This window comes from Aegilops tauschii, chromosome 1, assembly GCF_002575655.3.
Source record: "Aegilops tauschii subsp. strangulata cultivar AL8/78 chromosome 1, Aet v6.0, whole genome shotgun sequence".
NCBI classification, from domain to species: Eukaryota; Viridiplantae; Streptophyta; class Magnoliopsida; order Poales; family Poaceae; genus Aegilops; species Aegilops tauschii.
Genome location: NC_053035.3, coordinates 69,350,574 through 69,422,662, shown reverse-complemented (window position 1 = coordinate 69,422,662; position 72,089 = coordinate 69,350,574). Strand labels below are relative to the sequence as shown.

The following is a 72,089-nucleotide window of genomic DNA, read 5'->3' as shown; positions in this document are numbered from 1 at the left end:
AACAAATCTAAGTGAAGAACAGGAGCATAGAAAATTTCTTCTCTCAAAATAATCTAAGTGAAGCATGAGAGAATTTCTTAAAAAAATTACTAACTCTCAAATAAATCTAAGTGAAGCATGAGAGCATTTCTTCAAAAATACTAAAGCACACCGTGCTCAAAAAGATATAAGTGAAGCACTAGAGCAATTCCATAGCCCATAAAGATTTAAGTGAAGCATAGAGAGCAATTCTAACAAGTCATAGCATAATTTTGGCTCCCTCAAATAGGTGTGTCCAGCAAGGATAGATGACACAAAATAAGAAGCAAAACATGGAAAGACTCATATCATACAAGACGCTCCAAGCAAAACTCATGATATGTGACGAATAAAAATATAGTTCCAAGTAAAATACCGATGGTCGTTAGAAGAAAGAGGGGATGCCACTTGGACATCCCCAAGCTTAGTTGCTTGCTTCTCTTTTAGATAATAGCTTGGGATGCCATGGGCATCCCCAAGCTTAGGCTCTTCTTACTCCTTATTCCTTCATCCATCGTGATCTCACTGAAAACTTGAAAACTTCAATCACACAAAACTCAACAAAACCTTCGTGAGATCCGTTAGTATAACAAAGCAAATTACTACTCTAAGTACTGTTGCAAACCCATTCATATTTTATTCTTGCATTATATCTACTATATTCCAACTTTGCTATGGCTCATACCCTCCAATACAAACCATAGATTCATCAAAATAAGCACACAATGCAAAGAAAATAGAATCTGTCAAAACAGAACTGTCTGTAGTAATCAGTGAACTTCGTATACTTCTGTAACTCCAAAAATTCTGAAAAATTAGGACAACATGGTCAGTTTGTATATCAATATTGTGTAATAAATTTAGAGCAAAATCACGTTTCTGTGATTTGTGAAAATTATTTTTCTGAGCGCAAAAGTTTCTGTTTTTCAACAAGATCAAATCAACTATCACCCAACATGAACCCAAAGGCTTTGCTTGGCACAAACACTAATTAAAACACAAAAAACACAATCATAACAGAGGCCTAATTGTGCAATCACTCAAGAACAGAAAGAAAAAGACAAAAATAAATTTTATTAATTGGGTTGCCTCCCAACAAGCGCTATCATTTTACGCCCCTTTCTAGGCATAAGGCAAGGATCTAAGTATTGTCATCTTTATTTCTAGATCCATACGATGCCCTCATGATTGATTCATATGGTGGCTTAATTCTAGTTCTAGGGAAGTGTTCCATACCCTTCCTTGGTGGAAATTGAAATTTAATATTGCCTTCTTTCATATCAATCACGGCACCGATAGTACGTAAAAACGGTCTACCAAGAATAATTGGACAAGACAAATTGCAATCAATATCAAGAATAATAAAATCTATGGGCACATAATTCCTATTTGCTAGAATAAGAACATTTTTAATTCTTCCCATAGGCCTTTTGATAGTAGAATCCGCTAAGTGCAAATTTAGAGAACATTTTTCAATATCGGTAAGACCAAGCACATCACATAAAGATTTCGGAATTGTAGAAACACTAGCACCCAAGTCACATAAAGCAAAACACTCATAATTTTTAATCTTGACTTTGATAGTAGGTTCCCATTCATCATGTAATTTTCTAGGAATTGATATCTCTAATTCCAACTTTTCTTCCAAAGCTTTCATCATAGCATCAACAATATGTTTAGTAAAAGCTTTATTTTGTTCATAAGCATGGGGTGAATTAATCATGGATTGCAACAAAGAAATACAATCAATCAAAGAGCAATTATCATAATTAAAGTCTTTCTAATCCAAAAGAGTGGGCACATCACTAGTTAAAGTTTTGACCTCTCCAAACCCACTTTTATCAATTTCCTCAACATGATTTTCACCCTCCAAATTATCAGGACGCCTTCTAGCTAAAGTTGACTCTTCTCCAGTCCCTTTATCATCAATCTTAATTTTGCTAAACAAAGAATCAATAGAAGAAACACCAATCACTTTAAGATCTTCATCATTTTTATGAAAGCAATCGCTAGAAAATGTTTTTTCTAAAAATTCTCTTTTAGCTCTAAGCATAGCGGTTCTTTTCTTACTTTCATCCATAGAAACATATAAAGCTTTAATTTATTCCTCAACCTTGGGCACAAAAATTTTCATCTTGAGATTTTCTACATCATGAGAAATTCTATCAATGCTTCTAAACATATCATCAATCTTATTCAACTTTTCTTCTATTGTAGCATTGAAAACTTTTTGAGTATTGATAAATTCTTTAATATTATTCTCAAGATCAGAGGTGTTCCTATTATTATTATAAGAAGGATTACCATAGGAATTACCATAATTATTAGAGGAATTACTAGGAAAAGGCCTAGGATTAAAATTGCCTCTATAAGCATTGTTATTGAAATTGTTTCGCGAGATAAACTTCACATCTACGGCATCACTAATTTGTTCAATCAAGGTAGACAAAGGCACATCACTAAAATCAATAGGAGCACTTTTATTAGCAACCAATTTCATAAGAGCATCAACTTTTTCACTCAAAGAAGAAATTTCTTCAACCGAATTAACTTTTTTACTAGTAGGAGCTCTTTCGGTATGCCATTGTGAATAATTTGCCATAATATTGTCTAGCAATTTAGTAGCTTCTCTCAAAGTAATTTCCATAAAAGTACCACCTGCGGCGGAATCTAAAAGATTTCTAGAAACAAAATTCAATCCCGCATAAAAATTTTGTATGATCATCCAAAGATTTAAACCATGGGTAGGGCAATTTCTTAGCATCAATTTCATTCTTTCCCAAGATTGCGCAACAATTTCATGCTCAAGTTGCTTCAAATTCATGATTTGAGTTCTAAGGGAAATAATTTTCACGGGCGGAAAATACTTAGTAATGAAAGCATCTTTGCACTTATTCCAAGAACCGATACTATTGTGAGGCAAAGAAGAAAACGAAATTTTTGCACGATCTCGCAAAGAAAACGGGAATAATTTCAACTTCACAATATCATCGTCCACATCTTTTTTATTTTGCATATCGCATAATTCCACGAATGTGTTAAGATGGGATGCAACATCTCACTGGGAGTACCAGAAAATTGATCTTTCATAACAAGATTCAACAAAGCGGCATTAATATCACAAGACTTCGCACTAGTGGTGGGAGGAGCAATCGAAGTGCTAATAAAATCATTTTTGTTGGTATTGGAGAAATCACACAACTTGGTGTTCTCTTGAGTCATCGTGACTACGAAACAAGATTGCACTAAAAAACAAATCTAATGAGAAAACGGCGAACGGAAAAGGGGGCGAATAAAACGGAAATTTTTGTGAAGTGGGGGAGAGGAAAACGAGAGGCAAATGGAAAATAATGTAAATTGCAAGGAGATGAGATTTGTGATTAGGAACCTGGTAGATGTTGATGATGTCTCCTCGGCAACGGCGCCAGAAATTCCGTTTGATGTTGGCTTGAACTACATCGGTATTTCCCCAAAGAGGAAGGGATGATGCAGCACGGCAATGGTAGGTATTTCCCTCAGTGATGAGACCAAGTTTATCGAACTAGTAGGAGAACCAAGCAACACTACATAAACAGTACCTGCACACAAAGAACAAATACTTGCAACCCGACGTGTTAAAGGGGTTGTCAATCCCTTTCGGGTAACGGTGCCAGAAATTGTCACGTGGATGAGAGATTAATTGTAGTAGATTCGATAAATAGATCGCGAATAAAATAAAGTGCAACAAAGTATTTTTGGGTTTTTGGAAATATAGATCTGAAAATAAAAGCGAATAAAAATAGATCTTGAAGGCAAATATGATAATGAAGAGACCCGGGGGCCCTAGATTTCACTAGCGGCTTCTCTCGAGAAAAATAGCATACGGTGGGTAAACAAATTACTGTTGGGCAATTGATAAAACTTCAAATAATTAAGACGATATCCAGGCAATGATCATTATATAGGCATCACATCAAAGATTAGTAGACCGACTCCTGCCTGCATCTACTACTATGACTCCACACATCGACCGCTATCCAGCATGCATCTAGTGTATTAAGTTCATGGAGAAACGGAGTAATGCCATAAGAACGATGACATGATGTAGACAAGATCTACTCATATAGGAATAGACCCCATCTTGTTATCCTTAATAGCAACGATACATACGTGTCGTTTCCCCTTCTGTCAATGGGATCGAGCACCGTAAGATCGAACCCATCACAAAGCACCTCTTCCTATGGCAAGAAAAATCGATCTAGTCAGCCTAATTAAACCAAAGATTCGAAGAAGAAATACGAGGCTATAAGTAATCATGCATATAAGAGATCAAAAGACTCAAATAACTTTCATGGATAAAAACATAGATCTGATCATAAACTCAAAGTTCATCGGATCCCAACAAACACGCCGCAAAAAGAGTTACATCAAATAGATCCCCAAGAGACCATTGTATTGAGAATCAAAAGAGAGAGAGAGGAAGCCATCAAGCTATTAACTACGGACCCGTAGGTCTACAATGAACTACTCAGGCAACATCGGAGAGGCACCAATGAGGATGATGAACCCCTCTGTGATGGTGTCTAGATTGGATATGTGGTTTCTGGAACTTGCAGCGGCTGGAATTGTTTTTCGTAGCCTCCCCTAGGGTTTCTGGAATATTGGGGTGTTTATAGAGCAAAGAGGCGATGCGGGAGGCGGCCGAGGAGGGCACAACCCACCAGGGCGCGCCTAGGCCCCCAGGCGCGCCCAGGTGGGTTGTGATCTCCTCAGAGCCCCTTTCTGGTACTTCTTTGGCCCAACAGGTGTCTTCTGGTCCAGAAAAAATCACCAAAAAGTTTCGCTGCGTTTGGACTCCGTTTGGTATTGATTTCCTATGAAGTAAAAAACAAGCAAAAAACAGCAACTGGCACTAGGCACTATGTCAATAGGTTAGACTCAAAAAATGATATAAAGTTGCTATAAAATGGTTGTAAGACATCCAAGAATGATAACATAACAGCATGAAACATTTATTTCTGCACAAAAATAACACCATGACTATTCTGGTGAAAACAGCGTCAGTCGGGATTAGTTTCATTCAAATCATACAAATTAGAGTCCAAAACAAGGGCAAAAGAGTTTGAAAAAAGTAGATACGATGGAGACGTATCAACGCTCTACAACTAGACGATTCACTCGAAAGATACTAACCACTCGGAGGGTAGTGCACCACTCAACGAACCTTTTTCACTCGACTGAACCTATCAACACTCGGACAATGAAGGCCATGAGACTCCCTAGAACTGCAACGGGCCGGACGTGCGTCCACCCTCATCAAGTGTAGTTAACACGACCGTTACCAGTAACGGGCGTCCTTAAACCCTTGGTAACGGCAGCATTCATGGGGCGAGGGTGCACTCTATATAAGCCTATCCCCTGCTCCGTGGCAACGGTTCGCAATCGTTTGTAATCCATACACTCAATCAATGGCTCCAGAGCACCGAGACGTAGGGCTATTACCTCCATCGTGAGGGGTCCGAACTCGCAAATCCGATTGTAACAACTGCGTCATAGCTGGGCTCTGCCCTCCAATTCGTACCCCCATACATTACTGTCAGACTTGCACCCACGACACTATGCAGGCTACCAAATGCCTCCGTAGAGTATGCATTCAGGCACCATCATCTTTCATGTGTTCCCTGACATGAATGTCCCACACTCAGGTACCACTTTCCTCAGGATTTTTCAAGAAACCACCCCCGCCTTTTGAGCCTTTTGTTTTTCTTTATCAGAAAAAATGCACATGTAGAGAGAGAAAGTGAGGCCGTGTGGGGGCGGGAGCCGGCTTAGCTTTATTTTCTTTATGCCTGAGCTGCTGGAGTGCTGCCTCCTCAGCGCCTCCGGCCAGCGGCCACTGCATATATATACGAGCCCTCCCCCTCCCCTGCACACTCCAACCTATCACCAGTCACCACCATTATAAACCAACGGCCAGCTAGGTAGCTAAAGTGACCTCCTGCGAGCTAGAAAAGCTCACCAAGATCAGTAGTGCTAAGCGACAGGCACTGACCCAAGCCGGAGCAGCGAAAGATGGCGTCCGAGACGAGCGTCGCCGACGAGAAGGCGCCCGCCGGGCTGAGCCGCTACGAGGCGGACGCGGAGGACGGGCAAGACGGCGGCGGCGGCGACGGCAAGTCCCGGCTGTCGGGCCTGCTGTGGCACGGCGGGTCGGCGTACGACGCGTGGTTCAGCTGCGCGTCGAACCAGGTGGCCCAGGTCCTGCTGACGCTGCCCTACTCCTTCGCGCAGCTGGGCATGGTGAGCGGCATCCTGTTCCAGCTCTTTTACGGCCTCCTGGGCAGCTGGACCGCCTACCTCATCAGCATCCTCTACCTCGAGTACCGCACCCGCAAGGAGAAGGACAAGGTCGACTTCCGCAACCACGTCATCCAGGTACGTACGCGCCTCCCTCCTTCTTCTTCCTCCATTGTCACTGCTGCATTCCAAGCTTCTTCCATGCATGTCTAACCACCATTGTTGATCTTTGCATGGCAGTGGTTCGAGGTGCTGGACGGGCTGCTGGGCCGGCACTGGCGGAACGTCGGCCTGGCCTTCAACTGCACGTTCCTGCTGTTCGGGTCGGTGATCCAGCTCATCGGCTGCGCCAGCAACATCTACTACGTGAACGACCACCTGGACAAGCGAACGTGGACCTACATCTTCGGCGCCTGCTGCGCCACCACCGTCTTCATCCCCTCCTTCCACAACTACCGCGTCTGGTCCTTCCTCGGCCTCCTCATGACCACCTACACCGCCTGGTACATCGCCGTCGCCTCCCTCATGCACGGCCAGGCCGCCGGCGTCAAGCACTCCGGCCCCACCACCATCATGCTCTACTTCACCGGCGCCACCAACATCCTCTACACCTTCGGGGGCCACGCTGTCACCGTGTAAGCCGACACGCCCCACTCCGCCCCATCGTCCCACTTGCTTACTTTTCACTTGCATGCACTAACCTTTTTCCAAAGCTGATGATCTAGTTAGTTCTAGTTTATCCATCGTACGTATACAATGTTGTAACGGTCACTGGCCACGGAGCGTGCACGCTACTACCCAGCTCGGGGTCACGTGCAACGGGAATGTCTATCGTCTGACATGCGGGGCCGTCCTGTATATATGCAACGGCCGTCAGTTGGGGACCATCTAGACCTAGACATGCACGCACGGTGCCATATGCGTACATGCAGTATATCCCAAGAACACACACGTGCTACCTACACATCAACCGAGCACAATGCTCGTGCATGGTGGAGCGGAGTGTATACGTTTCTGAATTTCCAACATAAACAAAGTTGAAACCTGAGCTAGCAGGATAATATATCTAGGATTTAGGGTTCATATCTGTGGTACTACTAGCTAGCCAGCTTGTAGGTTTAGCACAAGATTATTCGTGTACACTTTTTCGTACTCCTAGCTACCAACAGTGTTCTTGTGGTAGTACTACGTATAGCTTGTAGGTTTAGCACAAGATTATTCGTCTAGTACGCTTTTTCGTACCAGCAGTGTTCACGTTGGAGTTTGGAACATCATCAGGCATCTGCAAAGAAACACACACACTGTTTCAGAGTAGTAGAGCTGAGCAGTACTGCAAAGTGCTGAATGCAAGACTGAGTAGCCGGTACTACTGCAAAGTGCTGGACCTTTGACGCTTTGAAGCCTCTCTTTTTCCCACAGCTAGCGCTGAATGCATGCACATCTACATTTGTTCTCATGTGTCGTATTTTCCTTCGACAAAGAAAACACCACTGCATGCATGATACATCAGCTAGGTGGGCCCACTTGCTGTGGCACAGCGAGCTGCCACGACACCTGGGCCCCGTCGCCATGCTCATGCTACCTTGTCATGGCAAAGCCCAACCACGTCCACGTCCATCTCCATCTCCCTTTGTTTGTGTCGCTGTAAACTGTATATGCAATCGCTAGCTAGTGTAGAACTGAAGATTGCACGAATCTTAGAGCACGCGGGCAAGAATGTACGCCGTCTGATCCGTGTTTGTGTGCGTGTCTGTGCAGGGAGGTGATGCACGCGATGTGGCGGCCGCAGAAGTTCAAGGCGATCTACCTGCTGGCGACGCTGTACGTGCTCACCCTGACGCTGCCGTCGGCGTCGGCGGCGTACTGGGCGTTCGGCGACGAGCTGCTCACGCACTCCAACGCGCTCTCGCTGCTCCCGCGCGACGCCTGGCGCGACGCCGCCGTCATCCTCATGCTCATCCACCAGTTCATAACCTTCGGCTTCGCCTGCACCCCGCTCTACTTCGTGTGGGAGAAGCTCATCGGACTCCACGACTGCCGCAGCCTCTGCAAGCGCGCCGCCGCCAGGCTCCCCGTCGTCGTCCCCATCTGGTTCCTCGCCATCATCTTCCCCTTCTTCGGGCCCATCAACTCCGCCGTCGGATCGCTCCTCGTCAGCTTCACCGTCTACATCATCCCCGCCATGGCGCACATGGTCACCTTCCGCTCACCACACTCCCGCGAGGTTCGTCATTTCTTTTTACTACTACTACACATCTTATTACCCTTTTGCTTGTACTAGGATCACTTTCTTTTTCGAATAATCTACTCCCTCCGTCCCGTAATATAAAAGCGTTTTTGACACTACACTGGAGAGAGTAATAAACACTGTAGTACGAGATATTGATGGATTGATATACACGCCGGTGAGATTTATCGACATGCATGCATGGATTTTTGTTTGTGCATGGCTACACACCTGGGCTCCTTGGGTACAGCTAGCTGCTCCAGCAGCAGCTAGCTAGCCAGTCGCCATTGTTGCAGATGTTGTAGCTAGCTGGGAATAGTGAACTGCTTGCGCACAGTGCAAACTGTGAACACTAGGGGGGAACATGACCTGTCACTCATGGAAACTAGCCTCCTTCACAAGGTGCAGGCACAATTGCTGGCTCGTGGGTGTCTGATAAGTATGTTTCTCGATCCATTAACTGGTGACAGAAAAACATTCCACTAAAAATACAGTAATATTTAGTACTAGTAGTTTGAGTGGTACTGTAGTATAATCCACTCCGTTGGAGTATACATTGTCTGCGTATCTGCTGCTCCTGCTGCAGCATGTTATCATGTCTCGCTGAATGCAAGACAAAACCGCAGCATGCAGCATGCATCCAGCTAGCTTAGCAGTGAAGTGATCGAGTGTCAGCCAATTCCTTTCAGCACCAGCGATGATAGCTTCAAAAAAAGTACACCCACCACTCCACCATCGCGCACAGTACCGCAAAGTTGAGAGAAAAGTGCGGTGAAACGCGAGCGTGGTTTTGTATCATCTGCTGTCGGGGAGCCATTGGCATCATCGATCGATGGACGGAGCACGCAGCAGGCGCGCAGGCAGTCTGCACATAATTCTGCCCGTCCGGACACCGATGCCGCCGTGTCTAGAAAGCAACAAAAGCAGCAGCAGCAGAGTGCTAGAGTAGAGTAGAGTACTCCGCCACTTGAGCGCTTGGGGCTCTCAGCTCCACGGGCCGGATGCCCCCTTCACCTGTGACATCATTATTACCGCCATTTTCACATTCCCATGCCATTTTGTCATTATTACCGCCATTTTGACATCATTATTACCGCCATTTTCATACTGTAAATACTACAGTATGAATTTATCTTTCTCTGACGTGGGATGCAAAATAATGCAGAACGCGGTGGAGCGGCCGCCGCGGTTCGCCGGGGGCTGGACGGGGGCGTACGTGATCAACTCGTTCGTGGTGGCGTGGGTGCTGGTCGTCGGCTTCGGGTTCGGCGGGTGGGCCAGCATCACCAACTTCGTGCAGCAGGTGTCCACCTTCGGCCTCTTCGCCAAGTGCTACCAGTGCCCGCCCCACCCCGCCGTCGCGTCGCCGCTGCTGGCGCCGCCCATCGCCCCGAGCCCGTCCATGCCGTTCGGCTTCAACATGACCGGCATGTTCGCCCCGATGTCCGCCCCGTCTCCGGCTCCGGCCCCGGCGCCGATGCACTTCGGGTCCCTTCACCACCACCACCGGCACCACCGCCACGGTCTGTGATCGATCGGAAGGACGACGCGCGCGATGGATGGTTCGACCGGCCGGAGGAGTTCGATCTACGTAGTTTCTAGCTAGCTAGTTAATCAGCAGTGTTACTTCGATTAGCCCCTAGTAAAATCTCTTCTGTTGTTGACTTGTTGTGCCTCTCTTGTTCTCTTCTTGTGCTGGTGGCATGGCTTGCTGTTAGTCGGCAGCTAGTGCGAGGTGGCCTTGGCTACCCTGTGTCTGTGAGCTGCTTTTCAGGCAGAAAGAAGAATGTAACCCCAAGGAGGGAGATGCTCCTGCTCCTGCAAGTTTTTCTCAATAATAAATTCACGCCTATTGCTGCCTGCCTGTTTGATTCGTGAAGGGACCAAAGTGTTGTTGTTCTCGGGTCGATTTTAAAGTGCTGTTGTTCTTGGATGGAATTTTGCTGAATGAAAAAGCTATATAAAGCTATATGCAGTATATTCCAAAAAAGTCTGAAACCAGGATATGCCTCCCACGCGCTCCCCTCCCACTCCCGCGCCGCCGCCGGCGGCGGTGCCCCCCCCCCCCCCCCCCCCCCCCCCCGCGCCGACCACGGATTCGCCTCCTGGTTCATGCCCCTGCCTCCGCCTTCGGTTGGTCGTCCGGGGGCGGTCGCGCTGCTGCGGAGATCTTTTCCTCTCCTGCGTTCATCCTCCCTGCCACGGCCGGATCCAGTTTCAACGAGCTACGACCAGTACGGTGTCTTGGCCTCCGTGGAGTTTGTCCCTGACTCGCAGCCGCCCGTGGCGTCGGTCCGGGCTGCGGTTGGGTCGGCTCAAGCCCCTCCTCCTGCGCATGTCGCGCGCCTTGAAGTTCCGGTCGGTGGAGGCATTAACTGCTCGGGTGCGGAGCAGCTAGCCGCCTCCATCCCTCCTACCTCTGGTGCGCCTTCTATGCAGGCGATACGGTCCGACGCGGGGCGCGAGGCTGAGGTGACCGGAGGCTGGCAGCTCGTCGCGTCGCGTAAAGGCCCGCGCAGTCCGGCTTTGGCCGCCCCGGCATTCAAGCCGGCGCCCATCCCCCGATGGCTCCTAGGCCGGTGCTGTAGGTGTCTCCACCGCGGGCATAAGGCTGAGGCGTGCCGTGACCCGCTGCGCTGTTCACGCTGCCTCCAGAATGGCCATAAATCTCGTGGTTGCAAGAACCAGTGGAAGCCATTAAGCTTGCTGGACTCCCCCGGAGTGCCTCCACCCCCTCTCCCTCGGCCTGCCGCTATTGCTGTCCAAGTAGCAGCTCCTCGCTCTGGTCGTGGCTGGGAGAATCCTCTGCTGCCTACTGCAACCTCTCCAGCCACGATGCTCCGCCTCGGTGATGCGTCGCTCCGTCCGGAGGAGGACTACGTCGTCGTCCCTGCAACGCCTGAGATGCAGGCTGAGTCTGCTCTCCTCTCCACCAACGGGGCAGTTGCCTGGCTAGAAGGCGCCAGGCAGGACGTCTCCTGCCAGCAGGTGGCCTCCGAGCTGGCAAAGGCCTTGGGGGCGCGCCAGACTGATGTCGAAGTCGTCAAGCACTACCCCGAGCAGTTCTTCGTCCGCTTCATGTACCAGCACCACTGCGCCCTGGCGGTCTCCCTTGGCCATCTTCCTGGCGCTGGCTACCTCATCTATGTGAGGGAGTGGCAGCTCGAGGCGCACGCCGACAACGAGGACCAGCTACACCATGTTCGCCTATGCTTGGAGGGCGTCCCACTACACGGATGGAACAACTACGTCGCCACCTTTCTCATCGGCCGTGGCTGCTCCCTCGACTACATCGAGCAGCGCTCTCTGAAGAAGGAAGACACGAGGGACATGGCTCTGGGCATGGACGGCCGACCCCAACACCATCCCCAAGGTCAAGTGGCTCACACTCCCTGCGCGTGGTCACCGCCGTCGGGGGCGCCGTGGGCTTCGGCATCGCGTCCTCATTCATCTTGACCTCCATGAAGACCACACCAAGGCGCGCGACGATGACGACAACCCACCTCCGCCGGAAGTCCACGAGTTCACTTGGTACCGCAAGAGGGTCGATGGCACCTACATCCCAAGGGAGCGTCAGCAGCCACAGGGTGGTGCCGCTCGGCGCCCTGACAGGCGTGATGATGATGATGACCGCGACGGCCGACGGGGTCGAGATGGTGACCGTGCTCGAGAGGGCTGGGGCGCCGGGGTGCGTCGCTCGCCCTCCCGCAACGCGCGCGATCGCTAGCGCGACGAAGGCCAGGACCGCACCAGAGAGCGCGTCGGTGGCCGTCGGCATGATGGAGGCGTCCCTAGCAGCGCGCTGGCCCCTTCTTCGGCTGGCGCTGCTCCTGCTGTTCTGCGCGGCTCTGGGTCGGGCAGCGGCATGGCTGCGCGCGCCCTGGAGCTGCTGGCCATTCAGAGGCCGGTGCTGACTGATGGTCGTGGCCGTAGCCCGGTGCGGCAGCTCTCGCCGCGCTCCGCCAGGCGCCGTTCTCAGGATGAGCGAACCCCGCCAGTGTCGCCCCCGCTCTCCCCGACCTTGGTGTTGCCGCCCAGCCCCGTTTCAAAGCGTGCTGAAGCTTCACGCTCTCCTCTGCTGCAAGAGGCACCCAACCAGCCGTTGCTCCAGCTGTGCTCGCCAGTTTCGCTTCAAAGGCCTCTGCTCTCGCCTTCCAGGCCGCCGGGGTTTCAGACATCTCCTACGCTGCCGCTGGCTTGCGACGGCCCCCTGCAGCGCACCCCCTCACCGGTGCATGGTGCGCAAGCCAAGGCCACTGAAGATCTCCTGGAGCCTCTCTTCGAGGTGAGGCAGCAGAGCATTTTTGCCACGCCTCCATCACCACCCCCACGGCCTCCCACAGCTCGCCGGAAGACGTTGGCTGGTGTGCACATATCCAGGAAGGGAGGGCTCTCACTCCAGAGGAACAAACTTACTGGTGCAAGTGTTGCTACGATGCCAGCGACCAAAGTCGCCGAGAAGATGGTCTGCCGCACGCTCGGGATCACCAGAGATGGCAAAGATGTGACGGAGGCAACTCTGGAAGAGTTCACTTCCAAGTTCAAGGACCAGCTAGCTCCAGAGGTGATTATGGCCATGAGGGAGTTCTTTCATCTGGATGACCCAGCGGTCAACGGCGTCGAGGACGCACTGATTGAGCACGGTGAAGAGGGAGCACTGGAGCTTGCTCAAGAGGGAGGTGTAGCTATCCAGGATGCTTGAGGTTCCTAGTTTGTCTGTTAGGGTACTACGGATCCTTATGTTAGTCCACCCTCTTAGTGCTCCATGGGGTGATCTGTGTGTTGTTCGTGTTGTGGGTGTGCGTTGTATCAGGCGTGATAGTGTTGTGGGTGCTCGCTGTTGCATGAGAGAAAAATCATGCACTTTGGTTGTCGGTCTGCTGTGTTGTTTTGCTGACGCTGGAGTAGCTCTCCTCTGCCTGATGACCGTGCACAGCTGCTGTCGCTGCCAGAGGTCTTGTGTTTTTTGGTGTGACCCATGACGACACAGGCCATCAACACGTTAAGTTGGAATGTTCGCGGTCTAAACAACCCGGGGCGGAGGTCAACTGTTAGTGCGACGATTGCAGCCTCCTCATGCCAGCTTGTATGTTTGCAAGAGACTAAGCTTGGCTGCGTTGATAAATTCGTTGCTGCCTTCCTTGGTGGTAATAGGCTTCAAGGCTTTGCTGAAAGTGCAAGTATCACTTAGATTATATTTTGGTGTGATGACAATGTGGTTAGTGGAACTAATGTTGGTTGCTAAAGTTTATCTCAAGACATTGGTTCCAAGGTGTCCATTGATGGAGGTGTGCGACCCCCCAGTCCAAAAAGATCAAAGGCGTGGTTACCGGCGACTCGAAGGTTTTTCGTTTTGGTTCAATTTGAGTCGTAGGTAAAACCGCACTATCAAGAGGGGTCTTCGTGGAATTAGTGTCGTGTGGGAATGCCTCCAAGACAGATACACCAGCCCTCCTACACCTCCTCAGATATTCCACCTGTTGTGTGCTTTGCCGTGGTGTCCTGTGATGTTTTCATCAGAAATCTTCTGGACACCCCGTGTGCACGGGGTCTCTAACCCCCATGCGCACGGGGTAGTCAGAATATTTCTGGACACCCCGTGCGCACGGGGCTGACTTGGCCCGTGCGCACGGGGTACCTCGAAACTCACTGGACACCCCGTGCGCACGGGGCTGACTTGGCCCGTGCGCACGGGGTACCTCGCATCTCACTGGACACCCCGTGCGCACGGGGCTGACTTGGCCCGTGCGCACGGGGTCCAACGGGCAGAAATCCCCTCCCGGCCAAGAACACTATAAAAGCCCCCTTCTTCCTCCTCCATCCCTTAACCCTAATGTCTTGTTGAGCTCCTCCATTGCTACACCCCATTTTGCTCACTACTCTCAATCCCTCCACCCAATCTTGTTGAAACTTTGGGGATTGGGAGAGCAAGACCTGATCTACACTTTGACCAAACCAAATCGCATTCCCCGCAACATTCATCCACCATGACTTGTTACTCTTGGAGCTTGGGCTCCTAGGCGGTTAGAGGTTCCTCCGGAAGCTTCCTTGCTTGTGGTGTGCTCCGGAGAAGTTTGTAAAGGTGTGGTGGTCGCCTTCAAGACCACCCCCGAGTGATTCGAGGCTCATCCGTTGGGGGTGACTCGAAGGAGATTACGGTGAGCCTTCGGTGGCGTTCCGCAAGCTTTGGCTCCGGCACCGCTCCAAACGGAGAGTAGCTCTTCCCCAAGGAAGAGTGAACTTCGGGATAAAATCCGCGTCCTCGTCTCACTTGTGGTTAATCCTTTCCCGCACTTTACTTAGCCTTGTATGCTTGTTGGCTTGCTAATTAGTTTGTTGCCTAGCATACTTAGCTTAGAACTTGCTTGTCATATAGGTTGTGTTCACCTAGTTGCATATCTAGTGAACCCTTTTTATCCGCTAAGCCTTAAAATTGACAAGAAAGAGTAAAATTTGTAGTCTCCTATTCACCCCCCCCCCCTCTAGTCGACCGTATCGATCCTTTCAATTGGTATCAGAGCCTCGTGCTCTAATATAAGGTTTTACAACCTTAGAGGATATGGCCGATCTAGGGAATGAGGGAGGTGTCGCACCACTTGCGGAGGATGGTCAAAACCTACCCCCCGCCGCGGCCGACGCACTTGTTGCTCCGGCCGTTGCTCCCGTCGCCCCCATTAACCCGGGTGCCCCGTTGACCGCGGCCGATATTCTTTCAATGTTTGCGGACCTCAAAGCTTCTATGTTGAAAGAAGTTCGCTCCTCGATCAAGGAGGAAATTGATGCTCGCTTAAAGCCCTCGACATCCGCCTCAAACTCATTTGATCCAAATGCGGTTCATGATGCGGATGATTCGAGAGAACCTCTTGCATCCCCGGCTCGCACTCAAGTTCCCAAGTACAATGCCGTGGAACCATTTTACTCACCACAACCCTTGCAGCACCCTCGCATTAATCCTGTGGGGCCTCCGCCCCCTTTGAAAGCTAACGCGTTTGCTAAGTGGAAGCTAGATATGGAGTCTCATATTCGCAGTGCATCTACACAACTATGGTGGATTGTGGTCAATGGTTTCAACCCCAAGGATCCCATGAATCTCACTCCAAGAGAAGCAGTTGATGATCAACTCAATGCTACCGCCCACCACATGTTGCGCACCGCGGTGACCGATGACTATAGTGACTCCATTGCTCTCCTCAAGACCGCCAAGGAAATTTGGGATTGCCTTGAGGAGGCCCTCGAAGGTGATGAAGCAATTCGAAGATCTCGGTTGGCTTTGCTCAAGCAAGAAGTCAACCTATTTGTGAGAAATGAGGGTGAGTCCGCGGAAGAGGTATATCGAAGGTTGAAGTCTCTTGTGCTCAATTTGAGAACCTTTGGGTGCACTTGGGCGAATGATGATTTCATTAAGGACAAGTTCATTGATGCTATGGTTCTCACGGAACATACCATGGTGATGATGATACATCAACGCCCGGACTATCAAAAGTTGACCGCGGCACAAGTTGTATCCACCTTCTCAACTCATGTTCTTTTGGAGACCAAGTCCAAGAAGACCTTTGCCATAGCTCAAGCCACCAAGAACTCAAATCTTGCATTGAAGGCCAAGAAAGTAGTTGCCCAACCCTCAAGGGATGAAGAAGTTTTTGAAGAGACTTGTGAGGAAGATGTTGACACCTCATGCCCGGCAAATGACTTTGCGGAAGACTTGGCTCTCTTGGTCAAGAAATATTCCGGGACCATGGCAAACAAAGGGAAGAATCTGCAAGGAAGATCGTTTGGACGAAGAAAATGCTACAATTGTGATAGCCCAAGACATTTTGTGCACAATTGTCCTTATGAGAGACGTGAAGACAAGTCCGAGAAGCTTGTGCTCAAGAAGAAGAAGTTCACCAAGTTTTCCAAGAGGAAAGATGACAAGGCTCTTGTTCATGAGGAGTACATGTCCGGAGATGAAGATGACGGTGATGATGATTATGTGGGCACGGCCGCCATTGCCATGCATGCCACTACCTCCTCCTCCACCACCGGCCTCTTCGACTCTCCCAAAGAGGACAAGCCATTCACTCATCATTGCCTCATGGCCAAAGAGGTAAAAACAAAGTCCAACTCTCAAAAACCCTTCATCCACACTCCCAATGTTTCATGTGAGATAGTGGAGGATGAGTGTGATGATGGTGTGGATAATGATGAGGAATCCTTGATGGCTTTCATGAACACTCTTCATGGTGAAGCTCGTGCTCGTTTTAGTGATCTCCTTAAATCACTCGCCGAACGCGATGATTTTATTGAGAACGTTGAAAACCTCCTCATAGAGGAAAAAGAGAGAGTCAAACTCCTCGAGCACGAGCTATATGAAGAGAGTGTCATGAGAGCATCACTTGAGGAAGCCTTGTCTTCTCATAAAATTGACTTCGTTAAAACCGATGATGCGTTGCAACTTGCTCTTGAGAACAACGATGCCCTTAAAGTAAGGGTTGAAAAGCTTCTAGTTGATCACACGAGACTTGTTGAGGAACATGAGCTCCTTGTGACTAGTTCCAAGGTTGTCAAAGGTGAACTCATTGTCCTCACCGAGTCGTATGCTCAACTTAAAGCTACAACCATTAAGGCTCTTACTTCCGTCCCTCATATTGATTTAAATGATGAATCTTGTACGGCTAACTTTGCTCATGATTGCACCTCTCTCCAAGAGGAGAATAAGAAGTTAAAAGCCCAAATTGAGAAAGGGCTTGTGTCGTGCATTCAAGGGGAGAAAAACCTCAATGACCTCTTGAGAAACCAAAAGGAGTGTGTTGCCAAGGAGGGAATTGGGTTTGACCCCTCTTCTAAGAAGAAGAAGACCAAGAAGAAGAGCAACAAGAAGAAGATCAGTCCTACTTCTCCTCCCCAACAAAAGATAGCATTTGTTCATGAAGGACACAAGGAGAAGGAGAAAGAAAAAGGGAATGTCGGGGATGGCAAGGTCACTAGGGACAAGGCCATTCCCAAAGAGTTCGCCGGCAAGAACAACCCATCTTATGTCCTCATGAGAGGAAATGATGGTCATACCTTTGCTAAATTTGTTGGCACTAACTATGATGATTATGCTTGGACTATTTGGGTTCCTAAGACCCTTATTGCTAACTCTCTAGGACCCATTGCAAAATGGGGACCTAAAATCAAAGCTTGATTCTTGTAGGACTATACCTCCGGTGGAACACAATGGGTGATCGATAGTGGTTGCACCAATCATATGACCGGAGAGAGGGAGATGCTTGTGGAGTTCATTGATTCGGTCAAGGCCACTTCAAACATCTCTTTTGGTGACAATAGCAAGGGCAAGGTATTGGGTTTGGGCAAGGTGGTAATCTCTAGTGATGCATCACTTAAGAATGTCATGCTTGTTCAATATCTTCACTACAATTTACTTTCTACGATTCAATTGGCTCGTGCCGGTTATGATTCGCATTTCGGTGAATTTCATGTGACCGTCTTTAAGAGAAGCAATCTCAAAGTGGTCTTTGTTGGGCATGTTGAAGACAACCTTTACGTGGTTGATTTCTCAAATGAGAAAACTTATCTTGCAACATGTCTAATGGCCAAGGCCGACGTGGGGTGGCTTTGGCATCGCCGGCTAGCGCACGTTGGCATGAGAAATTTACAAGCTCTCTTAAAGGGGGAGCACATCCTTGGACTAACCAATGTGTCTTTTGCCAAAGATCGTCCTTGTAGTGCGTGCATTGCCGGAAAACTTCATGAAAAAGCTCATAAGGTGTCAACTATCATTACCACATTGAGGCCTCTCGAGCTCATTCACTTGGATCTCTTTGGGCCTCCATCTTATGATAGTTTGGGAGGGAGGAGGTATTGCCTTGTCATTGTCGATGACTATACAAGATATACATGGGTGTTCTTCCTCAAGACTAAAGATGAAACTCAAGACACCTTCATCAACTTTGCCAAAGAAGCTCAACGTCAACATAATTGTGAGATCAAGGCAATTCGAAGTGACAACGGCACCGAGTTCAAAAATTACACTATGAACGAGTTCTTGAGCGATGAGGGGATCAAGCATCAATATGCCGCGCCATACACTCCCGAACAAAATGGTGTTGCGGAAAGGAAGAACCGGACTCTCATTGAGATGGCAAGGACCATGCTTGACAAGTACAAGTCTCCATACAAGCTTTGGGCCGAAGCCATCAACACCGCGTGCCATGCTACAAATCGGCTTTATCTTCGTAAGCTCAAGAACAAGACTCCCTACGAACTCCTAATCGGGAGAAAGCCTAACGTCAAATACTTTCGAGTATTCGGTTGTAAGTGTTTCATTCTAAATAAGAAATCCCGTTTAGCTAAGTTTGCGCCTAAAACTTATGAGGGCATATTTGTTGGATATGCATCAAACTCGCATGCTTACCGTGTTCTCAACAAATCCACCGGATGTATTGAGGAAACGGTAAATGTGGAGTTTGATGAAGATAATGGTTCCCGTGCGGAGCAAATTGTTCCTAGTGTTGTAGGTGATGAGGCTCCTTCACAAGCTATAAGGACTATGGGGATAGGCCACATTCGTCCACAAGAAACACCCCAAGCCCAAGTAGAAGAAGAAGGAGTAAGAGCCCCTCTTGTGGATTCTCCACAAGGGAAGTCATCACCGCCACCACAAGGTCAAGATGCTATGGAAAATCATGAACCTATCCAAGAACAAGATCAAGTCCCTCATGTTCCCGAGCAAGATCAAGGGCAAGCCCAACCAAATGGCGAAGAACCAATCCGTGAGGCCCAAGGTCAAGCTCTTGATCAAGATCAAGATCAAGATCAATCCCAACCTCAAGTGTCTTCCACATCATCACATCCAAGTGATCAAGAACTAGAGGTTGTGAAGAGAAGGGTGTCTCCAAGGCTAAAGCATTCTCAAGGCCAAGCTTCTTCCACAAGTTCAAAACCAAGTGAAGAAGAGCTTACCCTCAAAGTGCAAAAAGCGGCCGCCAAGTTAAAGCATCTTCAACATCTCACCGACAACATTTATGGAAGCATCAACAAAGGGGTAACTACTCGTAGACGTTTGGCAAACTTTTGTGAACATCACTCGTTTGTCTCTTGTGTTGAGCCCCTTAAGGTTGAAGATGCACTTGACGACCCGGATTGGGTAAATGCCATGCATGAAGAACTCAACAACTTCACCCGCAACAAAGTATGGACTCTTGTGAAGAGACCCAAAGAACATCATAATGTCATTGGAACAAAGTGGATCTTTAAGAACAAACAAGATGAGCATGGACAAGTCACTAGAAACAAGGCAAGGTTAGTGGCACAAGGGTTCACCCAAGTTGAAGGTTTGGACTTCGGTGAAACCTTTGCCCCCGTTGCCCGTCTTGAGTCCATTCGTATCTTGCTTGCATATGCTTCACATCATGATTTCAAATTGTATCAAATGGATGTGAAGAGTGCATTTCTTAATGGTCCTCTTAAGGAGTTGGTGTATGTCAAACAACCTCCCGGTTTCGAAGACCCCGATCACCCCTCTCACGTTTATGAACTCCATAAGGCGCTCTATGGACTTAAACAAGCACCTCGTGCTTGGTATGATCACCTTACGGCGTTCTTAAGCGAGAAGGGGTTCCAGATCGGGTTAATAGATTCCACTCTCTTCACGAAGAGGGTAAAAGGAGAATTGTTTGTGTGCCAAATATATGTTGATGATATTATTTTTGGTTCCACTAACCATGCTATTAACGTTGAGTTTGAGAATCTTATGACCAAGGAATTTGCCATGAGCATGATGGGAGAGTTGAAGTTTTTCCTCGGATTTCAAGTGAAGCAATTGAGAGGAGGAACCTTCATCAACCAAGCACTTTATATTCAAGACATGCTCAAGAGGTTCAAAATGCAAGATGTCAAGCCCATGAAGACGCCCATGCCCACAAATGGCCAACTTAATCTTGATCCCAATGGTAAAGATGTGGATCAAAAGGTATATCGCTCTATGAACGGTTCTTTGCTTTACCTTTGTGCATCTAGGCCGGATATTATGTTGAGTGTGTGTATGTGTGCAAGATTTCAATCCGCTCCCAAGGAGAGCCATTTTTCGGCAGTGAAAAGAATCCTTCGATATTTGGTTCATACCCCAAACTTGGGCCTTTGGTACCCCAAAGGAGCAACTTTCAAGCTATTAGGATATTCGGATTCGGATTGGGCCGGAGACAAGGTAGACCGCAAGTCCACTTCCGGGTCTTGTCAATTCCTAGGAAGGTCATTGGTAAGTTGGTCTTTAAAGAAGCAGAATTGTGTGTCCCTTTCAACCGCCGAGGCCGAGTACATTGATGCAGGAAGTTGTTGTGCACAATTATTATGGATGAGGCAAACTTTGATGGATTATGGTGTCAAATGTGACAAAGTGCCTCTATTTTGTGACAATGAAAGTGCAATCAAGATCGCCGACAATCCAGTGCAACATAGCCGAACCAAACATATCGAGATTCGTCATCACTTCATTCGAGATCATGTGGCCAAGGGAGACATTGATTTATTCCATGTCAACACCGAGAAGCAACTTGCCGACATTTTTACCAAGCCACTTGATGAAGCAAGATTCCGCGAGTTAAGGCATGAGCTGAATATCGTGGATATAAGTAACTTGGATTGAGGTTCTTGCATACACACACATACTCTACTAGTATCTTGTTTTAGATGTAGGCACCTAAGTAGGGGGAGCTAGCTCAACTAATGAGCTATCTTATCCTACTAGTGCATAAATTGATCAAAATCTTTCACATTAGCCATTTGAAGATGGCATTTGTGCTTCAAAGATGAGTACTGGTCTTGGACCCAAGGTTCATATCTTCGCGGTGCCATACCAAACAAACTCAAACATGGTGGCTTCGGCCACCGCCCTCCGTTGGAGGTTGGATCGTTTTTGTCTTTTGTTTGTGTGGTTCTTCTTGTCCTTGTGTTCGTGTTTCCGAGAGTGTGTGTTTTCTCGAGTCTCTTCCAGTGCAAGTGCTACACATACTCCTTTCTAGTAGTGTTGGATTTCTTCTGCGACGTGTTCAGAAGTGAGGTGGGAATGCTCTTTGGGGTCTTGGTAAGAATTTGCATTCAGCCATAACCCAACAAGCTTCTTCCTGTCAAAATCCTCTGGATACCCCGTGCCCACGGCCCTTGTACCGTGCGCACGGGCCCCCGTGCGCACGGGGCCTTTAGCCCGTGCACACGGGGTCTGCGGTTTCTGGCCCTGAAGAGGTGGGATGTGGGGGGTTTGGGTTCTTTCCCACCCAGTCGCCCCCTCCATGCCCCAGATCGCCTCCAGGCCGCCGCCGTCGCCTCCTTGTCGCTGGTGCTCCTCCGTGCGCCGTGGGACTTCGCTGCTCCGTGGAGATCTTCCGGGATGGGGTCCTCCTCTGGTATCTCCCTCCCCTTGTTCTTCTTTTTCCTCCTTTGGATCCGTTTTAGTCTAGGGTTTCCTCCTCTACTAGTCTAGGCCAGTCATTCCCTTGTGATAGACTAGGGGCGGATGGGCATTACTGTGGCAGTTCTCCCTGCCGCACTCACTCCCGGATCTCGATCTGGAAGTGGTTGCCGCTGGGCGAACCCCGTGTCCACGGGCCTTGTACCGTGCGCACGGGGCCCCCGTGTCCACGGGCCTTGTACCGTGCGCACGGGACCCCGTGTCCACGGTGGTCACATCCCCGTATGCACGGGGTACACAGTGGTGCCAGTCCTCCTTCTTCTCTGTCTTCCATTCCTCGCCAGCTTCTCGAGCACTTGTACTTATTTGTGTCTCTCGTGTTTGTTGTGCTTTGTTGCTATTGTGTTTCAGACTCTGCTGACAAGAGGTCCGAGCTCCGTCGCAAGCGCACCAAGGCAGGTTCCAGGGAATTCTCTTTGGCTCCTCGTCAGCCGTCCAAAGGAAGTGGTCAGGGCTCTGAGATGGGCCGTGTTCGCCGTACCGCCTCCAAGCAGCCAGTGATTGAAGCCTCCGAGGATTAAGAAGAGGAGTATGATTCGCAGGAAGATGCTCACTATGAGAACCCCGCTGATGCAGAGATAGAAGATGAGGATGATTCTGCTGATGATGTTGATGAGGAGGAAGGAGAGGAACATGTGCTCCCAGGAGGTCGGAATGTCAAGAATCTACCTCTCTCTAAGTGGACCAAGCCAGAGCTTTGGGCTTGCAGGCAGGATTTCCCCTATGTGCCAAACACTGATGCAGGGGTTGACCCAAGATTCAAGAATGATTTTCAACACCGGGTGTTCTCTGAGCTGATCATGACCAAGAAAAACAAGTTTGCCCCCCACAAGCAAATCAATGTGGAGGCTCTTCAGGACAATGATCATACCTATCCCGGTGTGTATAGTGCTCTTGGGAGGCTTGGCTTGATCCCGTTCATCGCCTTCCACCATCCGTTCAGTGAAGATCTTGTGATGCAGTTCTTTGCCACCGTATACTTCCACAGTGATGAGGCTCGCACTATGACTTGGATGTCTGGCACATATGAGTGTGAGGCCTCCATGGCCAAGTTCTCTGACATCATTCCGTATCGGTTCTTTGCTGAGGAGCATCCTGAGTATGGCCGTGTTCGTGAGATAGGTAGAGACAAGGATGAGATTGCTTTTGCTTACAAGCCAGACAAGGCCTTCACCACCGGTTCTATCAAACATTTGAAGCCAACCTATGATACTATGCGTCACATTCTTAGGTACACGCTTAATCCTAAGACCGGGGACTCTCACAATCTGAGGAGCTCCATGTTGGATATCTTTGTCTACCTTCATAACAAGAAGAAAGTGGATGTTCTGGACTTCATGTTCTTTGAGATCAGGCAGTGTGTTCAGGAGAACAAGTCATGCATCTATGCTCCGTTCATCCAAGCTTTGATTGAGTCCGTCTGTCCCGCCAGGTACATTGCCAAGTACCGCACCTCCTTTCCGAAGCGTGATTCCAACTGGCTTCCGGCTGCTCCTCCACCATATGTGCCTCCCAAGAAGGGGCGCAACCCCAGGCCTGAGGATCGTGCTACCTACACTGAGGGATGTTCATCCTATGTGCGGATTCCGCGTAGCAAAGGGAAGCAAGTTGCTACTGATGCCAGTTTCACCAGAGAGGAGAAGAAGTCTCTTCTTAAGACCGTGAGCAACATGTTCAAAATGTGTCAGTCCATTCAGCGCCGTCAGGTTAAGGAGATCAACAAGGGCAAGCTGGTGAGGCGTCAGGAGAAGGCTGAGCGTGCTGCAGCTGGTGAGGAGGTTGGTCCAGGGTCCGAGGACATCGACAGTGTGGCCACAGCTCGTTCTTTTCCCTTGGGGGGATGGCACTTTGATGATGATGATGATGCTTCGAGCGCACCTCCTCTTGTCTAGAGTCTCGTTAGCATCGCCTTTTCCCTTTTTTGTTGTCTTGATGACAAAGGGGGAGAAGTGTTCTATTAGGGGCGTTTGCAGTTGGTTTCAGTTGGGTGAGATCTCAAGGCCTCGTTTCTCGTTTGTTTTGGTTGTGTTTATTTGGCTTGAGATACTCTTATTTACTTGCTTTCGCGGAGTGGTCGTGAGCTACCTAGTCTATGTGAGAGACTATCTACTTTATGGAATTTATCTATGCTTATGTTGATATATCTTGTGGAGTATGATCAAGCTTCTATATGTTAGTCTCACGTTTTCTGCTCACCACACTTGCATGTGATCTAGGCACCGTGTTGGGTTTTATTATGATGATCACATGCCTTGACAATGTGGATCTAGGGGGAGCCTCATATGTGTGTGCTTGATGCATAATCAAGCATTTTTTTCCTTGCACATATATAGGGGGAGCTCCTTTGATCAACTATTGTCGCATGGCCGTTTACTTAAGTTGTATCCTATATGCCATGTCCTAACCATGTTGTCATCAATGCACCAAAAAGGGGGAGATTGAAAGTGCAAGTATCACTTAGATTATATTTTGGTGTGATGACAATGTGGTTAGTGGAACTAATGTTGGTTGCTAAAGTTTATCTCAAGACATTGGTTCCAAGGTGTCCATTGATGGAGGTGTGTGACCCCCCAGTCCAAAAAGATCAAAGGCGTGGTTACCGGCGACTCGAAGGTTTTTCGTTTTGGTTCGATTTGAGTCGTAGGTAAAACCGCACTATCAAGAGGGGTCTTCGTGGAATTAGTGTCGTGTGGGAATGCCTCCAAGACAGATACACCAGCCCTCCTACACCTCCTCAGATATTCCACCTGTTGTGTGCTTTGCCGTGGTGTCCTGTGATGTTTTCATCAGAAATCTTCTGGACACCCCGTGTGCACGGGGTCTCTGACCCCCGTGCGCACGGGGTAGTCAGAATATTTCTGGACACCCCGTGCGCACGGGGCTGACTTGGCCCGTGCGCACGGGGTACCTCAAAACTCACTGGACACCCCGTGCGCACGGGGCTGACTTGGCCCGTGCGCACGGGGTACCTCGCATCTCACTGGACACCCCGTGCGCACGGGGCTGACTTGGCCCATGCGCACGGGGTCCAACGGGCAGAAATCCCCTCCCGGCCAAGAACACTATAAAAGCCCCCTTCTTCCTCCTCCATCCCTTAACCCTAATGTCTTGTTGAGCTCCTCCATTGCTACACCCCATTTTGCTCACTACTCTCAATCCCTCCACCCAATCTTGTTGAAACTTTGGGGATTGGGAGAGCAAGACCCGATCTACACTTTGACCAAACCAAATCGCATTCCCCGCAACATTCATCCACCATGACTTGTTACTCTTGGAGCTTGGGCTTCTAGGCGGTTAGAGGTTCCTCCGGAAGCTTCCTTGCTTGTGGTGTGCTCCGGAGAAGTTTGTAAAGGTGTGGTGGTCGCCTTCAAGACCAACCCCGAGTGATTCGAGGCTCATCCGTTGGGGGTGACTCGAAGGAGATTACGGTGAGCCTTCGGTGGCGTTCCGCAAGCTTTGGCTCCGGCACCGCTCTAAACGGAGAGTAGCTCTTCCCCAAGGAAGAGTGAACTTCGGGATAAAATCCGCGTCCTCGTCTCACTTGTGGTTAATCCTTTCCCGCACTTTACTTAGCCTTGTATGCTTGTTGGCTTGCTAATTAGTTTGTTGCCTAGCATACTTAGCTTAGAACTTGCTTGTCATATAGGTTGTGTTCACCTAGTTGCATATCTAGTGAACCCTTTTTATCCGCTAAGCCTTAAAATTGACAAGAAAGAGTAAAATTTGTAGTCTCCTATTCACCCCCCCCCCTCTAGTCGACCGTATTGATCCTTTCAATGCAACGCCCGGCTCTGGGGACTAGGGAAGGGATTCTGCTACTTTGGGATGACACGGTCCTCGACATGTCCGATATCACTGCATCGACCTATTGCCTCTCTGGTACGGTTCGTGCCCGTGCGACTGACGTCTGTTTTAGGGTCACCTCCGTTTATGGGCCAACTGACCACGCCTACAAAGATGCGTTTTTTGCCGAGCTTATCTCCCACAAGCCTCCTAATGGGACTGCATGGCTGGCCCTTGGGGATTTCAACCAAATTTGCCGTGCACGCGACAAAAACAAGAGAATCTTCAACCGGCGTAGGATCAATCGCTTTCGGGCTGCGTTACAATCTTGTGAGCTCAAGGAAATTCACCTCCAGAATCGGCGCTTCACCTGGAGCAACGAGCGGGACAACCCAACTCTCTGCAAGCTTGACTCCTTCTTCTGTAATGCGGAGTGGGATATGACCTTCAGCACCCATGTCCTACATGCTCTGTCATCTTCACTTTCCGACCATTGCCCCCTGCTGCTTGCTGATGATAAAGGGCCCAGAAGGCCTCGATCCTTCAAGTTTGAAAACTTCTGGGCTTCTTTGCCTGGCTTCTTCGAGGTAGTGCAAAAGGCCTGGGACGAGCGAGTCGGGCACTCAGAGCCGTATCAAGTGCTGTACCATAAGCTAAAAAAACTGCGATCCGGCTATCTGAGTGGAGCAAGAACTTGTTCTCCAAGGCTAAGGTTCAGCTCCATGCGGCCCTGCTTGTGATTCTCCACCTCGACATCGCGCAAGAGGCAAGGGCTCTCTCTCCTGAGGAGCGAGACTTGCGCACGAGACTCAAGCGGAGGGTGATTAGCTTGGCGGTACTTGAGAGGTCTAGGAAGAGTCAATGTGCTCGGTTGGCAAATTTGAAGCATGGGGATGCAAACACAAAATTCTTCCACCGACGCATCAATGCCAGAAGGAGGAAAAACCACATTCACCGGATCAAACATGTGCATGGGTGGGTGACCGAACACAAGGAAAAAGAGAAGATCATACATTCCCACTTCACAAAGATCATGGGTACAGGATGCAGTAGCAACAAAGACTTCAACTGGGAGGAGCTTCGAATAGAGACCCATGACTTGCACGACCTGGGCAACACCATCACGGAAGATGAGGTTTGGGGGGCCATAAAGGAGATGCCTAGTGATAAGGCGCCCGGTCCGGATGGCTTCATAGGGATCTTCTTCAAGAAGTGTTGGGGCATCATCAAGCTTTCGGTCATGAGAGTCATCCAGTGTTTTGACTCTCTCCACACCTCCAATGTTGTGCTATTGCCCAAAAAGGAGGGTGCGGAAGGCATCTCTGATTACAGACCTATCAGTCTCATCCACGCCATCGCAAGAATAATTGCCAAGGTCCTTTCGCTCCGGCTGGCTCCACACATGGACTGCCTTGTCTCCAATGCCCAAAGTGCATTCATAAAGAGGCGTAGCATACATGACAACTTCATGTGCGTGCGTAATTTTGCTAGGCGCTTACACAAGTGCAAGACCCCGTCACTCCTTTTCAAGCTGGACATAAGAAAGGCTTTTGACTCCGTCAAGTGGGGCTACATGTTAGATCTCCTTCAGCGTTTGGGTTTCCCGGATAGGTTCCGGGCTTGGATTGCCGCACTCCTATCCTCGTCATCGTCTCGTGTTCTCTTAAATGGCATCCCCGGCCCTCCCATTAAGCATGGGAAGGGGTTTCGGCAGGGGGACCCCATTTCCCCCCTGCTTTTCGTCATCGCGATTGATCCGCTGCATATGATTCTGGATTTGGCAACCCGGAAAGGCCTTCTTCACAAGATACGTGGGCGGGGGCCTACGGTGAGAATCTCCATATATGCGGATGATGCTGCTGTTTTTCTGGCTCCTATCAAAAGGGACGTTGACAATCTTGCTTCCATCTTGAGAGGCTTTGGTGAAGTGACAGGTCTATGCACCAACTTTCAGAAAAGCTCCGTTGTGCCAATTCGATGTAGTCATCTTAATCTTGGGCACACTCTTCAGTGCTTGCCTGCAACTCGTGCTACTTTCCCGGTGAAGTATCTTGGCTTGCCTCTCTCTGTTTGGCAGCTTAGAAAGGTGGATTTCCAATATCTTGAGGACAAGGCGGCGAGCAAATTGGCCACTTGGGACAGCCAAAATATCACTACCATCGGCCGCACGGCACTTGTCAAATCGGTCATTTCATCCCAAGCGATCTACTCAATCACGCCTCTCATTGTGCCGCCAAGTACGCTTAGCAACCTAAATAAGTTGGAGAGGTCGTTCCTATGGTCCGGTGCGGATAAGACAACGGGAGCCAAGTGCAAAGTCAATTGGAAAATAGTCTGTAGGCCAAAGGAATATGGTGGCCTGGGAGTACTCAACACCGAAAAAATTTCGCGGGCTTTACGTCTTTGTTGGCTGTGGTATGAATGGAAGGAGCCCCACAGGCCTTGGGTGGGGTTTGGTAACCCTTGCACCGCCGAGGACCTCGAGTTTTTCTACGCCTCTACAACTATCACTGTGGGTGACGGTGCAAAAACACCGTTCTGGGACTCCCCTTGGCTATTTGGGCGGAAACCCATGGATATTGCTCCATTAATCTATGAGGCATCAAGGAGAAAGAATTGGAAGGTGCGTGAAGCCCTCAATGAGAATGCATGGATTCTCAAAATCAATCCAAACACTGTTATCTCCATTCGCCACATTAGCGAATTCTTCACTCTTTGGATGCTTGTTCATGACTTCCCCCTTGACGACCAAGCCGAAGACGACATTACTTGGAAGCACGCGAACGATGGGATCTACTCGGCGGCCACTGCGTACAAGGCTCTGTTCCTTGGATTGACTCTCTCTCCCATGGACCGTATGGTTTGGAAGGCTTGGGCACCCCCTAAGGTTAAATTCTTTGCGTGGCTTGCCCTGCAAGACCGAATTTGGACCGCCGATCGTCTGGAGAAGCGTGGTTGGGTCAATTGTGGTCTTTGTCCACTATGCATCAGAGAGCAAGAAACGGGGCCACACCTCTTCTTCAAGTGTCGTTACACTCTTAGGCTTTGGAGATCTATCATCGAGAAGCTTGGGCTACCTCACGTCAACATTCCCGATTGGCATCTTGATGAATCCGTCAAGGAGTGGTGGGTCAAGCGTACCGATGACCGAAACCCGAATTGGCATGCCATGTCCTCTCTCGTCATGCTCATCTCTTGGACCATTTGGAACGAGCGAAATGCTAGGGTATTTCGGCAACAATTTGCGCCACCGCCTATTCTCCTCCAAACCATCATTGGTAAGGCAAAGTTATGGGTTACTGCCGGCGCCAAGAAGCTAGGGACTATCATTGTGTGTGAGTAATTGTCATGTCACTTGTATGGGGTGTCCTGTAAAAATCTAAACTCTATTCTCTCCTTATTTAATAGATGAGGCAAATCTCATGCCTCCGTTTCGAAAAAAAAAGCTATATAGGGACAACAGTATCCGGCCGATGTTTGGACGATGCTATGCATCCAACCATGTATGGGTATGAGCAGCCCTCGTTTAACCGCTGGATCAGGCGTCAGTCTGAAAATCAGCCAGTATAATGTGTGCGCAGAGTAGTTTCCAATGAAAAACACACGCACGCAAGCGGGACACAGATTGGATAACAACAGGCTCGTGTCGTGCGTGCATTTTCAATTTTCAGTCAGGAGGTTTAGGGCATGTACAATAGTTGATAAGGCGATTCCATCTTAAATCTTGCATGTAATTTAAAAATGATAAAAAAAATATGTCTACAATGGGTTATATCTTAGTCTTATCTTTAATAACTTATCATTCCTTAAAACATGATGAGACAAATTATGCTAAGAGATCATCTCTTGTCTTCTCTTAAATAAGAGAAGACAAGTCTTTTATTATGAGTTATTTCTTCTCCACCTCATCATTTATCCTACGTGGCATAAATTGTTTCTTTTATGAGTTATTCTTATCGGGGCATAGGTAGACATGTTTTGTTGGTCACCCCTCTGACCCAAATCTTATTCCTATGAACAAGTGCCACACTGCGTGTTCGTAACTTGTCATAGCATCCGAGTTTTCTCTTTTTTCATGCATTCACTTATTTAAAACACTTCATCTTTTGAACCGTGTGTCCAATTACTGAATCTTCTTCGTTGTTGGGTTTCTCTCATCGAGCTCTTCGAAACTAGGTTGCACGCTAATAGGTTTCGATGAACTATTTTTTCATAAAAAACTAAAATCAAGAAAAACTAAAAATAAAACCAACAAAAAAACGAATACCAAAAACATCTGGAAGACAAAACCAGAAGCCCGAAAACACAGTTGCGGTTTTCAATGCTTTTGGGAAGCACAAGTTGTGTTTTTCGCCATTTTTCCAGGGAAGCACAAATTGTGCTTATCATAGAAGAGCATGTTGAGAATATTGCTAGTTGTGCACAGGAACTATGGTGCCTGCTTCAAAAAAACATTTTTTACAGTGCCAAAAATTTCAAAACTTTTTGTATACAAACACACACATATATACTACATATGTGCAAAAATTCATTACATTTTACTTTCACACGTGGCATACAAAAGAAAAAGACAAATATGTATTTTCAAAATGGACCGGAACTTTTTGTTTTTGGGTGGATTTTTTTTTTGTACAACTAACAAATTACATTTTTACAAAACATAATTTCATGGATCCGTAGTGAACACATACAAGTTTCCACAGAATAATTTTTGATTTTGTTAAAACTTTAAATATGGTTTTTGTTTCTTTCAACAAAAAAATGGCACCATGGTTCCCGAGCACACAAACTTCGTATTCCAGATATTGTGCTTTTCCATTTTCGTGAAGCGAGAAACACAGTGCACTTCTTGTGGAAGCACAGACTATGCTTTTGACGGAAGCACAGACTGTGCTTTTGACGGAATCCAAAAAACAGTATGTGCCATTTTTTTTAAATATGCTTACAATGTAAAAAAAATCACATATTTAAAAAAATATTTCATACCATTCAAAAAATGTTCGTCAGATTTTTTTTACATGTTTCCAAAAATATGTTCATTGCATTTTAAAATAAGTTTATAAAGTACATCAAAATGTCTGTACATTATAAATAATATTTCGTATCATTATACAAATGATTGAACCTGTTCAAAAAAACTGCTGACGCGTATTTGAGAAAATGTTCAAAACAGGTGATTGAAAAAAACATGCATTCCAAAAGTATTAAATGTGTACAGGAAATGTTAAACAAAAAAGATAGAAAATGTATTAAAAAGTAGACATCAGAATATATACTTTAAAATTATGTTGATCATGTTTTTAAATTTTCTAAACATGCATAGAAAACTGTTCCTGCTGTATAGCAAAAACACACCATGTGTATGAAAAATTTAGAAATATGCTGAAAAACATGGAATTATTAAAAAATGATTAATACTGAGTAATGAAACAGAGGAAACCAAAGGGGAAAAAAGGAAAATGAAAGAAAATCATTAAAAAATCAAAGAAACTAATTGAAAACAGACGCAAAAAATACTGAAAACATATAACAAGCCACAAAAAAAAACTCCCACACAACTACAATATTGGACCAGCCCAATAATTTTACATCGTAGGCAAGACGTCTTACCTCCTGGTTGGGGGAGAATAGCTCCTGTGCTATATCTTACCGACTATGAGACGGTACTCCGTCTCTTGCAGTAGGGAATCGTAGGATGGACCGGGCAAATATGGTTTTTGGGGAACTCCTTTTAGAAGCTTCTATAACCTGTTCTCTTTTTTTTTCTGTGTGTTTTTCGGTGTCGCGTTCACTGGTTTTTCCTTTAGCTTGGTTTTTTGTGTTTCTTTATCAACTTTCTTTGTTTTACTTTTTTATAAAGGTTTTTTATTTTACATATAAATCTGGAACTTTCTGGAAACACATTGAACATTTTCCGAATAAGTGACGAATGTTTTTTTGTAACATGTTTTGAATTTTTTAATATATATTAAATATTTTTAAAATATGGGTTGAGCATATTTCTTGAATGGTACAAACCATTATTTTTAAACTATGCAAACATTTGTTTCACATTGTATAAACATTTTCATGCAATTTCAAGAACATATTTTTAAGATGAGAGAATATTTTTCCAAATGTCATGCACATTTTTTTCAAGGTGCGAAATATTTGTTCAAATTACATTAATATTGTATTGAAATTATATTAACACTCTCTAAAGGTGCACACACATTTATTAATGTTACTGATGTTTTCTTGAATGCGGTTAACTTTTTTTAAAGTTGCAGAAACATTTTTTAAACAGTGCATGAATATTTTTTAAATAATGATGACCTTTTCTGAAATTTTAAAAATAATCCTTTCATTTAAAAATATAAGCAAGATTAATAAATAGAACAAAAAATAAGGCAGCGCTCCTCCATGCTGGTCTGGCCTATTAAGGAAGCGCTTCAGGCGAGGGGGTCTTCAGTGTCGCACGAAGCATGACAACGCTAGGGCTATATCACGCGCATATCGAAAGTTAACTCGGCCTCCCCTCGGGTGGCCGATGGGCCGACCCAATAAGGGTCCTACGGGAGCGGTTTTCAGGGAAGTTTGTTTAATAGTTTTCGCGTGTTTTTGTTGTCGTTTCTTTTATGGTGGTTTTGTTGCGGTTTTTCCGCGTTCTGCATTTACACACCGGTGTTTTGGTATTTTTTTTCTTTCAATTTTGCAAAACCACATCTAGATGTGCCCTAGCTATTGCACATCTAGGTACTATGTCATTGATCTTACGCTGGGAATCGTGTGGATATTTTCTTTTGTTTTCTTTTTTTATTTATACTTGATTCACTCACTTAGATGGATGTGCCCTAAACAAACCCTTTTCCGTTTCATTGTTTGTCGTTTTTTTTGTGAGTTTCAGTGTTTGCTTCCTCAACTTTTTCGGGCTTTCTCTTTTCTTTTTCTATGTTTTTAAACATGTTACTAATTTTTTAATATGAATTGTACATTTTTCGTATACAGTTAGACATTTTTATTAACACATATTATTATACATTTTTTAATACATGCATAATCTTTTTTAGTGGGACGAATCATTTTTTCAAACATCATGACTTTTTTTAAATTGTATCAACACTTATTAAATATGTGACCAACATATTTTTACATGCATGAATATTTTGTTAATGCGCCACATGCATTTTTTGAAAGGTACATCACATTGCATGAATTATGTGAACATTATTTTACAGACGAAGGGAGGGCATATTCGGAATCGCCATATTTTTCTGAGCAACTTTCATGCATAAACTATTTTCATCTGAATTACGGATTATTTTATATTATTGTTTTCCTTGTGTTTTTTGGTGTCGCGTTCACTCGGTTTTCAATTAGCTTTCGATTTTTTGTGTTTCTTTATCAACTTTCTTTGTTTTTATTTTTTTATAAAGGTAGTTTTTTTACATATAAATCTGGAACTTTCTGGAAACACAATGAACATTTTTTGGATAAGTGACGAATGTTTTTCTCTAACATGTTTTGAACATTTTCTAAATATGTATTAAATATTTTTTAAATACGGGTTGAGCATATTTCTTGAATGGTACCAACCATTATTTTTAACTACGTGAACATTTGTTTAACATTGTATAAAAAATTTCATAAACTTTCAAGAAATTATTTTTAAGATGAGCGAATATTTTTTGAAATGTCATGTACATTTTTTCAAGGTGCGAAACATTTGTTCAAATTACACTAATATTGTATTTGCATTATATTAACACTCTCTAAAGGTGCACGCACATTTTATTAATGTTACTGATGTTTTCTTGAATACGTTTAACTTTTTTTTAAGTTGCGGAAACATTTTTTTAACAGTGCATGAATATTTTTGAAATAACGATGAACCGTTTCCTAAATTTTAAATATAATACTTTCCATTTAAAAAATATAAACAAGAGTAATAAGTAAAACAAAAAAGAAGGCAACGCTCCTCCACGCTGGTCTGGCCTATTAAGGAAGCGCTTCAGGCGAGGGGGTCTTCTGTTGCGGACGAAGCATGACAACGCTAGGGCTATATCACGCGCATATCGAATGCAAAAGAACCAGCATATAATGCAACATAATGTAGTGGATGGGCAAAAATATGTGTTGTTATCTTTTTTTAGGAACAATTTACAAATTAACGTACGTGTGTTTCCCATGAGCTATATCAAAGTACTGCAGTTTGAACGTAGAAACAATTTGTTCTAAAAAAAACATAGAAATAATTTGTTTTTAGCCCGTCCAGGCCCATGTGGCGAGTTCACATGGGCGACTCGCTGGTATAGCTCGCAGAGAACGGTACATACCACCCCCCGCGTCACAGCTATATCTCGTGAATTTTCAAAATAAAAAAGCTATATCTCATGAAATCACTTAGTTAAAGGTTACAGGTAACTTCTCATCCTCTCAGGTACTGCACACTGCATGTTCGTAACTTGTCACATCCTGTGAGTTTTATTTTTTTTCATACATTCGCTTATTTAAAACATTTTATATTTTTAACCATGCGTCCAAATACCAAATCCTTTTTATTGTTGGATTTCTCACATTGAGCTCTTTGAAACTAGGTCTCACGCTAATAGATTTAGGTGAACTCTTTTTTCATGTAAAACCAAAAAACAAGAAAAAACAAAAACAAAACCAACAAAACAACAAATACCAAAAATCTGGAAGAAAAACCGAAAGCCTGGAAGCACAATTACAATTTTCAATTTTTTTGGGGAAGCACAATGGTCTTTTTTTGCCTTTTTTCAAGGGAAGCACAGGTTGTGCTTCTCGTAGAGGCACATGTTGTGCTTTTCCATTTCTGAGAAGCGAGAAGCACAGCTGCGCTTCTCGTTGAAGCACATACGATGCTTTTGACAGAAGCACAAGTTGTTCTTTCGTTGGGCTTCTCGTGGAAGCATATTGTTCTTTTCAATAAGCATAGTTGTGCTTTGCAAAAATGAATAAAGAAATAACATTTTTTCTCAAAAACCTAGAGATACTCAGGCAAAACAAAGACTTAAAAACATTTAAAACTCGAAAACACATATAGAATTTTTTTTAAAAAAAAAATCAGATGGAGCACACAGTACTAGACATGTGGCTGCGGCAAAAAAAGTGACGCTTGCGAGAACCCCCAAAAGGTAACCCTTGGTTAGTTGCTCCCTCTATATCTCGCCTAATTCGAGATCGTACCCCGTCTATCACAGTGAATAATCCTCAAATGGGCTGGATTAATACAGATTTCTAATGCGAGATGGTACATTGTCTCTCTAGTAGGCAATCGTTAGATGAGCGATACTATGAGTCACTTCATGCAAAAGTGAATAAGGTCTAGCCTAAACGGCCGCCCTTTCTGTTGGTAGTATTGCGCCGGCCCAACTTCTTGGTTAGGTCATTTTCTTATATGTTTCTTCATTCTTTCGCTCATCCTTTTCATTTATATATATATTTTTGAGAAGACATTAAATACATATATTAAAAAACTTAATTTGCTTAGGCTTTTTAAAAATCCATCAACTTGAAATATGGTAATGCACTATAATTTTCAAAAAATCTTGAAAATTTTCCAAAACAAAATGTTTTTCACATTTAAAACATGTTCAAGATTTCCTAAAAACTTTCTCAAAATCTATTAATGCGAGTTCTAGTTTTGAAGACCTCGACACGAGAAATCCAAGAAACGGCTCATAATTTGAACGCACGGTTAAATTGCTAACATGTTTAAAAAAGATGTACGAAAAAGGAGAACATTCAAGTTGCCACAAGTAACACGCATGAGATACTCCTTCTCCTGCTCCTGCAAGTTTTTATCAATAATAAAGTCACGCCTTTTGCTGCCTATTTGATTCGTGAAGGAACCAAAGTGCTGTTGTTCTCGGGGCGATTTTAAAGTTCTGTTGTTCTTGGATGAATTTTTGCAGAATGAAAAGATGCAGGGACGACAGTATCCGGCCGATGTTTGGATGATGCTATGCATCCAACCATGTATGGGTATGAGCAGCGAAACTACTACAGGGACGCGACAGGTTCCAAATGAACTGTGCAGGATGGACGATTGGCCGCTGGATCAGGCATCGTTTGAAAACCGGCCACCATAATGTGTGCGCAGAGTAGTTTCGAGCACGCCGGACATAAAGTTGATAACAACAGGCTTGTGTCGTGCCTGCATTTTCAATTTTCAGTCTAGGGTTTACATGCGCGCGCGCACACACTGTGGTGGTAGGCACCCTGCAGCATGTCCAATGTAATCCTTAGGCCTTCTTTGTTTTGTAGGGATCTTATAGAATTTCATAGGATAGGATTTTCAAGGGAAAAATTCCTATGAAGCCATTTGGTTTGTAGAAATGGATTCCTATTCCTATGAAGGATAAGGGTCTATTTGATTCCTGACTAATTTTGCCACAACCAAATTTAGGCAAAGTGTGGAGGGAACCCTAGCGCCGCCGCCGCCAAGTCCCCCTCGCCCCTCCCACGCTTCGCCGCCGCCGGAGGGGCCGCCGGCGAAGTCCGCGCGCGCCCCAGGGAAGGTGGCGGCGGGGCGTTTCCCCTCTCCGCGCCGTTGCGCGCGCATGCGCTCCCTGCGTCGCCTCGAGCGCGGGCGAGATGCAGGGCCGCGGGAGTGGCTTCAGCATGGGGAGAGGCCGGATCCTGGCCGGGCTTGGTCGGATCTAGCTTCTCCGCCCCCGTTGGCCGCCCTCGATGGGGCTCTGGCTTTGTTCCGGCGGCCAGCGAGGGCTGGATCCCGGAGCGGCGGCCCCGGACGGTGGAGGATGCGTCGGCGGCTGTGGACTCGCGACGGGCGACGCGGCGGCCGCGGTGGTGGACGATCCATGCACAAGACGCTTGATGGAGGCCATTGGAACGGATCTGGGTGAAGACCTGCTCGCGGCTGCTGCCGAGGCCGGCGATGGCGGCACTATTCGGTGTCGTTCCCTTGTTGAAGGCATCGCTGTTGAGAAGTTCTAGGCCACTATCTGCTACCTCCGGGGAAAACCCTAGATCAGTAGATCGGATGACGGCGGCATTATTGTGTCGTTTCCCTCTTGTGGCGTCATTTTTGGAGGTGTACACGGGCTCGAGGGACCAGTGGACGAAATAATTGGTGGAGTGGTGATTCATTCTGCACATTAATGGTGGCATTTCTCGGCGGCGTGGCGCAGTGGAGACTCGGCGCCCGATGTGTGGCGGGGGACTCGCGCAGGAGGGTGACGTTATCAGGCGTCGTGGTGGCGTCGATGGCAGAGAGGCCGGGCAAGGTGGTGCAGCAGTACAACACTGAAGATGGATTGGCGGCAGGTGGCTGCGACAGCCTCATACCCGGCAGGTGTCCTGGTTGAGGAGTGCGCCGGACTGGTAGGTGCCCCATACCCGGCAGGCATCCTGGTTGGGACCTCAGGTCTTAGATGTTTAGATTTGGCTGCGATGTCTGTTTGGTATTAGGCCCAGACTATCAGCGCTCCTTCATCAATTGGATAGGAGTAGCGACAGTTGTTGCTTAGACGATGGCTTTAGTCTTACTGTTGTATGACTTTGTAAAGTCTTGTGAGAATAATTAATAAAGTGGCCGTATGCATCGCCCAGATGCAGAGGCCGGGGGTCCTCCTTCTTTTCTAAAAAAACAAAAGGTGTGGCTAATAAAATGGCCACCATAAGCGTGGCGAGATTTGGCAAAAAAAAAAATAGACTGACATGTGGACCATGTAGCTAGAAATGTGTGGCAATGAACCAGACACAATGTTGTGGCATGACTAAGGTTAGACGTGTCAATCTTAGGCTGCAAACCAAACAGGCCCTAAGAAGCAATCCTTCACATTTCAAAGGAAAAAAATATCCTAGACTCAATGGAAAAATTCCTATATCATGCATCACATTATCTTTTCTTATAAGAATTGAGATGCATGTCATCTCACTTTCTTTGTTTTTTCTACTCCTGTGTTGTTCATATATCCTATAAACCAAAGGAGGCCTAAGTCTACGTGGTTTCACTTTGCTATGCCTATGGCACTCTTATCAGCAATAAGCGACACGGTTTTCATCCTAGACATGCTTTTTATTCACAATGACATTTACTTTGGGTAATCATGCACAATGTCAATGTAAATAAGCACCGGTTCAATGTATGACAACGTCGACGGTGGGTGAGTGATGTTGAGGTTACAGCATGGTTGCGGTAGTCGGCTCTACTTCTGTGCCTTTTTTTCAGTCAAATCTTTTCACGCGTAAGGTAGTAATAATATTTACGTAGATGTAGCATTACCCACGAAGAAGGGGTCAAAATCTTCATCGAAGCCGCTGTCTATCCCTCCTCTTGCTGCTATCCGCCGCTATCAACAACAATCGTCGCTCTCCGCCGATCTTGGCCGGCTCTCCTCTCACGTTTAGGGAGTAAATCGATGAGTGATGGTTAACCCAAAAGCCGGGAATGGGGACACTAGTGATGGTTATCCCAAAAACTAGGGGCAAGTGAACTACTAATGGTGTGAAAAACTGACCGGTCTACTGGATCCAGCAAGAACTCGAGCTCGTCGGCTTCCATCGCAGCTCCGCCGGAAGGGGTCGCAGCCGCCGACGCCATGCGAGCTGCCATCACCCACTTCTCGGTCTCCCTACTTTTTTTTGAGTCGTCTTGGTCTCACTACTAGTCAAACCCTTTCACATGTTTCTCCCCCAGTGAAGCCCACGCAGTAGATTTTTTTTTGAGTTGGCCCACGCAGTAGATAGGATGGCTCAGCTTCGACCATCGAGCTGGACTACTTGGGCTTACATCCTGGGCCACGGCTCAGGACCGAACCAATGACGGGCGGACACCGCCAACTACGAAAGTGGGGGGAAGACTTGTATAGGATCTGCCCTTATGAAATCAATGAGATCAATCTATTTGAAGATACAAAGCATGTTTGAAAATTATGAAAAAATTTGGAGACACTCATACATCTTTGATGTACATGCTCAAAAAATTTCAGCTCCTAATTCAAACTACACTTAGAGGACCAAAAAAGACAAAATTAGATGTGAATAGTGTCAAAAACTGTTCACCCAAAGCTAACATTATTCATAGTCGAATTTATCTTTTTTGAATCTCTAATTATAGATCGAGTTTTGAGATGATTTTTTTGGAGTTGTAGACATAACCCGCAGGTATGTTGTAAATTATTTTCAGAAGTTTTTGGTTGTCTAAATATAAAATATTTGGGTTGCTCCTACGATCTCACCTAAACTGCTGATCCTATACTAGTCTCCCCCATGAAAGTGGCTCATGTACGCATTGTGCAAAGCTATATATCGAGTGTATCGTCATTTTTCGCCCTTTCGACCATCCCAATGCATCTGCCAGCGGCTCAGATTTCAGGTGCGGCTGAGCTCGTACACCAAAACAACCCTTTCGTGAAACTATGTTTTCTTTTCGGAATAAGCCAAAGCCGGGAGTGCGGACACTGGTGATGGATGGCCCAAAAAAACATGAAAAACACAGGCCCGGTAAAACCAACGGATGTGAACGACCAACATTCCTTTTTTGTCGAGGAACAGGGCAAACTATAGGGGCAATTGTACTACTCACTCTGTACCGAAATATTTGTAGCTGAGGGAATGTTCTCCAGCTATGTTCCCCCAGCTACAAATATTTCGGTACAGAGGGAGTACTACGCAATTTACTTCATCATCATCTTTTACCCTTATTATTACATGAGCATTGGATGCCTTGATGGATGGTATCCAAGCCAGCCAAAGGGCACAACACTTGACAGGAAAAAAAATCTACACAGATCGCACGCAGGCGCATGCGCACATTTGTCCACAAATCAATCCCACAAATAAAAGAAGAAAAGAAATGAAAATAAAACATAACAACAAACGAATAATCAAAGGCGATCGATAGATGCAAATTTAACACATGAAAAACGTTAGCGATAGGAACTTGGAGAGTTGGAAAGCTTAGTGGTGGTTGACGAAGCGGCACATCTTCCTGATCTCGCCCTTGCTGCCGTGCGGCATGGGCAGCTTGCTGAGCTTGACGAGCGAGTCGGAGAAGTCCTCGTCCCACAGCGTGCCGTTGTCGGCGTACTCGTGCACGTGGCCCCGCGCCTCCTTCTCCGTCAGCAGCTGCCAGTCGGAGTTGAAGGTGACGATCCTCGCCAGGTTGTTGTGGTAGTAGCTGTTGTCCAGGAAGTCCTTGACCTTCCTCAGCTTCGGGAGGAACCCCGGGATGGTGGCCGCCACCGCGCCGGCGTCCTCGTCCCTGATGTTGTTGGGCACGATGGGGTCCGGGCCCTTGGCGCACTTCCCGGCGAGGAGGCCCCGGTAGGCCGGGAGGATCTGGTCGGCGGGCGCCGTGAGCCGGGCGCGGAGCGACGAGCAGTGGCCCACGCCCACGGCGTGCGCGCCGGACAGGATCACCAGCTCCTCGATGGTGAAGTTCTTGCGCTTGAAGTTCTGGATGAGCTCGGCGATGGTGAAGGTGGAGTCCGGGAGGTCCTGCTGCGCCTCCGCCGCGTGGGAGTGCACGCCGTCCAGGCGCCCCGCCAGGGCGTCGAAGTGGACGTGGCCGTTGCTCAGCAGGCTGGCGGCGTCGCGGGCGGCGAAGATGAGGATGTCCGCGCAGGAGACGACGCCGGGGCACCGGTCCTCCACCGCCGCCTTGATGTCGTCGAGCAGGTCGAAGGCGGCCAGGCCGATGTTGATCGGCGCCGTCTTCTCCGTGTGCGGGTTCTCCGGCGTCGGGTCCAGCAGCACCGACGCGTCACAGCCCTGCACGTATGTACGCTCCGTCCGTCAGTTATCCAGTTGATCGTACTCCAACAGATTGAGTAGCACATAATCAAGCATGAACTAACTAAGCATGGTCGTTACTAGCACAAGTCGTTAGCTTTGATGGGACAAACCAAGCATTTTAACCAATCACACAGCTGAAGTGTGCATGGGAAGTCATTTCGTCGGTACTTGCAAAGCATTATTATAGCACGATCCGGATCTGAAATGTGCTGATTACCTTTTAGTTGTTGGACAGACATGTACTACTCCGAATGTAATGTCGGCAATGTGCATTATTGGGCAATAATTATCGATTAGTCTAATTAGTTACGTACTGATAGCTGGACCATCTCGGAAAGACTTGTATGCACCTTCATTTTCAGATGAAAAGGGCACTCATGTTTAATGTTTTCCACCTATAATCCATTACCTATTAATTACTCTTAAATACAAATAGTACCAGTAGGAGGTTTTCAACAGATCATTTGAACTTGGGAGGATGGATTGAGCACTGGTGCAACCAATTATTGATCTTTGATTTATTGATCTTTGATATAGGTGCGCTTTCTCTTTCTCTTTACAGTGTATAGCTTGCCTTTCTTCTTTGTTTTCTTTGGATGGCAAAAGAACAAGGGAAAAGCTAACCAAGTCTAGTACTACTACATTCCTATCCTGGTTATAGAATATACACAATGCAAGATTAGTTTACACTAGTTGATGCTCAAAGACAGTATATTACAAAGTATATCACAATCATCATCCACGCTTTACCTACTTTATACCTACCTTTTTAGAGCTAGTTGTATATTGAGAAGAGAAACACCCATCAAGTACCGGCATCTAGTAGTCAAGTATGGATGCTACAAGTAAGGACCTTATCTATTCTAGGTTGCCAAACAAAAACTAAAAACCGCCCTTTTGTTGTCGAGTATTGTACTCGCATTGTACACTCCTCTTAATAGGGGTGCCTGGCTGCCTGCCTACTTAGGGGAATGGAAAGCACAACATGACTCTTACCAAGAAAATTCCACATGCTGGATAGCTATGGACACGACGCCTAACCGCGGATCCTTAGAATTTATCGTCCAAAGTAATCCAATCATTCACAAAGTTTCGAAGAAAAATCTAAATGACTACTATGATGACGACGCATAACCGCGGATTGTCAATATAGCCTCTTATCGCGCGTATCATCATCAGGCACATGGGGAATTAAAAGCAGAGAAATGACAAAAGGCAACGACACCGGGCACACGGAAGAAAAGCAGAAAAGAGAAGAAAAAAAGCAGAGGAAGAGAGCCAAAGATAATGACAATGGGCAGCACAGTGATGCCGGGTCCTAGCAAAGTGAAAGGCGAGCGGCCTAGATAGCTCGAAACGATTAGATGTCTACATGTCCAAGGAAAGCATCGCATTCCGGCGGCATCGGTTCGGCTGCGCAAGTGTTATCCTCGGCATCAGCTGGGCTAGCTGTGCAAGCTTTGTGCTCGCCATGCTGTCTGGTGAGCAGCTAGCGCACGGAAGCTAGCTAGCCGTTCAACTGTTTTCAAGTTAAGTATAGTGGCTACTAGGAGTGACGTGCTTCCATGATTCACATCCGGGCGATGACAATGACGCACAAACCAACTACTCCGCTAGCCTAACATCTGGGACTACTTTGAAACTTATGCTGGTTCCTAACTGTCGAGATAACTCCGTCCTTAACTAATAACCATTTCACTGATTGGCTGTTTCAGAATATATATACATTCTAGTTTCGAATCCAATTGTACCCCCTTCGTCCCAAAATGTAAGGCCATTTTTGATACTATCGTAGTGTTAAAATGGTCTTGCATTTGTGGACGGAGGGAGTACATTGCAAGCATTTTCATCTATAATTTGAGCTGTCGTCCTTCCGGGGGTGATCTATGACTAGTTAAACTTGTTGGTGAGCTGGTTAGCTCAACGCATGCAAAACGGTACAAGAGTATCTTGTTAACAAACAGAAAATAAAAGTTGGTATCTACTCCCTCTGTCCCGAAACATATGTCGCTGGAGTAGCTGTAACTCCAGCGACATATATTTCGGCACAGAGGGAGTAGCACGCTCGGTGCCACGTGGGGTCTAGTGTCACGGTCTCGATGAGCAAAACATCGGTGTGTGCATCGTGTACGAATGTGCTGCGACATTGTGGATCACGAGCTAAGTCACTGTGCATGCATCATGTAAAGTAGAAAATGCAGCAGACATGGACAAACTGCTCTTACTAGCTAGCTAACCAGAGCTACTGTTCTGGAGGACGTTGCAGAGGTACTTTTGCTAGCTCGACAGCAGTGGCCGGGCGTGTGGTTAAAGAGCAGAGTAGTGGCGCGCCGGCCGGAGTGACAGAGAGAGAGACGACGGCGGGCGGCGTACGTACCCTGACGAAGCAGTCGTGGAAGATGAGGCGGACGAGGGCGGCGCCGCTCTTGCGGTTGGCCTTGATGGCCCTGGCGACGTGCCACTTCACCACGTTCTCCACGCCCCGGCAGCTCTTGTCGTAGTACCCCACCTTGAGCTCGCTCGCCTCCGCCGCCACCGCCGCCGCCAGCAGCACGGCCACCGCCACCGCCGCCACCGTCCTCATCATCCTCGCCGGCCGACCAGCTCACGCACGCACGGCGCCACCTACCTGCCGCCGACAGAAGCAGCGGCTTTGCTCGCTCGAGTGGCCGGCACTAGCTAGGAGAGCAGTGCTGCTGGTTGGTGTGGTGCGGGCTGCGGAGTGCAGTGTGCTCAAGGGAAGGCTCTGGGGCGCGTGGTATATAACGGCGGCCGGCTCGATCGCTTGCTCTGACGAGAAATTTTAACGGCTGGTGATCTGCCTGATCGCCCCGTGACAGCGAACGGCCAACGTAAAAAGCGACGTGGCCCCGGCGTACGTCTGTGGCGTGGTACAACTTGCCGGGACTCCTCTTTGTCTCGACCAGGGCGTGAACAGTCTTGGGAGAAGTGGTACACACATCAGACATGTGCGTGGGTGCCAACATGTTCGGCCGAAACATAAGCTCGGCCACGTTTCAGACAAGATTCACTCAAACCTTCGTTAAACTTTTGTTGACACGTGATTCGATTTAGTCGGCACAAATTTTGGTTTGATCCACGGAACTGGAAACCGTTTCGGCAATTTACATACGCTAAAAAGATTTCCGGAATCAAATTTCAGGACACGGGTCCGAGACGACAAGGTCGATGGTGGGACGATGCAGATTACGTCAATGTTGAAATTTACACATGACATTCGGTTACACATTTCTTGAAAACCCACTTATTGGAGTTACCGAGAAAGAATGATTCATGGTGTTCATGTAGAATGTGCATGGATTTACATCATTGTCGTGTCATTAGCTTACCAATCACCACTTTAAGACGCCGAGTATGACTATGTTTGATTGGGCTTGGATATAAAATCATCAGGAGAATGTATCCAGTGCACCGTGCCTATGGTTTTTAGTAGGCCATTGGATGAAAAAGCGACGAGCAAGATTCAACGCAAGTTGGGTGGCTGCTTATTTACATAAATAACCTTGTATTTTATCAAAATCATTGTGCACCCCAGCTCTTTGGGGTTTTGGTTGCTGCTATTTTTAGGAAATATAACCTTATATTTTTTTTTACCAATATCAACCTGCAATCCATCTCAACTCAGAAAATCAACCCAACAAGTTATCTCATCTAAAACTTGATAATCCATACACAAGTTTCATCATGTTTCACATCTAAAAAGTTGATGAAACTTACTTCCATATCCAAGACTTCATGAAACTTAGTTTTGTATCAAAACTTGGTTTCATAGCAAAAATACCAAAGGTTGATTTTAAGGAAATACAATGTGTTTAATATGGCAAGAGTCAACAGATCATGGCCATCACTTCTCCATCCAACAATTGGAGAAGCATGGTCACATCCGGTGCACATATTCACTGGGTTCCCAGACATGTTCTTAAGGCAACTCGAAAGCTAAGCACTAGTAGAAAACATGGCTATGGTCCAGGCCTGAAAAGGGCATTAATCCCGGTTCCCCTACGAACCAGGACCAATGGGGGCATCAGTCCCGGTTCGTGAGGCCAGGGCGCCGGCCGGGCCTCGGGGGCCTTGGTCCCGGTTCCAGCCACGAACCGGGATTAAAGGTTGTTGGGCCAGGAGCGAGGCCCATTGGTCCCGGTTCATGTCTGGAACCGGGACCAAATGTGTTCCTTTAGTCTCGGTTTTAGCCACGAACCGGGGCTAAAGAGTGACCTATATATACCCCCTGCCCGCGAGCAGAGCAGTGCACTGCTCTGTTTTTTTGGCCGGTCGTGGGAGAGCTTTGTGGTGCTCTAGCTCACCTCCTATGCACATGAGGTGTTCGATGAAATGCCCGAGCCACACTTAAGCTTTCTCCTCTCAAAGCTCCTTGTCCAAACTCCAATTTTTCTCAAGATTTGTCTAGGTTTGGCGGTCCGTCCTGTCCCGTCCCCGTCCTCACCGCCGTCGATCGCCCGCGCTGATCTCGTCGCCGGCACCACCGTGGTGAGCCTCTTGTTCTTATCTTCTTTCTAAAATAAAAAAAGTTCTTACTTGTATGATTTAGATAGATACTTGCATAATTTTCTTACTTTTATTATTGTTTGTTATTATATAGTGTGATGGTTTTGGTATCCACCTCCGTCGGCCCTCGTCCTGTCTATGATCAGATGTGGTATATATTATATTTTATAACTATTTGGTTCATTTAGTGTTTATGACAATTATGTCGACCAACGTGACATAGATGTTTTTATCTAGGAGGTATGTGAACCGGAAATTCCGACCGACCCTATTGTCGAGAGGTTAAATTTAGTTGAAGAAAAAACAATTACCTGAATAAAAAATTAAAAAGAATTGAGGAGGAGAAGATGAGATTGGAGTTGCATGTTGCGAATGTCGTCGATGATCACAAGATCAAGATGGATGCAATGCGCTTGAAGATTAGAAAGATTAGAAAATATGCCATTCATACCGAGGCTTGGTATTATTATGCCGTTGGATCAATTTCTACCTTAGTTGCGATTATTATCGCATTTGTTGTTGCATTGAAATGTTTTACATAGTTTCAATGTATGGTTTAATTAGATGCTCTAGAGAGCTATATATATGTTGTTCAATGAGAACTATATATGTATGAACTTTATGTATTAATTTTTCAGTAATAACATTTGATCACTACTGTACTTTCGTTTTAATGTGATGATGAACTTCTATTAATTTGGTCACTTCTGTATTCATGATATTCTGTAATGGTTTTTGACACACTTAATTATATATAATGCACGCAGATGAACATGCAATGAATGTACGGTCACAGACACACCTCCGAGTACATTAAGGGCGTGCATAATTTTCTCGAAGTGACTGAGGAAAACAAGCAGAATGGTTTTATGTGTTGTCCATGCCCTATATGTGGGAATATGAAGTCTTACTCTGACCGAAAAATCCTTCACACCCACCTGCTTATCAAGGGTTTCATGCCACACTATATTGTTTGGACCAAGCTCGGAGAAAGAGGGGTTATGATGGAAAACAACGAAGAAGAAGAGGATGATGACAACTATGTGCCCCCTGAATACAGTGATGCTGCAATGGGGGAAGCTGAAGATCAAGAGGAACCAGACGATGTGCCCGATGATCTTCGCCGGGTCATTGTTGATGCAAAGAGGCAATGCGAAAGTGAAAAGGAGAAGTTGAAGTTCGATCGCATGTTAGAGGATCACAAAAAAGGGTTGTACCCAAATTGCGAAGATGGCAACACAAAGCTCGGTACCACACTGGAATTGCTGCAGTGGAAGGCAAACAATGGTCACTACAAAAAAAAGACACATCCATGACATTTTGGGCCGAACGAATTTTTTTTGTCATACTTATGACACTTCTATGATGATAATTGTGACAAACCCGGTATCATCATACATGGTGGGGTCCTACTTCTATGACCAAAAATCATGACAGAAATGGCCTTTTCGTCCTGGGCAGGCCGGAGACGCAGCTGCATGACATTCTTTGGGCCGTCCATGACGGAAAAAACCGTGGTAGAAGCGAGGGCGAGGAAAATATCGGGGTGTTCCCGGTTACGGTGGGTGGTCGGTGCCGAGCGATACGTGTTTATCTCGTACACGCACGCACGTGGGTGCGAGGCGTTGGGCTCTAACTGAACCCGAGCGATTGCACTGCAGGCTACGCGTTACTGAACCCGAGCGATCGATCGATGGCTGTTAACTAAACCAGATCGAGTGATTCCTTCGATACTGCTGCTAACTGAAGCTGATCGATACTACCTCTGAATGAACAGTGAGTGAGCGTTGCTGGGGGGGGGGGTTTGGATGAACAGTTCCCGGTGGGGGTGGATGAAAAGGGCCCCGTGGTGTTGCCTCTGGATGAACAGGACCCCGACCGATCGAGCCGGTTGGGGCTGGATGAACAGGACCCCGTGGAGGGCTGGATGAACAGGACCACCCCGCGGAGGGTTGGATGAACAATAGACGGTGGGGGGCTGGATGAACAGTAGCCCGTGGAGGGGTGGTTGAACAGGAGCCCGTGGAGAGGGCTGGTTGAACAATAGCCGGTGGAGTAGCGCGCGGTGGAGGCTGGATGAACAGGAGCCCGTGGATGAACGGTCGCAGGTGGAGGCTGGAGGAGTTCGACGGTGGATGAACAGTAGCCCGTGGAGGCTGGAGGGGGTCGACGGTGGAGATGAACAGTATCCCGAGGAGTCCCGTTTTGTGGTACGCCACACCCCTCCCGATGAACAGGACCCCCGTTTCGACCGTAGCGCTCCAACACAAGTCCGTTTCCGCCATTTTGCGGTACACCACACCCTTCCCTATCAACAGGACCCCCGTTTCGACCGTAGGAGGTCCGTTTCCTCTGGTTTGCGGTACGCCAGACCCCTCCTGATGAACAGGATCCCGTTTCGAATGTGGCCGGTCGAACACAAGGCCGTTTCCTCCCTTCTGCGGTACGCCAGGCCTCGTTTCCATCGGCTGTTCCGTCCAAGCCGGTTGGCTCCTACGCGTTCTGTTGCCTCCCGATGAACACGACGCATTCCGTTGCCTCCCCATGAACACGACGACGACGCAGTTTCTCCGTTCCGACCAAGCCATGTACACGAGCCCTGGCCGTACGTACGCGCGAGTAGGCGTTCGAAACCCCGCCCGTATGTACGTACGTGGCCGCATTTACTTTCTTGCACCCTGGCCGTTGTACGTACGTGTACATGCTACGTGCGCGCCTCTACTACGACACGTGCGCGCCTCTACATCGACCAGTATGTACGTACACGTTCGCGACCAGAATGACAACGCTACGTACGCTTCGACCAGGTGGGTCCCGACTGTCAGGCACTTCCTTGCGTGCGAAGATGTAGCTGGTGGGTCCCAGCAGTCAGGGGGCGAATCGTTATTTTTTGCCCAGACGCACTTCCTTGCGTGCGAAGATGTAGCTGGTAGGTCCCAGCAGTCCGGGGGGAAACGTTTTTTTCGCGAAATACGATGGCCCGTCCGGTGGGTCCCCGCTGTCAGGTGCAGGAATAATTATTTTCCGCGTAATAAGGAGGCACTTCCTTGCGGCTACCGTGGACCCAGCTGTCAGCCTCTCCACGTACAGTACTCTTCCGATGGAAGTCGGTCGTTGACCACATTGACCACGCCGCGCCGAGAGCACCAAGGCGGTGGACGACGGCGAGGCCTAGAAAGGGGACGACGCGAAGCCAAGGAAGACGCGGCAGTGGATGCCCATGCGGAGAGGAGTACGAGGGTTCACTGGTTCGACTGCGGTGTGAGGCTGCCATCGCCGCAGAATAACAGGGGGTGTGGGTGAGTAAAGGGATGACCTGGCCAGCGGTGGGAGTAGTAGGGGGCGGGTAGGCCTCCGCGGCATCACAGCCGGCGACGGGAGGCAGGAGCATGCGACACGACCGGCGCTGCTTTGGGCGGCTGGAGCAAGAAGACCAGAGGTTGAAGAAGCACTACGACCATCTGATAGACATCGTACGATCACTGGAGCTAGAATCGTTCATATTGACTAAGTTGACAAAGCACTCTGTCCCCGTCAACTTAGTAGGCCCACAAGTCAGCCTCCCACCAAGGTGGGTCCCAACTAGCAGGGGGAGTTTTCATTTTTTTGTGCGTAATATGGAGGTACTTCCGGTGGGTCCGAGCTGACAGCAGGGGGAACATTTTTTTCACGAAATACGGTGGCCCGTCCGGTGGGTCCCAGCAGTCAGGGGGAAAACGTTTTTTTCGCCAAATACGATGGCCCGTCCGGTGGGTCCCTGCTGTCAGGTGGAGGAATAATTATTTTCCGTGTAATAAGGAGGCACTTCCTTGCGGCTGCCGTGGACCCAGCTGTCAGCCTCTCCACGATAGTACTCTTCCGATGGAAGTCGTTCCTTGACCACATTGACCACGCCGTGCTGAGAGCACCAGGGCGGTGGATGATGGCGAGGCCTAGGAAGGGGACGACGCGTAGCCGGGGAAGACGTGGTAGTGGATGCCCACGCGGAGAGGAGTACGAGGGTTCACTGGTTCGGTTGCGGTGTGAGGCTGCCGTCGTCGCATAATAACAGGGGGTGTGGGTGAGTAGAGGGATGCCCTGGCCAGCGGTGGGAGTAGTAGGGGGCGGTGAGGCCTACACGGGAGGCGGGAGCAGGCAGTCCCGCCGGCGCTGGATTTGGCGGCTGGAGCAAGAAGATCAGAGATTGAAGAAACACAACGGCCGTTGGATTGACATCCAACGGTTACGTCTGCTGGAATCGTTTGTTGACGTATATAATAACTAAAAAATCATGCATACGCGTCAACTTAATAGGCCCATAAGTCAGACCGTTCCTTTTTTTTAATAATTTATATATAGCTCACTGTGACTTCTTATGCAATTTATTGCAGTCCCTTTTTTGGTTGGCCAGGGCCAATTTTGCATATTTCTGTGGGTTCCAAACTATTTTTAATACCGAAATGTCGAGCCAGATTTAAAGTACTTTGAAGATATATTTAAATTAGGTTAATGCCCAGTGAAATAGGAATCTGAAAATGTGAAAAAATTCAGAAATTATAAAGTAATTGCCAATTTGTCATCTGTTTTTATATTTACAACCCATTTCATATTACTTTCAAGATTTTCAGGCGTCTTGAAAGAGTTGCAGCCCATCAGGGCGTAGAAAAATAAGTAGGCCTGGATTGGGTATTCTTCAGAAAAAATAAACTGGGCTCATTTTCACAAAGAAAAAATAGCTGGGCTGGTCACATGGTGAACATAAAATATAAGCCTGGGCTAGACGGGCCACAGCCCAGTTCAAACCCTGCTCCGTCTCAACAATAACAAAAAAAAGTACTGCTCGAGCAGCTACGTCCCAGGTGTTAGCCGATCTTGTGCTGTTCTCTTGTCTATTGACTATATACGCTCACAATGTCGTGGGTCTCAGATGTCAGGAAAACACTAGGAGGAAGCATTTTATTTTTCCATACGCTCACATGGTGGGCCCGTACTGTCATCCTCTCCACGTACTTCTACCGATTCCTGTTGTTTGTTGACCATGTTGACAACGCGAGAGGGCGGCGCTGCGGCGAGCGCACCAAAGCGCGCGGAGGACGACGGCGAGGCCTCGGACGTCGGCGTTAACGATTTAGGAGACGGTGGGGCGGCGATGCGTGCGCTGAGGCACAGCCAGCCATGGGAGGCGGAAGCAGGTGGCCCCGCCGGCGCTGGTTTGGTTTTGGCGGCTGGAGGAAGACAGGACTGAAGAAACACGACAGACTGTAAAAGCAGCAGGAGTACTTAACAACCTTAACTGAAACCAGCAGGGGCACTTAACAACCATAGCTGAAAGCAGTATGAGTACTTATATAGGTTCAACCATACAAAGCACGCCTCGAACAGTGCTACTTTGCCTACAACCAAGGGTGAGGCCGCCAAGCCCCAGGACAAGGCCCAGGCGCCACCCCACGCATCCACAACCTTCTGAAAGCGGCTTCATCTCGCAATGTGGTCAATAAACAGGATATTCGCTTTAGAGCCATGGAAAAGCAGGAACATAATCTTCTGTCCTATTCTCCAAGGTGGACGGGCCTTCATTATTTGAGACCACCCATGAATAAGTATCTTTTCACCTCCAAGAGGAATGGAGTAGGTCGACATAAACATCATGTTGTGACCAAGCGCAAGTCTGACCCGACCATGGTCAGGCATCTGTATAGGAACAATAGAACTGGGCATTTCCTGTTTCAAGAAGATCACAGCTGTAAAACTGTGTATAAGCAATAGTTTATGAACAACATATATAACAGAAAACAGCTCGTACCATAAGTTTCTCGACACAGTTGGACCTGTTCAACGAGTGCAGCAGTGGCACACATATCTCACGTGGCCTTCCACCATTGAAACGCCCCACAAGGACCTCAAGACGATCAATAAAGTGTAGGAACTTGTGGATGTCGTCCCAGTCAACTTCAGTGCCATCAGTAACAGCCGAGTTGTTACAGAATAACAAACGAGCAGCCTGCTTAACTCTGAAAAAACCTACACGTGCCACCAATTATAAGAAAATATTAGTTAGAAGTAGCATCTTCGTGAGAGATTTGTTGCTACTTCTAAAGTTAAATTGTGATTAGTTAGACAGAATAGGTGGATTAAGGAGTAATCGAGGCAATAAGCAAGAACCAGATACAAAACTAACATGGATGAACAATTGGAACGACGTCGGGGTGGAAGATCGCAGTGAAGATGAGACCAGGTTCTGCTATTTCCATCAACATTCGTGCGCCAACTTTCAGTCCGTAACACTTGAGAAAGTTTATCCAAGTTCGGCCATAAAAAAGCAGTGATCTTCTTGGTTCATGAACCCAACTCGGAACTTATATCCATGGCTTGTCTTCACTGTGACCATTAAACTGGTGTATTCAGTTATGGCAAGGCCGAGCATCTTGAGTACATGTGTTCTGGCAGAGCAAATAAGGCACTGCAGGAAAAATAATATGAGAACACAATGTATTCCCTATCCAAATCTAGAAATAACTTCCTCCTTCATGTCAGTGTTGACCATCGTACTGGTAGTACCTTTTATCCAAATATAGCAATCCAAATTTCCAAATTAGTCGACAACATGTTCAAAAAAACCCCACCCTCCCGGATAGAAAAGAGGATTCTAGGAACATACTGTGTTAGGATGAGAAGGAACAAGTGTGGCGTCTCGCCGAGGGCGCAGAAACATGTAGGGTCCTCGCACTTTGGGCACTACAAATGAAACACACTAGATTCAGTAGGAAGAAAAATGCATCAACGGCGGCGGCTGCCATCCTAGGATTACCCGCGACCAAGGGACTTGGATTTATCGGGGATGGATGAAGAATTCGTACCTGGTTCTCCATGAGAAAACCCTATGCAATCGCCGAGAGGGGGTTTTCTCTGAACAAGTAGACGGGGGAGAAGGGGATTCAGGCCCAGTGAAATATTGCCGCTTCGTCCGTCCAGCTTACTGCTAAATCTGGAAGGGGGGTTGTGATTTGATGGCTCATTGGGCATTACTGCAGCGCTACGACCGGGGTGTGTCTACCGTGCAGTTGTGCACTCTAATTTGTGCATATGGCACTTGACCCCGTTGCCGGATGCCCCACATATCAGCGAAAGGAAGTAGAAAGACAGGAGTAACTAGTTACACAAAAATATATTTTTGACAGAGAGATACTCCCTCTGTAAAGAAATATACAAATCTTTTATAGCACAACTTTATACATAAGAAAAATCAAGGGGAATATATATAACATATATAATTATAAAAACAGAGTTGTTTTTAACACAGTATAGACGAGTTGGTGATGATGGTGTGCCTCCCATCCTGCAATATAGGCCATCTGATATATATTTGACGGATAGGAAGGAAACTATGGCAATTTTGCAAAAAGGTACCCACACACCTCTCCACATTTGCAAATAAGGCCTTCCCTCGTTCATCCTTTTCTCTCACAAGATAAAATACTCATACAAATGCATCTTGATGTTATGTGCAATGCACAGGCATTATGGGGGTTCAGCTGAGAATATAATTCTCGGACTGGCTCACAGTTCTGGACTTTGGGCCGCAGGCCCACCCTGCATGTTTGGGGGCCCATGTGTTCTACCTCAGCGCTTTTCATATTGCAAGCGATTACGGCGCTGGTTTTAGATCCTGTCGCAAGGCGAATATACAAAATTGAATAAAGCACGACAGCTGTTGGAATGAAATCAAACGACAGTTCCTAACCAGCAGTGAGAGTTGCAATTCTATCAACGATATACCATGTGATAAATAATACTGTCATATTACTTATACACACATGACACTTTTTTCACCATGCCAGATTATTACATCAAAATCTCTCAGAGGATAGATCAGTTCGGCAGTTGCGTGCTGCTACTAAAGAATTTCAAAGTTGATTTGGACCAGCTCTCCTTGCCGAGAAAGTTAGATTTTGAGATCATCCCCTACCGCAAGATATGATTTAGATTTGAACCTTGACCATCCTTTAGCATCAATCATCATGCGACCATCCTTTGTACTTACGGTATATTGAGCAGGTTCATTCACACCAAGGCTGCGCATGGTAAGAGAAACTTGGCCGCTGTCGCCCGGATTGTTGAACAACTCCCTCGTTACTCTAGGAATTCTCTGTTTGCAAACAAGAAGACATACCCAAACAGTTAGATCAACACAGTGAATCATGCGAAACAACATGGAAAGAAAAAATAACGAAACACTTTGGCGGCCAATGCTTACCAAGAAGGTGGACATGTCGGTTTTTGTAAGGACTTTGGTATATGAAGTGCGAACTGCAGCCCAGTCTATTGCCGGTGCAACTGCTTGTTCGGTTGCCGCTGCACGGGCCGGAGCAGATGCAAGTGCAAGTGTTGGTGCAGGTACCGAAGCCGCATTTGCTGCCGGAGATGGTGCTCCTTGTAGAGCTGGTGCCGGTGTCGGAGCAGGTGCCGGTGTCGATGCCCGATCCTCCGGTAGATTAGCCTGATCCGCTGACGCGGTCGGTGCCCAATCCTTAGCTGGATCAGACTGAGCTGCTGCCGCTGTCAGTGCTAGAGCAACTACCGGTGCTCGATCCGTTGCTGAAGGTGGTACCGATGTGCGAGACAGCGGCGATCGTGTCTGGTCTGCTATGATCAGCTTTCTAACTTGACTAGGCTTCGTGACCGTGATCTAGTTTTTTTTCTTCATTTCTTTTAAACACGAGAAGGACTAATTGTGGCATTTTTGTTAAACCAAACTGCAGTTCATCATAGGGATGCAGCTTGTACTCAGACAACAGACTGATCCAATCTTTTCCAGTAATATAAGTGATGGATTGTGCCTTCGTTACTGACACGACATAAGAAGTGAAACCTGCAAAAATAGCCATCGTAGAGCAAACCAAACGGTTTATTCTGTGATGAATGTCACATGGCAAGACCTGCATCGTAAAATTGCAGGAAAAGAAAGAAAACATGACATTAAATCAATAAGATTTAGACAATAAATCAATAGGATTTACTTGATGTGACACGAGTGAATCCTTACCAGGAAATCACTATGTTGAAGTACTAAACAGAAGATTGATCGTCCAACTACGGGTGGCATGCAGGGGCCCCGCCTACTACCACAAGCAGGACAGTCCAAAGGTCGTGTAAAGTCATATGGACCGAACATCCATGGGACTGGAAATCCTGGTGGGTGCGATAAACCCTGCAATGCATACAGATATTGGAGTGTAACCATAATTGATAAACCGTCCTCACAAAAAAGATGATCTGGATACTTCAAAATATACAGACTGAATTGAGTGGATAGACATTAACATAGACCGTTCTCAGGACTGACCACACACCAAAAGCGGCAGTACTAATAAACAATACAGGGTTCACAAACAAAAATCAAGTACTGAACAATAGTACTTACTACAGACAAGCAAAGTTGCACTAATTAAACTCTGCAGACTATTTCTTGCCACAGACCTACGGGATGAACCCCGCATAACTGACTAGGCCATGGACTTCGTGAGAGATGTCTACAAGCACCATCACCATCTCGTCAACCTTGGAGAACATAACAGAGTGGTCTTTCCACTCATAAACATGATCATGAAGACAGGTCGCATCAGATTTGTTGGGAAGCTTTACAAGAACCACACCCTTCGTAATCAAAGGCACAACCAGGAAATTGTTGTGGTCAAGTACAACCTCGAGAACACACCTGACAACAATGCTACAGGAAAACACTAGTTCAGGACACGTGGCGACAAGGACACAACAGCTGGATAGTTTAGCAGTAGAACTCATCCTCAGGTCTTCCAGTTCACACGGCATGACTTTGAGAACTTCATCTCCACCGCGGACCTGGTTCTAATTCAAACAGAAACCATATTTTGTTACTACCTCCGTTCAGAAATATAAGATGATTTTCGATATTATAATCCATATATGACTACATATACGCATAGAAATGAGTGAACAAAGACACTAGAACATGTCTTCAAAGGCATGAGAGAAGAGGGATTACTTGCAATATCCATAACACAAGTTACCGAGGCAAATATACCCTCTTCAAAGGTAGCATTGATGTTCATAAAGTACTCCCTCCGTCCCAAAATTCTTGTCTTAGATTTGTCTAGATACGGATGTATCAAGTCACATTTTAGTATTAGATACAACCGTATCTAGACAAATCTAAGACAAGAAATTTGGGACAGAGGGAGTAGTTGAAAGTAATCTATAAGAAATCAGTGTCAACCTCTCGCATGTTTTGGTCAAAAGAGGAATTTAGAACCGTCATTTGGCACACAAAAATCACATGCAAGATCACCCAGAAAGTTGTACTACTAGTACTAGTACTGCGTGTTAGATGAAAAAACACGATCAAGATCGAGAAAAAGATCGTCAAGAAGAGATATTACCTGGACTTGCTTAATGAGGGATCCAGGAGAGGGGGGCTTGGACAGGGCGATGGCTTTGAGCTTGTCTGCGGTAGTCTCGGTGATGTGCTTGCGCTCCTTCGTACCATGAGCCTCGACAGTTTGGGCCAGAGCCATAGACATCACTTCGGCCGGTGCTCCAGCGTCCATCAAGAAACTGTCAAATAGAAATAAAAGAAAAGAAACCATAATCACAAACCCAAAAGATGAAAAGAGAGGGAGTTATAGGATCAGTCTCGGGTTTGCAAGACCGGGCCTTGGCCAGAATCAACACCATTGATGCGCTCGCCTTTCCTTCTTTGGGAGAGAAGAACAATGGCAGAAGCAGGTCGGGGTTTTCTTGAAGAAATGAGGAACAAGATGAGGGAGAAGCGAGTTGGGTAGAGAGGAAGCTGAGAGAGAAGAGTGAAATGATGGTTGCTTCGTCCGTCCAACTTATTGCTGGAAAGGAGGGGGTTTTGTGATTTGATGGCTCATTGGGCATTACTGCGGCGCTTCGATTGGGGTAGTCTACCGTCACTCTACTATGGAGCAATTTAGTGCATGGCTGGTGGACCCCGATGCTGGCTGTCCCACACATCGGCGAAAGTGAGTAATTTAGTGCATGGCTGGAGGAGGATCCGCACGGTAGAGTGTGTCCACTGTTTTTCTGAAGAAAAAAATGATTACAGCAAGCGTTTCCACTCTTACGATGGAGGAGTGCGAAACACGGCAGCCACTTGAACATACACAATGCTCCTACTACTAGGCATGTGCAGTGGTTCATACGTCAGTACTACATAATCTTGTTGCTAGTGTTGTAAGATATGATGACAACAAATGATGTTGTGCGCATGTCAACTATATGAACAGTAATGTAGTAACATAATACCGCTTTCTCGACTGTCCAGTCGAGAATGAACGGTGAGATCAATGTTAACAGAACTAGGTCTACAGGGCATGGAGAGTACGGTGCTACAGTACTCCACGAAACATGAACCATATGAAGCACGAATAGTGTTAGGCAGGGTGTATGAAGGGTGCACGGGATGGGAGCAAAAGTTCCCTTCTCGACCCACTTTTGGGTGTTTGGCAGAGTGCATGAAGGGTGCATGAGTCCAAACTAGTAGGTTAACACAAATGCACGAAGAGGAAACAACTATATTGAGATGAGAATGCAACCAAACACACCCACACGCTTTGTGCTACAGTGACTAATCTGCACCGTCTGAGTTTGATCCAACAGTCATGTTGCACCGAGACATGGACATGCCCATGCAGAGGGCGCCTAAACACCACGGAAGTCCCTCTGCTTCTCGAGGCGCATGACGTTGGTGATGCAGGGGGCGAAACGGCTGAAAGGCAATTTAATCTACGGGAAGGCGGAGGGAGCCAGCCGAGGAGCGGGGAATCTTTTGGTTTTCACCATGGTAAAACACCAGTCGATGACTTCTCACATCAGGGAGCAGTGGGTTTTACAGGCAGAGTCATCGTGACTAATTGCTGCCGCGCCTGCACCCGTCAATCAAAAAAATTAAAAATCCTACCGCGCCTGCTCCCGTCAATCAAAAAATTAAAAATCCTGCCGCACTCAAACACCAGAGCAACGCCGCGGTGGACATTTAAATTTACCTTCTGGCAAGTAGATAAAAAAAGGGGTGAAAAAACAAATGTGGCGGCGGCCTAGCTAATCGGTCGAACTAGCCCAACTAGCTAGCCACCGTGCTTCACTGATGTACTCGGCGGGAAAATTGGTCTTTCGTGATTTGACGACTCATTTACTTGCTTCGGCGAAAACGCGTGGTAGGGCGTCCCACGTCAGGAAGAATATATGCGTGCACCACCCGGGAGGACCCCGAAACCGCGCGGTAGGGTGTGCCATGTCTCGGCACGGAGGAAAAATGTGCGTGTAAAAATTTACTGTATCAGACGTAGTACCTATGGTTCGACCTCGGGACCCAGCCAGTCGGTCGAAAGCACCCCACTAGCCACACAGCTTCATCATGCTAACATGGTACGGAGGATAGGTGTGATTAGCTCCGTCTCGACCAGTCACAACGTCTCTTGCTCTAGGCGATTCTTCTATTTTCCAAGATTTTTTTAGTTGTAATAACACCATGGCAAGCTAGCGCCGCTCTTCGTGTGTGCCTGTGCAAAGGTTAGACGATGGAGAGAAGAGAGAGATCGCAGACCTGGGACCCACCAGTAAGTGAGTCAACGGTCATGCACGTGTTGACTAGGCACTCCCTCTACTCTACTCAACGTAATACTGTATAAAATCAAGTTATGGGACAAAGCCAACAACCATTGTTGTTTCAGGCTATCGACTTACGCTTTGTAGTCCAGGTTGCTAGTTCGAATCTCGTTTTTCAGATTTGTTAGTTTTAGGTCCAAATTTGATTAATGACAAGTGGGACCCCCGTGTGTTGTTCCGCTATTTCAGTGTAGGATGTTTTTTTGAACAAACACTTTGCGCGGTTAGACAAGTAACAGCACAAGTTACACATATTTTGCAAGTTTACGAACAAAAATGACAGCGGCATAGAATATCACATCCACCCCGCAGCTTAGATGCTATGGTGATACGAGTTTTTACACCGTTGGAAGTGAGATCCAATGGCTTGGGAGTAGTCTTTGTAATTATGCGCAATTTCCAAACTCTCCAAAGTTTTTTTTGCAAATAAAACATTCAGGCCTCGTGTGTGCCACTGCATCTTGGATCCAACGGCTCCCCGTTGCTCATATTAGGTGCTCCCCGTAGCTTAATTACCCGCTACGGTGATATGAGCATCTAGGTCGTATGATCAGTGATCAGATGGCACATGCGTAGTACTTGTACTTTCTGCGCAATTCCCAAACTCTCTCATCCGTATATTGCAAAAACATTCAAACCTCCTACTGTGGGCCGTTAGATCTCCATGAACTTGTATCACCATAGAATCTACGGTGCGGGAGCACCTCATATTCTCCCGTGTGAGAAAACAGAAGGTGCTCTTGCAGCTTGGATGCTACGGTGATACGAGCTTCGAGGTCGTTTGATCTGAGATCCAATGGCATCTGAGCAGTCTTTGTGCTTGTAAGCAGTGGCCGAACTCTTTGGGGGCTTTTCTGCAAAAAACCATTCGAACCACCGAGGAGGTGTTGGGTCACAAATCCAATGGCTCCGAAGAGCTTGTATCACCAAAGCATCTAAGGTGTGGTAGCACATGATATTCTTACATATAGGAGAATATGATGTCCTCCTTCATCTTAGATGCTACGGTGATACGAGCTTCGGGGTCGTTGGATATGGGATCCAAGGGCATCTGAGTAGTTTTTGTACAAATTGTGTGCAATTCTCAAACTCATCAAGGTTTCCTGTAAAAATATTAAGACATCATGTGAGCTGCTATATCTCAGATCTACAAGCTCCAAGCAACTCGTATCGGCATATAGCATCTAAGGTATGGGGGCACATGATATTATCCCGGGGAGGAGGGGTGGGGGTGCACAACCAATCGGTGGTTGGGAGGGTGGGGACAAATATAATCTAAACAACGCTAAACAGAGCTTCACAATTTTACCTAAGGTCGAGGGGGTGACCTCCGACAATCATATCTCCGCCTAATTAAACACAACGTTTGCATGTACTGTAGTACTAGACTTAATATTCATGCTTCAGTTTCATGTTCTTTTTAAATATTGAATTGAGGACCATGCATATCTTACATTTTACTCCCTTCGTTCCTAAATATTAGTCTTTTTAGAGATTTCAAGTGGACTGGCACATACGGATGTATATAGACATATTTTAGAGTGTAGATTCACTCATTTTGCTCCGTATGTAGTCGCTTGTTGAAATCTCTAAAAGACTAATATTTAGGAACAGAAGGAGTATTTTTGAATTCGTGTCATACATGCATGGTTTGGAAAAATAGATGCACTATACTTATTGGATTGTTGTTGTGTTCATGTGTGGGTGTCTCTGTGTGTGTGTGGTCATATGCTTGATACACACAAAGTTTTCTCACCTCTATATTATTCATCTTTTAAATTTGAATTTGCATTGAAAAACTTACCAGGGGTACCATGAAATGTGAAATCCACGTTGAGATCACTATATCACAAACTCACTCTAATTCAACAACTCGTCATAAATCAATTACCACGTTGAGATTAGTATTTGCAAGGAAAATACGGGCATTGTAATACACATAGATTCGTTCGGCAATTTAAAAGGTTCCTTTCGTATTCTCGAATGGTAGGACCCAACGGCGTACCAGCCAAACCTTGGCTCATGTTGATCCTAAAAAAATAAAATAAAACCGGGCTTGTGTCCTTCTGGTGGCGTGCGTGGTACGCACATTAGGAAACCCCAACCAGTCGAGCCTCCGCGTTTCGAGTCGAAATATCTGGCGGCCAGAATTCCAGCCCTAGGAAATTCCCCTCATGTCCCCGGTCCATAATGACTACCGATGAACAACGGAGAGATGCTTTAGTAACTAGACAACGTTACCTACCGTGCCGAGCACGGTTCAATTCCCTCGGTCGCCGCTCGCCAAGGTCACCCGTCAACTTCATTGCCTAGTACTACTACTACTACACCAGGATGAGCACGTGCCTAGTACTTGAGTTAATATATCAGCAATGCACTGGTACGGAGGGATTATCCTTTTGCTCTGCATATATAACTTGTCTGAAGTCTAACTAAGCAAAATGTTTGACCAAATCCTTTCTTAAGAAATACAACAGGACAGATGTATGGCTTGAAAATTTATTGCATGATGCAGGTTATGTTATTGTTTCGAATCCTGGATCTTAAATTTCAGAAAATCCAAAAATGACCATAAATTCTTGAAACTGAGCATGGTCACGTGATATGGCACAAATATTACTTCGTAATTTTTTTTCTTCAATTTGAGACAAGCTGCTTATGACAAGTTGCACAAATGAAGAGCCAAGGAATTTTGGAACAAAGACCTGTCACGTTAAGGCGAACGCTTTCACTATTGAAACCGTGAGCGTTTGCGTGCCGCCACGAGTCCCGCTTCTCATCGGAAGGTGCCGTCCGAGCAAGCGTGTGAGTCGACGGGAGGCGTGCGAGCAGACCATTGCGCCGGCTGACAGGGAGGCGTGCGAGCAGACCGCTGTGCAGGCTCACCGGGAGGCGAGCCCTTTGACCAGGCTCTGCCGCCCACCTTCGTCCCAACTGCTCCAACTTTTAATGTTGCCGGCGCCGCAGTTTAAAATCAACCCCGCACTACCCGGTATCGCTACAATCTTCTCTCTTCCTCTCTGATTCTCCTGTCGTCTACCTCCAACCAGCCTGACCTAAGCGTACACCATGCCGCATCACGATGGTCTGCCCTTAGTCTTCTAGTTTCCTGAGGAAGACACCCAGCCGGAGTCTCAAGAACATAAGGCGCTTTGGGACGAGCTTGAACTGGCCTTGCGGGAAGACGCCGCGCCTGTCCCCGCTCCCGTTCCGGCTCTCATCGCCCCGACTGTGCCAACGCCCATCCCCGTGGCATTGATGGGCTGGGAGCCGCACATTGTCGCCGAGCTTGATGCCACGGGGTTCCACGAGGTCCCCGCCGACTTTCACGCGCCCGTGCACCGGCCAGCGCATGCGCCTGCGTGTGCACTGACGCGCACGCCCGTGCCGGTGCCTGTGCACCTGCCAGCGCATGCGCCTGCACGTGCACTGACATGCACGCCCGTGCCGGTGCCCGTGCACACGAATGTCTCCGCCGTGCCGTTGATAGCGCCTGTTCCCGCGCGGGTGCCAGTGCCCCCCTCAGCGGCATGGATGGCCGCCGTCGAACGCTTCCTTGCACCAACGCCAGTCGCCTCCTTCCGCCAGTTGACTCGCTCCGAAGTCCAGAACATTTTGGCCTTCCTTGAAGCTAGGCCAACGTCCAGGAGTACGCCAATAACGGCGCAAGGCGCCGCCGTCGCCGTCGGTCAGTGGCCCGACGACACACAAAGCACGGCAGAGGAGCCGCTTCCCACCGCAAGACACCGCCGCCGCTTAATCTGAATTTGCCATGAAAAACGTTCGGATTGCCATGCTTAAAATCTGAACGTTTATCATTTCCGTTTATTTTAGATCGATCATCGTATAATTTAAAGTCGGAGTCAGACTGAACGAAATCTATGTTTTGATCGATTGAATGTTCTGCTAGAGCCGTATCAAATTAAATATAAAATGTCATCAAGCCACATGTATTCCTTGTCATCCAACGACCTAGACTGCTTCAATGTCGAGCGCTCAACACGTTTAGCGTGCAGTTAATTTCATGCCAAAAATAGTGCTAATCACATAATAACACGCAAATAATATCGTACTTAATATCCGCATACACTTAATATACTTCCAAATTAACGTGCATTGCACGTACACACTGACTAGTGCTGGTAGCACGTGAAACTGGTGCCGTAACTTGTGAACGCGTCCAGATATGGTCAACGGCAACATCGCCCATGAGTTCTTCGTGTTTGCCTGTGCGTCTAAATGCAGAAGGGGAGGAGAGAGAGAGAGCACACATGGAACCCACCAGTAAGTGAAGGCGAGTATTACTAAAAATAATATTACATGTTATCAATTAAATAGGTTGTGGTAATATAAAAACATTATGTGAACAAAGGGAGGTACAACAAACATTGTTGTTCTATGTATGTTGCCTATTGACGTGCGGCTTGAAGGCCCTGGTCGCATGTTCGATCCTCATCCTTTATTTTTTTTAATTTGTATATGGGTCCAAATTTGTTTCATGACATGTGGGCCCCTCGGTGTGTAGTTTGTAGCACTTTAATTTGTGGGTCGAAATTTGTTCCATTCCAAGTGGACTATAGGTGTGTAGTTTTGTAGCTTATTTATAATAATTAAAGAGAATAATAGAGTTTTTTGCAATAATACCATGGTGTGACGTTGAAGGCGAGAAAGGACGTGCGAGAGAGCGATGACCGAGCCAGAGGGAAATCAACTAGGGGAGTTGCGGGGGTTGCAACGGTGTTTCGAGTAGTTGTGGGCCGAATGCTACGAAAATATAATCTAAACCGACCGGAATAAATGCCTACACAAATTAATCCAAGGTTGGAGTGCCCCTCGCAATGTAAATAGCTCCGGCTTTGCAAGGGATGGAGAGGTAGCTTCAATGTGTGGAAGATACGGCGTGAGAAAGCGAGGTCAATCGAGAGACATATAGATAGAGAGACAAAGTGAGTGTGGTCCGACATTCATTGAACAAATATATATGCTCTGGAGAGATATTGTCCGATTGAGCTTTTGGCAAGGTGAGGGCTGTAAGATAGAGCTTGAGAGATGATCCAGTCACAGACATGTAGATATATTTTGTGCGTGGGAGGAAGCAAGGTCAATCAATCACATAGGGTCGTCCTGCGATCGAAAGAGTGAGACGGGTTGGAGAGAGTGACCTAGATAGACAATGTGCGTGAGAGAGTATACAATGTGAATAAGTCGAATTGGGCTCAAACATGGTGATATATCGTTTTTGTCCGAGAAAGAGCGAGGTCAATCGAGACATACAAAGAGAGAGAGAGAGAGAGAGAGAGAGGGAGAGAGAGAGAGAGCGTGGCCCGCCATGAGGTCGAAAGAGTGGGGGCGGCTTCGATGGACTGACCTTGATAGACAATCTGCGTGAGAGAGTATAGAGTGTGTCGATCGAGGCCCGAACAGGGAGATATATCATTTGTGTGTGAAAGAAAACGAGGTTAAACGAGACTCAGATAAAGAGAGCGAGATTGAGCGAGTGTGGCCCGCCGTGCGGAAGAAAGAGTGAGACAGTCTCGAGGGAGTGACCTAGATAGACAACGTGCGTGCGTGCGCACGAGAGGTTGGGGGGCTAGATAGGCAATGCATGTATTTAGCGCGAGAGGGTGAGAGGGAGAGGGAGAGAGAGAGCTCGGCATGGGGTGCAATGGCGGGTGTGTGAGGTAAATACATTTCGTAACAGAGTGGAAAAGGGGGGTTGTGTAGTTGAGAGAGTTAGAGATCGAAACATGGAGAGAAAGAATGGATGTGTGTTGGAAACCGATAGCTTCCTAAGGTGGTTAGGAGAGGAAGATTGACCGATACAGGAAGTATGTAACGTGTGTGCGGGGGGGGGGGGGGGGGGCTAAAAACAACATTTGAATGTAGATAGTACGAGACTTAATATCAATGTTTCAATTCGATGTACATTGTAAGATTTGAACTGAGGACCATGCATATGGGTAATTATTTCGAATTCGTGCCATACTAGGTTTCGAAAAGTTGACATTGACTCGATTTGTTGTGCTATTTTGTAGGTCATATGTTTGAATCCACACAAAAGTTTTCTCACTACCATGGTGTTCATCATATACATATGAATTTGTATTAAAAAACTAGCGTGGATACAGTGAAATGCGAAATCCACGTTAGAGTTGGAGATCGCTATGTGACACACACTCTAATTCAAATAACTAATTATGTGACACACACTCTAATCCACATTAGCGTGGATACCGTTTCGATTTTTTTTCAAATAACTCCTCATTAATTAATTTATAGTATCTCGTTTCGAATGAGTAATTATTGCAAGGAAACCACGGGCATGGTAATACATACAGATTCGTTTGCAAGTGAAAGAAGATTTGTTTGCATTCTCAAATGTAGGCGCACCAGGCAGACCAGGGTCGTGTCGTGGTGGTCGCGTGTGTCGGACGGACGCTTAGCACCCAGCCACCCACCCCCCTCCCTCCCTCCCCCTCCCCCCCAAAAAAGGACGACGACAAAATAAGTTCGCGCTTCCATGTTTTGGATTGAAATATCTGGCGGCCCCAATTCCAGCCCTGCAAAATCTCCCTTCTCCACCGTCCCCTTCCGCGCCCAGATTGCTCAAATCCCTAATTCGCCGCCAACCCAAGCAAAGTTCGAATCGCCCCTCGTCTCGTCTCTTTCCCCACCTCTGTGCTGGACGACGACAACGAAGACGACGGTCGCGCTTCACCACCGCACCGGAGCTACCTCATCTACGCCCTCGTCCACCACACCGGGTGTTCCACCGACAACGTCGGCCGCCGCAACCGACGTGCCTCACAGACAACGACTTCCACCGCATCAGGTGCGCTTCACCGACGCCGTCTCCCAGCTCACCGGGGCTACTTCACCGAGCACATCGTCGCGCCTCCGCCCCCCGAGGCCGCTGGGGCTTCACCAACGGTCTCGTCCACCACATCGTAGCGCTCCGCTGCCACTCAAGATCTGCATCCGTGCGCGGCCAGCCAGCGCATCACCCTCAACGGCTCTGAAGTGACCCGCACTCTAGCTAGGCGAGCATGCCCAAACTCCGGCCCGAACTAGGTATCCACACATCACTCCCTTGTGCACTGTTCCGACGATGTTTGGATATCCTTTCACTGCTCTCTTAGCTTACACGCCTATCCAACTCTGACTTTAACTCTTATTTCTTCTAGAGATATCATCTGAAACAAGCATTTCCATTTTTTAGCGAAGCATGACGGCGCTACGGGATCTGGTACACATCCTGCACACCCGTATAACCTTGTAAGCATTTGTCCTCCGGTACAACAGCAAGGTTGATTCCTCTTATTTGATCAGCCATTCGTCGTGTCAAAAATGCAGAGGGGGATGCAAGGAGCACAAGGCCTGCACATCCAAGCAAGTGGTAACATGGACTTGTACATGGAACATCCCAAGCGCAAGCAGAGCTGCAGTGAGCTTGTACAATGAGCTAGCGTAAGTCCCTGCATTTCATTTAATTCGTACTGGCATTCGTGTATGATTTGTGTGCAGTGGCGGATCCACGAATTCAAGTTACCAGGGGCGAACATTTAACTTAAAAAATACGAAGGCACTTGCACTCCGGAAATCAACATAACTTGAGAAATGTGAAGCTACATGCACTTTGAAAACCAACTAATGATCCAAAGTAGTTCAGATTATAAACACTAAATGATGCAAGCACCAAAAAACACAAAATGCAACATGGTGTACAAGGACTACAAACATGGTATGTACCTGCTTGAATTATTCATTCTCTGGCTGAAAATATCGAAGTGTAATTGCACCTATAACCAGTGCGCAAACTGCATATCAATATATCTATCCTGCACAAGTATGCCAATAGTTTCAAACAACAGATTAGAAAAGTATTTATGCTACGTTGTCATGATATGGGGACTTTCAGGTAGATGGCCTCGACGTTTCCTCAAGCCATGAAAATGCACTATAATTTGCTTGTCATCAATGCCTGCAAATCTCTATGTCTCTCTCAACATAGCAGATCATCATTAGACACTAAATTCTTCAATGGGAGATTGCAAAATGCTTGCCTTAGATGCCTCATTAGACACTATATGTTTATCACGAGGAGCATGTAAAATGTCCTTCATTAGCAGTCTATTCATTAGACACTTCAGGCTCAAGAACAGCATGAGCTTGGATGTTTGCACCGGAAACTTGATTAGATACATCAGATTCAGTCAGTTCAGTATTGATTGGGGGATATATAAAATAAGTAGAAATTGGTTTCATTTTCTCATAGATTCCCTACATACAAGCAGTTTTACAACACCGTCAGGTTTAACTATTAGCCAGAAATTGAAGAGTTGAATTAGATATAATCAGGGATGTGATGTACCTGCTCGTTGCGCATGCTACTCTTGCAAGCTGCGACTGTCCGTTTGCGCAAGCTCGATGCCATGCCCGTGCTGCCGCCGCTGCCTCCCACGCAGGCTACACCCAGGGTTGGATCTTCATCTTCTTGTCCTTCCGTTCGCTTGAAGCCCGGCGACCGCCCTCCAACGAGGGCGCGAGGAAGTGTTGTGTCGGTTTGTCCAGCGGCGGCTAGGTTAGGAGCGAACCAGACTGGAGGCTGGAGCGGATGAATTGGGATTTTTCCTGCTGTCGATCGATATGGGAGGCGCTCGTTTGGGCCGCGAGCCTGCTATAGGGCCTGCCTTGCACTTATGTTATTGGCCTATCCAAATTGAAACATTTTTCTTCATTTTTTACATTACCTGCTCGTGCGTTGGGACGAACAAAACTAGCCTGGGCCAACCTGGACGGCTCAAACTAGGTGCACACTTTCGGGCCACCCAAGGCGGCCGCCCATACCAGCCCCTATGGTGGTGTCGCCCCTTTTTGCTTGTATGATAGGGGTAGTGAAAAGTATTCCAGTGGCGCTTTTGATTTACCCACAGAATGGTTGAATTGCTTGTTTCCATGAACTGAGTTCGCCAATAATGTGAGGGATGCCAGTCTTTTATCCTATTGTAGATTGCTTAGATCTCGATATGCCAAAAGTTATCGCATGAAATATACAGTAAAAGCCAGTGTGATGTGTGTGGCTACAACTAGTCTGACTACACGTCCTCATATAACATATCAAGGACGCACCATCTTACCAGATTAACCATTCGACTTACCAATGCAGTGTGGGAAGAAAGAAGTATTGGGACTGCGTATCCAAGCAATTGATGCCATGGACTCCTTCGTACAACCTTGTAAGTGAAAAAGGAGTTGCAGTGTGCCTGTACAAAGAACTAGCGTAAGTTCAGTTACCTGCTTCTCGGAATTTTAGTTAGCCACTTATTGCAAAATTGTTCAATTACGTTGCTGGGCTTAATTTAGTTTGCTACTGATTACATTATGCCATAACCTGCTAATCCTATTATAGACTGCGCCTATCTATGTGTTTGATACTTACTGTTAAGAATTACCTGTTTGCCTGAACTTAAATAGCTACTTGTTTGTTTAACTGCTTTGCTGCTGCAACAATGGGTTACAATGATGTTAATAACTACTTTTCAGCATCGAATTCAAACTCTTTAATTCCTTGTTTGTTTAACTGGTTTGCTGTTATAACTCCCAGTTGAGATGTTTTGCTAACTTCAACTTTTCTGAATCCAATGGGAACTTTAATGGCAAAACAGGTTAGCCCAAGATCAAAGAGCGAGGTCCCCATGGACGTTGTATCATCCCACAGTAGTGGCACCGGCCCAATCGTGCATTATGAATTGCCAACTGCTAATGCTCTAGAGGCTAAACTAGTGGTAGAAAGAGATTCTGCTTCTGCACTTGGAGATGAAGTTGACATGTTGAGGAAGCAAACAACACAATCAGTAGTAGTACTCAAGACAACCATTAAATATTTGGTGGATTTCAAAACGAAGCAAGCTGAGACTGACCACATTGTCAAGGTCCTGAAGGAAAAAAGGAAATTAAATTCCCAATTAGTAAATCATAGGTGAAATGTTCTTTCCATCGCTGAATAACCTTTGTGTTGTTTGTTCATGTAATCAATCAAACCATTTGTTTTAGAGATCATGTACTAATTGTTTTTTGTTTTTTTGGTTTGTAATTTTATTTGATCACAAGTCTGTATTAATTGATAAGACTCGGAGACATTTCATTTTGATTGCTGTGCCAGACCTACAAATATGCCAATCGGGCTGAATGTGCATTCAACAATAATAGTAGTATAGATGGACCAAGAGTGGCACGCATCGGAAAGGGCCAAGATGCTGTAGTAGCTTGGCTAAAAAAAGGATGTTGTTGTAGCAAAGAAAAGTACAGCGGCCTGGCTTATGTATGTTAGTTGATATTATTGATCCATATACTCTATAAGTGTTTATATGTCTGTTAGTTCTGTACATTCTTGGTTGATTGACTCGGTATTTGAATCTTGATACATCGCTTGTGTACATATCTAAATGGGAGTACACATTATGTTGCGTGTGACATTTCAGTTGGACATGAAGTGTTCAAAATATTCGAATGCACCTTAAACTGGATTCTAGCTTCTGAATTTGAGTATCGGCATTTGTAAACCATATTCATATATGACAGTGGAATACATCTTTGTCGTCCTTTTGAAGATATATAAAAACACATAGAATGATTTATAAAGATTCGTATAGGAATACAAAATGGATTCGAATTTAGTTGCCAAGGTAAACGTGGACGCTCATTGTCCCAAAATTTGAAAGAAGCGGCAAAATGTCCACTCCCACGTCGGCTGCCCGAAGCCAAGTGTTTGGGAGATGGAAATTACTGTCTACCCATTACACGGACAATCCATCGACCCGATTTCCATTGCTCTAAATAGGGGTAGGATAGTAACTTCAATTAGACGTGACACGACCGCCTCTGAGCCCATTCCGACACGGTGGGCGCCAAACATGGGCGGCAAAACACATTTGATTCAAGCTCGTCCGAAAGACCTCTGTGTCTCCCTCCATTTCCCCATTCATACACGATGGGCGGAAAAACAAACTCGACTCGACCGAAATCGATGTAGGCAAATATTTTCAATAGGGGCAAGTTTGTAACTTCACTCAGACGTGACACAACCGCCCTACCTGTCAGCCCCGTTCATACACCGTGGGTGCCAACCATGGGCACCAACCACCCTCTCCTCGCCGAAATCGCTCTGGGCAAATATTGGCGAGATGCGAGATTACCGTCGTGTCCCCAACCGATGAGACGTCCAAATTTTAAACGGGGGCTAAGTTCGTAACTTTCCCATATTTCCAATAGGTGCGTCCCAAAAACACGGTTCCCGTACCTCTCCCTCCATTTTCCCATTCATACACCGTCCGCGCTAGAACACCATCCCCACACCAGCCTTCGTCCGCCACCCCATCCATCGCCGCCGTCCTCCACCACATCCATCACCGACGTCCTCCACCACATCCATCGCCACCGTCCTCCACCATGCCGGAGCGCCTACCAAGACCGCGTCGTCCACTGCTAGAGATGGACGTTTTCCATCCACGGCGACGGACCAAGAGCCTTGCATCACGTCCTCTCGCTTCATCGGCGCCGTCGTTCTCTTTGCCGGGGCCGCTCACACGACCTTCTCTTCCACCGCAACGGGACTTATCCCCCGATGCACCCGTCTATCATCGCAGATCTGCTTCAACGCCACCGACAGCCATCGCACCCCGATGCCTACACGGCACCGCAAGAGAGGTGGTACTTCATATCTCCTCAACTTTTTGATCTCAACCAGAAAATAGATCTTAACTTGGTTACTCTACTTTCTTTTCAGCTCTTAGAATTTAGTTCTTAGTTCGAAGCAAACAATGGCTGCTAAATATCATTTCTCCGGTTTCCCCCTTTTATGATCACTATAGGATCAGAATACGTGCTTCGTGTCATAATAGCACTTCTTGACCCATCAAGCTAAACAAGCTTAGTTGTTCAAATACGAATCTGATATTATTAAAATAGATTCGTTTAATTGGTCAGCTAAATGTTCCTAAATTAGTTTCGAAAATGCATGTTCGCCGCTCGGGTGTGTATCTCTACAGGGTGCCCACGGTGGGCTGGCCCACCCAGGGATTTTGGGTCGTCCCAGGCCCCGATTCCCCTCTGTTCTGCTGCGCACTTCCGATCTCTACTCGCCCCCAGCCACCTGCCTCGCCGGCGACTTGCCGTCCCCGGACGGCATGACTCTAGGAGGAGACGCTGGACTAACAGGAGGTCAGGAGCCGCTCGCCCAACAGCGTCACCGCTGCCCGGGTGCGCCGCCGTGCCTACCTTCCCAGTCCGTTCAGGGCTCAGGCGTGCAGCACCCACTAAGCCAACCCGATTTATCCTGAGATAAGTCCTCAACACTCAGCAGCCACTCCTCATCACCCATTTTCTAATTGATTCATTACTCATTAGGCAGGATTGTCATTAGGGTTTGTTATGTGCTCAGTGCTACCTACACTTAATGGTTCAGATGTATTTCGGTAATCTTTAGTACCTGTAAAGTTCACAGGGTTTTCAAAATTCCGGCCCTAGGAACAGACACTAGTCATTTTGGTTGTTGGTCGTAGTGACATTGACCCAGATTACTACTGCAAGCCAGGTTTGTTGACAATTTTACTTGTCTTTCTTACTCATTAAATATAATATCCAATTATTCACGTCGATTAGTTGCAAACAATAAGTGCTAGACAAACTTCTTGATTCAAATTTTGGACGGTCTCTTACTGCAATTAGAATTCTGCACACTTGTTCTAGGAAGCTCACAAGTAAATGATTGATTCACTACATCTATGCTTGCCTTGTCATATTTTTTGTCAATATTCTTTTAGGGTGGACCACCCTGTTTCTAAATACTGCAACCATAGACATGAGTGAATAGTATTTCTCTATGTGATCTCTTCCATCATGTGTGGGCAATGAACACTGCATTGTATAGAAAGAAAGTGTCATTTCCAGCTTTTACATAGGCTTCGATCTTTTACATGGAATACAATCTGCCTACTTGCTTTGTGTCGCACTACCAACACTCCACCCTTGAAGCTAAACATTATGCCACTCATAATTCCTTAGTTTATTTGTTCAAATACGAATTTCATATGATTCTAATGTTCCTACTTCAGTTTTGAAATGTGTGTCTACCTGTTATAGAGACATAAGGGGTTTGTATTTCTGTGTGTGGTCTGGTCAGCACGGTTGGGGGTGAACTTTGCATATGCAGGGGTTTATAGGGAGACGCTCTTCGAGTTGAATCTGCAATGCATTCCATAGATAATCTGACTTCTTTTTATGTTCTCATGAATCTCAGATTCTGAACAACATCATAATGATTATGAGCTTGCGCCCATGAAAAGAATAAAGCAGAACAATGCCATGGCTGTCAAACTTGGCATTAAGGGACTGAAATCAAGTCTGGATGCAATGCAATGCAAACGCTCTCCACCTACAGATTCATGCTCAGAATATGATCCTAATAGTGATTCTGAGCTAGAGGGAGACCTAAGTCAATGTAGCTCCCTAGTGGAGGAGTCAGAGGAAGATGTGCTATCTTATTCACCCATCAAGGTGCTTGCTCTAACTTTCCAAGGTTATATTTGTCGCACATATCTTGCAACTGATGCTTTGCATTGCTTCTACTTTGTTGAACTGCCATTAGCTTAGTTTACACATCGTGTGTGTGAATACGCCCTGCCAATCCATTTTCAGTACATATTCCATCTGTCATCATACCATATTTATCCATTCAAATGATGTTCTTGTGTATCAGACGTTCAAAAGGAAGAGGGCGATTGATGATCATGGAGGAGCACAAGCAAAGTATTTGGAAAAGGTAGTGGCACCTGATAAATCAAATAGCCCATTAGGTGTAGTTGCAATATCACCTGACCCACAAAACACCCCAACTCTAGCAGACTCTAGCCCTACTACACTGGTCATTTCTGATGCCCCAACTCAGCAGACCCCAACTGCAGCAAACATTATGATTATGTCAGTTGACATAGCACCAGCTCTACGATGCAAAACCCCCATTCCAGCTAAGAGTACACCAAATCCAGTTGCCAAATCCCTTTTCGAACCAGAGAGAGCCCCAATTGCAGCAAATAGGACCCCTATTCCATTTCTTCCCAGTTTAGAAGACAAAGCTTATATTGTTGTCAGGAACTTTGTGCGCATCTTTCCTTCATGGAAAGATTATACCGCATACACAGAACAATTTCCAGTCTTCCTCCGCAACTTACGCGTAAGTAATGTACTAATGTTATTCATGGTCATTACTGCATATGTTTCTGCTGACAGAAGACACAAGATTTCATTCTTTTAAATAGGCGAGGACCAAACTGGATTGTGAAGACGAGCAAGGGTTGGTTGCGCTTTTCAAGCACTCGTTGATGAAGTATCGTTCCTACCTGA

The 72,089-nt window shown here is 46.7% G+C and overlaps 2 protein-coding genes across 2 annotated transcripts; one reads left to right on the top strand and one right to left on the bottom strand.

Moving 5' to 3' along the window:
• The first annotated feature begins 5,941 nt into the window (after positions 1-5,941).
• On the top strand, positions 5,942-10,381 carry LOC109765592 (auxin transporter-like protein 3). The gene is made up of 4 exons (XM_020324384.4): positions 5,942-6,432; positions 6,535-6,929; positions 8,053-8,518; positions 9,687-10,381. The coding sequence occupies exons 1-4, from the start codon at positions 6,070-6,072 to the stop codon at positions 10,050-10,052; spliced, it is 1,590 nt and encodes a 529-aa protein (XP_020179973.1). The 5' UTR covers positions 5,942-6,069; the 3' UTR covers positions 10,053-10,381.
• Positions 10,382-39,386: 29,005 nt separating this feature from the next.
• On the bottom strand, positions 39,387-43,286 carry LOC109765591 (peroxidase 2). The gene is made up of 2 exons (XM_020324381.4): positions 42,895-43,286; positions 39,387-40,493 (listed from the first exon to the last, which is right to left on the bottom strand). Exons 1-2 carry the CDS (start codon positions 43,102-43,104, stop codon positions 39,681-39,683), a joined length of 1,023 nt encoding a protein of 340 aa, XP_020179970.1. The 5' UTR covers positions 43,105-43,286; the 3' UTR covers positions 39,387-39,680.
• Positions 43,287-72,089: the final 28,803 nt, after the last annotated feature.

Bases quoted from the DNA above. Each gene is read 5' to 3' on its own strand.
- LOC109765592 (XM_020324384.4), top strand. From the start codon at position 6,070: ATGGCGTCCGAGACGAGCGTCGCCGACGAGAAGGCGCCCGCCGGGCTG. The intron at 6,433-6,534 runs GTACGTACGCGC...TTTGCATGGCAG, and splicing joins TCCGCAACCACGTCATCCAG to TGGTTCGAGGTGCTGGACGG. The intron at 6,930-8,052 runs GTAAGCCGACAC...GTGTCTGTGCAG, and splicing joins GGGGGCCACGCTGTCACCGT to GGAGGTGATGCACGCGATGT.
- LOC109765591 (XM_020324381.4), bottom strand. From the start codon at position 43,104: ATGATGAGGACGGTGGCGGCGGTGGCGGTGGCCGTGCTGCTGGCGGCG. The intron at 40,494-42,894 runs GTACGTACGCCG...ACATACGTGCAG, and splicing joins TCCACGACTGCTTCGTCAGG to GGCTGTGACGCGTCGGTGCT.